The sequence below is a fragment of the Lactuca virosa genome, chromosome 3, assembly GCF_052849685.1.
Source record: "Lactuca virosa cultivar CGN04683 chromosome 3, Lactuca_virosa_CGN04683_v6, whole genome shotgun sequence".
NCBI classification, from domain to species: Eukaryota; Viridiplantae; Streptophyta; class Magnoliopsida; order Asterales; family Asteraceae; genus Lactuca; species Lactuca virosa.
The window spans coordinates 349384101-349456189 of NC_136428.1; the positions used below are offsets into that span (position 1 = coordinate 349384101).

Consider the following 72089-nt stretch of genomic DNA (forward strand, 5'->3'; position numbering starts at 1 on the left):
CCTGGAACTCCCTAGCAAGCTGCTGCACCTCAATAACAGGTGCGAACTCGGCCCTGAACCGGGCCACAAAATCCGTCCAGGTCATAGCATCAAGAGCTGCATCATCCATAATGACATGTCCGACCTCCTCCCACCAATCACGTGCCCTGCCCTTCAGAAGACAGGATGCAAGTCGGACCTTGTCCCCCCTCGGGACATTGGCTAGTGCGGAAAGGGTTGGCCACATCAGCCAACCATCTGGTACTCAGAATGGGGTCCCGTTCCCCATGGTAATGTGGAGCTCCACAGGACCGGAACTCCCTGAATGTCAAAGTGCGTGAGCCCATCATGGTCACCATCTCAGTGCGGAATGCACTCATCCTCTCATCCAAAAGCTCAAGAATACCCTCCTTAATCGATCCAAAGATCACAGGAGTCTGCTCAAGTATGCTACGTGTGACCTCTGAAGAGATGAACTCTCTGGTCTGCTCATCCAAATGCTCGGCTCCCGACCCTGAACCTGATCCCTCTTCGGCACCTGAACTGCCGACTGCTGGTGTAGGGCGTAAAACCACCATTCTGAAACACATAATGACAATCGTCAGAAACACTGATATAACTAGAAGGATCACATCTACCACAAGTTTCCTGGTCTTGTCTCAGCCTTCCTCGATTCATGTACGGATCCTCTACTTTCAGTAGTACGGGCCCATACTACCTTCCACATATATCCGTACTTTCCTCAAGAACTGCCTTGACTCCACCAAGTCCCTTCTACTGCTACTGATCTTTGCTACTCTCATCCTAGGATTGCCCTAGGATAATCACCAACCCACTCTCCGTCATCAGCTGCGTAAGAAGTCCCTGCTTTCTTCCCCTAACTAGCTCACAAATACTATTACATATCACTCAGACTAGATAATTCTTCGAATGAGAGATCCTACCCTACAACGGTTGGACTCCGACAAGAGCTGCGAAATAGAGTTAGACCTAACATTCTTAAATTATTTAGTCCTTGCAATATGTAACTTAACATATTTGTTTACTAGTTAGTGAAAGACAACTAGAACTCCTAAAACCACAAAGCAAGCAGCATTCGGACATCGAGTGCACATAATCAAGCATATACTACTCAGGCTATCCTCCTGACTAGTCTGTACTAGCATACCGTTCTCATAAAGCTGAAACACATATAGCAGGCACATAAGGCATCCTTCCTAGATCCTTAGTCCTAATCTAGCATGCTGTTCTACTAAACTGAAAATCATCACATAAACTTGTATGGGTAAATTGGGAGTACTTACTTGAGCTCGACTGATTGCAGGCACCACACCCTTTTCTCTTTTTCAAAACTCTTTTCTCTTTTTAAGTTTCTTTTTCAAAAATTCTCTTCGAAAATGATTTTCTTTTGAAAACCTTATACCATTTCCTTAGTTTGAGTCCAGACACACCCGGAAGTGTGTCGGAATCCCTCAAACCAAGGCTCTGATACCAACTTGAAACATCCTAAAAACACAGTCTAAAAATTTCATTTTTAATTCGTTGTGAAACCATAATATCCAATCTCATAATAAAAACCATAAGTAGTATGTCTCAAAATATCATAACAAATGTCACATATCAAATCTCGTGTCAAAATATCATATCCAATTATCAGAGTCTAATTTCCAGGCTGAAGACTGTGGTGTGTGCCATGCGATCATCCCGAGCCCTTCCCAGTGCTAGTGGAAGAACCTGAAACCAAAACTGAAAACTGTAAGCACGAAGCTTAGTGAGTCTCCCCAATCCACCACATACCAACTACACATAGCATGCAACTAGGAGATACGAGCCTCCCTCACACTCGTGGAGATACGAGCCTCGCCCACACTCCACTAACTGGGTGATACGGGCCCGCCCATACTTCGCTATCTAGGAGATACGGGCCCCGCCCACGCTCCACTGATTGGGAGATACGGGCCTCGCCCACACTCCACTATCTTTGAGGTACGGGCCTCACCCATGCTCAGCTACTTCGAGATACGGGCCTCGCCCACACTCCGCTATGATGAGATACGGGCCTCGCCCACACTCAACTACTAAACCCAACATAGAAGTATCACACAGACAACATGTAAAGATAATCCCTTGTTCATACATCATAATCAACTACTACTATGAGATACGGGCCTCGCCTACACTCTGCTAGGATAAGATACAGGCCCCGCCCACACTCAGCTACTATCATATCATACTATGGGATGGCCTTGGTGCAGTAGACCCGTTCCTACTAAAGGAGAACTCACCTCGTATAATTGGCTGCTGATATCCCGAGTGAGAAATCCCTATCTGGTGCTCCGGTGACTCCCCAGCTACAATCACATAACACTCTGAATCAACTGATGATTCCTCATGGAGTAAATGACCAATTTACCCCTGGTCAAAGTCAAAGTCCTGGTCAGAGTCAAACTTCCATGTTGACTCTACTCGCCGAGTCCTACTATGGACTCGTCGAGTTCCCTAACTCACAATTCTCTTACTCGCGACTCGACTCGCCGAGTCAGGGCATAGACTCGTCGAGTCCCTCCTCTTCCAGATCCTTGTCCTAACTCACCGAGTCCTCTTCCACTCGCTGATTCAACTCATAACTCTCAAGTCGGGGAAATCGGGGGTTTGTGGTCCGACTCGCGGAGTCCGATGAACGACTCGTCGAGTCCGATGAACGACTCGTCGATTCTGATGAACGACTCGTCGAGTGCATGTCTTCACTATACAGTTGATTCTAATCGATTCCAGTGCATCCAATTCATAGATCTGAGCTTCTAGGGCTAATATAACATGTAAAGTTGCCAACTTTACATGCATGCATAAAGATATGATGCTAAAACACCCAAAATAAGCTAGAAATGGGAACCTAGGGTTTGGAACAAGGCCTTGATTGCATAAAGGTAGCTACTTTGAGCTCCTGGAGCTCAATGATGTCCATATCTATAGTTCACTACCCTAAGGGAGCTCCAACCTCAGATTTGGACCTTGAAATGTCCCAAAAGTGGCAAAACAAGCATATATGAAGATCTACTAGGAAAATGAACAAGGTAGAGGCTTTATTACCAGATGAAGTAGTAAATGGAAGCTAGCTTCTGGATCTCCTTCTTCTCATTTGAACCTTCTCTCTTTCCTTCTCTTATACACTTCCAAGAATACACCAAATCACTCAAAATCAAGAAGGAATGATTCAAACTAACCAATGGAGGGCTAGGGTTTTGAGGGGGAACGTTCTAGAGGTGCTGGAGGTTGGGATGAGGCTATAATGACATTTAAATAGGGTCCAAACCCTAAGAATTAGGGTTTCATCCAGACTGGCAGACTCGCCGAGTCGGGAATATGGACTCTTCGAGTCGCCCCACTAAGTCCACGTGTAATCCCGCTTCTACTCGACGAGTCGGGGCTATTGAATCGTCGAGTAACCCTTAAGAGAAGGAAAATTCAATATTTAAATTACATACCAGGAACGGGGCGTTACAATTGCCCTTCATTATCAAACATTTGGCAAAGACTAGGGGTGTTAATGAAACTTATGAAGGAACCTATCTAGCTATGTGTGAGTTAACCTCATTTCTCTTCCATATTTAACACATGTCCTTTTTTTATAATTTGATTATTTAATTTACGTTTCAGGTATGTTTTGATGTGCGTTATGTCAAATAATGGTTGTTGGAGAGGAGAGCAACAATGAAGACTTCAAAAATTGTTTGGTCCGATATCAATGCATCAGAGGATACAACTTGATAAGGTTAGGGTTTATAATTTCTTTAAATTTGGTTTTATATTTTGAAGATTAATGAAATGTTTGAAATTTAAATTTTGAAATTGTTTGGAGGGAGTGATAACATATTATGAAAATATGACTTTTTTAAAGAAAAATTTCTGTTGCTAAAAATGGATCCGTTTGTTTTTTAAAATAGATAGTACGAACTATTATCTGAAATAGTTGATATGGGTTAATAAAAGAGTGCAATTTCATTTTTTTCTCATCTAATACAACTCAACAATTCCATAGCAGGTTCAAAAACATAGGAAAGAAGAACTGCTTTTATTTTTTAGCTACTTTTATGTGTGTATTGGACTATAGATGTTTGTGTGTGAATTGCTATTATTTTTATAAAGGAAAGTTGTGTTAATATGAATATATATTACAAATAATAACAATCTACTTTGTACATGTTTAAAAATTGCAATCTAACCCGCATTTACTGGTGTAATTTTCAATGAAACATCTATCTAAAAAAATTACTGATTTTAGTTAAATTACAATTTGTTTTCAAAAGTAACTACAAAAGATACATTTATTATAATCCTATCTATATGTTTTTATACTCAATTTTTCCTGCACATTCACATGCCAACCTGCACGTTCAACACTAAAGACATTACACCCTAATGAAATACAATGACCCACGCAGAGCATGGGTAACTATGCTAGTTTTTAATAGGGATAGGCTTTGTGAATCTCATCTTTTATTGGTTTTTTTCTATATATTCAACCGTTCATTTTTTTTACATGTGTAGGCACACTATGATGTATTCATGTTCGTGTCCATGTAGTCATGGCTTTTTGGAAGCTAGAACAATCTCTATAAAGCTTAACAGGTGATTACTGATTAGCACACAATCCCATCAGCTGATGGTAAAAATTAAAGAAAACAAAGCCAAACTATAATATTCAATTTTATTAATTTTTGTTATATTGGTTTCTTGGAATTAGGGAGCAATATCAATAATAAGATCATAAACAACTCCTGCCAAGCTGCCACTACCATTAAAAAATTTCAGTATGAAAATTCAGTTTTTATGCAATCCGCTGTGATTATATTGCAGATAGGAAAGCACATAAAAACTTAAACATCTAAATCTTTAACTACTAGATTACCTTTTATAATAGAATATCAAGTTTTGTTTTATAAAAACAAGTTAATATGTAGTCGTCTATGATTATTGTATTGTCATTTTGTTATAACTTTATTTCAAATCCTTTTGGCATCATGCTAACGTTGGATCTGATGGTGCTCAAAAGGTGATTCATTTTGTTTCTTGTGTATATGGTAATAGTGTATCAAATAGAAGAGTTAGATTGTTTTTCTCTATTTTTTGTTTATTTTCAGATTTTAAATCTCTAGTTGGTCAAAAACTAGAGATATACTGAGATTTCATACAAGAGATTTGAATGTTAATCATGTTGTTTATAAATTAGATTTTGTAGGTTGTGCCATTTTTGTTGAGCATCTATGGTTGTTTGTGTGTTTGTGGTGATCCAACATGAACTATGTGACAATATTTGTAATGAATGTTTAGTTTTGATGATTAGGAAACCATATAAAAGGATTTTCAATTATGTAATATATCTATAAAAATCTATGTAACTATTAAAATTAAATTTATTGCATTTTTATATATTTCAATGAATATTATAAATGGAAATTAAATTTATTGTAACACCTTTCATGATCGAATACATCTCTTAGACACCCAAATCACTGTGTTCTTTGTGTTCTTTAATTCCGCAATGCCAAATCAAATGCTCACAATTCACATCACTCCATCGCATGAGCCAAGGGGAAAACTCACACCTCCTCACTGAATACTTGCTTACTACAAATTAAAAATGATGGAAATGAACCTTTGAGTTCTCTAATCACAAAGTAGACATACTCTCGCATGAAAGGCAGAACGCACACCTGCTTTTAGTGTAGAGAATCTCAGTTTGACTGCCAGAAAACCAAAACATATCAATGACGACATCGCATGACTTGATCTCGATTGGAGTCCAATTTAAAGGGAAAAATTATGTTCAAACATCACATTAGAGCACTCATCATACATTTCCTCAAACATAACAACAAGATTCCCTACCGCTATCACAATGTCTAACACAAAAATTAAGAAAAACTCTAAATTAACATAAAACACACACATAAAGCAGCAAATACAAGTGATACACTACACCTAGCATCAAACACAATTACACATTACAAACAAAACACTTAGACGTAAAAGTTTAGAGAGTACCTCACCGTTGTGTCTGACCTCCTCGGTGGTCATCTGCAATACTCACGCTTGTACCTTTGGTGTATCAGTTTTCTTACCACCGGTATTTGTTTCAACCTTCACATTCGGGTACATGTAACTAATGTGGCCCATTTTCCTGCAATAATAACACACCAAATCAGGACTCTTACAATCCACCCTCCTTGTGTCCCTACTTTTAACTAATTTAATATTAATTCATCCTTTTTTTGGCTGTTAAAAAAAATATTAATTCATCCTTTAAGGAATTACACCATTGACCTCCCAAAGAAATCATGCATATTTATTAAAATCTTTTTCTAGCATATTACTTCTCATGTAAACATGCAAACAAGTAAATACAAGTTAAAACATTTTACATCACATACACGTTCATGCTCGTATCATCATTATGGCTCGACAACATCACTAGCATGTTTTTTCTTAATCATCATATACAAGGGTTTCCAAGAAAAACATGGCATGGATACATCACTTAAAATCAACACAAGACACTCTTTCTATCATGGTCCTAACACACCTCTCACATAAAAAGAATAAGAATCTAGCATATAGCATCCTAAATTCTCATACACGTAAGAGGCATAACAACTAATATCATGTCAGAGGCAATAGGGGCACATGCAACCTAAATATCCTATGTTCATAAGAATCCATCTAAGATATGGAATTTCCTAATAAAGTACTTTAAAAATCCACAAGATTAACTCACGTTTTCCAAAGATGTGTCGTCCTCACACTTCAAGTCTTTTAAGAGTTGAAGTATCACACTTCCCCTATTAAAATGCAAATTATAGGTTATTGGAGCTCTACAATGCCAAAGATGACAATTCCATAACCTAAACACATAAATTAAATACCAAACAAAATTCCCAAATTTGTACCTAAAACAGCCGCCTGCTTAGGGATGTTTTAGCACCCTTGAGACTTGTAAATTTTTTACTTTTATTTCATATTATAGTAGTTCAGAATTGTAGTTTTCCAAAAAGTGCTTTTAAAGGTCCAGATGATTTTTCTACAATAATCTATGATTTTTACAAAACTGCATATCAATGCAACTATATTTTGACCAGTTGGTGAAAAAGGCGATTTTGACATTAGTTAGAGGAAACAACAGGTCCTGGAAAAATTCAAGGACAAAGTAGAGTCAAAATCAAAACTTTGAGAATTTATGGATCACTAATCTGACTCCTAATGATTTTTCTATATTTTTTTCCAAACCTAAGGCTGATTTATCAATTTCTTGCAATTTCCAGCTTTGAGTTTTAAAGGCTTTTTGACCACTTAACACATTAAGTCATCACCCAAATCGACCAAATAGTTGAAAAAACAAGTTTAAAATAGTAGCAATATAACATGGAAGTAAAAAGATAGTTTCATCCTCACACCATGATCCAAAGTACATTGTCTTTGAAAGAAAGACATAATACATTATCATCATGATTGGTACCTTGATGATGGGTCCGTCATTGGAGATTCAGAGTATTTCAAAACATAACATTTCACCAAAAATACCACTTGAATATAATAGGAAATCAATATGAGCACTTGAATTCAACAAGGAAATTATGACATCAATCTTTAAGCACTTCCTATATATGATCAAGAACACTCTTGTGGGTGATTCCAATAAACTTTGACATCAATAATGCTCAAGAAATGCACAAGATGAATCGAACAAGAAATCAACAAAAAAAACTTACCCACAGAGACAATTGATCAATCCTTCTTCGTCAAGGTTACTTCCCACGAAATTAGTCCTCCATCCTTGATAACCCTTGCCTAAAATTGTCCCTTGCTCCAAGAATCGTCGTCCTCACTGCCTGTCCTTCTCACTTCATTCGTTTTATTTTTTGTTGTTGCTGATCACTTTGTTGGATTCGTTGTCCAAGCAATAACTATAATTAGTATAAACTTGAATTGATAGTAGCACATTCCTTTTGGGTTGCCCTCAACCTAACAATTGAAGATGATAGTTTTTTTGAGAGAGAAACTGATTTATTAATTTATTATATGGTTAATAAAATAATTAGAATCAAAATTAATGATTTGTTACTATATTATGCGAATAATATATTAATTGGAAATAGTATTATTTAATTAATCACTAATCAGAAATTAATTGGAATTAATTTTAGGATTTATTGGATTAATTAAAAGTGAAGTGTCTGTTTGGTTATTTATTGAAAGTTGAGGAAAGGAGCCCATGGACCTCATTAGATGAGGTGGACAAAAATCACTTGGGCAAGCCCAAGAAATTTCATCCAAGCCCCTTGAAAGAAGGGAATGGGTTGCTTGGTCGCCAAGCAAAGGGATTTAGGGTTTCCTCCTTAAACCTTAGCTTTGCACCAAGCTACCTCAGCTATATAAAGACCCTTAGGCTTAGAATGTCGGCCATGACATTCCTTTAGAGACTTAGGGCCGAAATTTCTACTCTCCCCTCTCTCTCTCTCTCTCTCTATTCAAGCTCCTTGGTTGCTAGGGTTTGGATGTGAACCATTAGAGGTACGACACTTGTGGTGCTTGATTCCAAGAGTTTTTCATGAAGGAATTCAAGATTGTTTGCTATGACAATATTCAAGGTATGTTTCTTGTTCTTATGAATTTGTTTTTCATAGGAAAGTTTTGTAGGATAACAATTCATAGTATGTCGTCTATATGTGAATGACATAGATCCTATTAGGTTGCATGTACCGTAATCATTTGAATTGTTTAAATGTTTTTACGCTTAGAAGATTGTAGTTGTAACCCAAATAACCCATCAGTGGTATTAAAGTCTAGGGCTTTCTTTCATGTATATGCACATTGGTGAATCAAAAGGAAACCTGGTTTTGGTTTAGTCGTATCTCACGACGTGAGCATATGAGGCTCATGTCACACCCCTGAACCGTCAAAAATAACGATGGAAACGTCCGAGGGCGGGTGACGTCATGCGTAGTATCACAACAATCGTATCATAGCAATCACACTAAACACAACCATTACATTACAATATAATTATTTACATCTTTTTGAAAACATAGTTTGTACATATCAGTATATAACAAGAGTAACATACGTGACTCCAAAATGCTCTGTCTTCTCCAAAATTCGGCAAGAGTACATGTCTATTGTTGCCCTCAGAATACAAGCGGTTTTGAAAACGTATGAACATAAAGCTGGTGAGTTCATAAGCATGTTTTTGTATTGAAAACTAGTCACTGAATTTGTACAAATGATTTCTCTTCATTATAAGTAAAATGTCGTTTGTAATAAAAACCTTTGTTATCAAGTTCTGAAATACGTATGCATGCTTTCCTAGAAAATCCAATATTTTCGAATATGTTTATTGATTACTGTATGCAAAGTATGTTCCGTTTGAAAACCCTGGCTACCACCAGTATGTAGTGTAAGTTCTGTTTGAAAACTCTGGCTACCACCAGTATGAATAGTAGTTTTATTACTCAAATAAGACCAAGAGTTGGATCCCTGGAATACCCTCCAGTAAGTAGATAGGTAGTTTTATTAATTAAATAAAACTATTGAAGAAAGAAATCCCGTAAACAAAGGTTAGTTTATACTATTGTGAGTTCGTATAACCATGCTAATATGGCCGATGAACCTCCTTGACGTTTCTTCAGGCGTCGTACGATTACAAAATTTCTCACCCCAGGCATGCCTGCCTAACTATAGCTAACAGTTCATATGTGGGATTGTTAGTCCCGAATAGATCTATTCACAAATTTCACGCTCTCCCTCCAGGAGACTTTGGTTATACTATAGGTGAGGATTTACTGGTACCCCGAAGGGCATGATGAAGAGAAGGTCTCACAATCTGGTATTAACTAGTTTACGTGTTGTCCTATTGTTTTCATGTTCGAAATCGTTGTATACGTTGTAGAGTATAAATAATTATACGCAAAATAATTATTTGATAAGATACTCTTGCTTTCTGTATGTAGTAATGGATAAACTAAACCTGTATTAGTTTATATGTTTGACTTTGTACGTAGTTTGAATCTGTAAAATCGGAATTGAATTTCCCAAACTATACCTATTATAGTTTGACTCGTAAGTTGTGTTCGTGTATGATTCCGAAAACTATGCAATCATGTTTAGAAAATGTCCCTTATGCTCCGCATATTACAAAAGGGATAAAGTATCTAAATGTTTACATGAAACTTATTGTAGTTGCATTTGTTTATGACTTGTGAAAACCTTTATGTCTGGCTTGTATTCCCCCTGAAAACGTTTTAAAAACTATGAAAGCGTAGGGATATGAACTCACTGTTTGACGTGGGATTCGAGTGTAAATCAATAGGAGTTGTTCGGTGTCAAACAATGCCTTGGACACAAACGGACCCTATTTAACATATAAAAACATATATATATATATATATATATATATATATATATATATATATATATATATATATATATATATATATATGTATTAGGTGAGGGCATAACAATATTTGTTACGGAAAGAACCACCTTAGGGACTAGGAAACACTTAAAACTAAGTGTTAGAATCACATGTGATTGAAGAGGGGAGTTTGCGGCCGAAATCAGGAGTGTACGGTCATGGGTTTACGGTCCATGGGTTTTCGGTCTTTGGGTTTACGACCCATGAGTTTATGGTCATTGAAGGGTGTACGGTCTAAGGAGATACACTAGACCGTAAACACCTTTTGTTCATGGAAAAGTGACGATTTCAAGGCAAAACTCAAGAGTCCTAACTAGATATAAGTATAAGAGGATGATAGTTACGATTTGAAGGCAAAGAAGGGTGTTTTCGGTCCAAAACACTAAGGTGTTTGATGACGTGCCTAGCCCGACACGGAAGAGTCGCACCTGCCCAAAATACTTGGCACCCCGGCCGAGCAAAAAGGAGCGGGCTCAGCGCCCGGCAACGCCCCTAAGAGCAGGGCGCCCCGGTAAAAGGCACGCGCCCACCAAAAACGCTCCCAGCATCAAGACAAAGGATACGGTCAAACGACAAGGCAGAGGATCATAGGATTACCACCGGAGCCAATGGCAGAACTCTGACATAAAGAGGCACACAACCCTCCAATCAGAGCCTCTGACCTTGTCCCCTAAAATCGATCTTGTCCCGTACGGACGAGCAGGGTTGCTAGGTATAAAAGGGTGCGCTTAGAAGCCCTAAAGGTAAGTCATCTTCTCTAAGCATAATAACCCAAAAAACACCGTATACCCTATATAACTTGACCGTCAGAGCGTTCTTCCGGGAGCCTCCTCTCGGAAAGCGGCTGACGCCTGTTCTCTCGTGTGGCCTTGCATATACATTCAGATATTCGAGCAAAGAGCAAGTCGAAGATTCAGAGCGAGGTCGAATCATTTGGTGCCATCCGTTTTGAGTGACGAAGAACAAAACAAAAACCACTGTTTTAACAGCATCAATGTCGTCTGATGGCGGTGATGGGATTGTGGGATCTTAGAGCAGCCCTATACGCCCTATGACACCGTTAGACGACACCTCGCCGCCCATAATGGCCACCAACAAAGCCACCGGCGAAGGGAGCTCTATGCTAACTGCAATATCTCCAGTAACCCAACAACTAGTTTCACTACCCCCTTCGCTGCCGACAACAAGCGCAAGAGCCATCATCCAGCCGCTATTCTGACAACCGGGGCCAATTATGGGAACGGTACCACTAGTCACACCTTTGCCAACACCGTTAGCATTCCAACCAATGGCGAAACAACTTTCGGTAAATCAAACGTCACATTTTGCTACCCCGATGGCACAACTCCAGCCCCCTTCTTTCCAACAGTGATGCCATCAAGCCAAGCACCACACACCCAACCGCCATTCTACGTGTCACTACAGACCAGGTACCGACGAGCATACCCCTGACGCTTCCGCCGCTCGCGCAAACAATGGTAGCGCCACCATTGTTCTCTCCTCTCTCGACAGGCACACGGGGAGAGCCTATAGTGAGCACTCACACAAGTCAACATCTGCTTGCACCAATGCAGCCTCTAGCTCAGGCTCAACTTCTACACCCGGGATACTCGCTACACCTGTCGTTCCAGTAGCAGACATTTTATGGTCCTAACCCAGGATACCAAGCGCTCTACGGTAACCCTGGAGCACAGCTGTGCAACGCATCCCATCCGTATAATTTTACAGGGCCCGTTAATCGTCCCCAATCAGGACTGCCTGTCACCGAGTGTCACATCTCCGTTTGCCAAGGAGCTGCTGGATTATGAAATCCCAAACACAGCGAAGCTCCCCAACTTGAAAACTTACAACGCTACCACCGATCCGGACAATCATATTTGTTGGATTAATGTCTAAGTCCATAACTATATTTGGTATGTACTTGACCCGACCCGACATGGTCCATTTGGGTTGCACTTCACCGGCACAATTTATATGGATAGTCTTTTGAGAATAGTATATTTATGATTTATATTAATATATTATAAGTTCTAATATATTAATATGAAATCATATTATTTAATTAGTATTGATCAAGAATTAATTTAGAATTAATTAAGTGATAAAAAAGAACTAATTAAATATGGACTCTTATATATATGGAATGGGCCAAGTTCGTTTAGGTTGGGCTAAGCTTTCATGGATGGTCCATGGAGCTTTTAACCCATGGATCCTATGTAAATGAAAGGTCACGGGTATTAGGGTTTACATGGATGTAACCCTAATCCTCCATAATATATTAAGGAGTCCTTGGCTCACAAAATTGGCACAAGTGTGTGAAAATAACAGTGGGCCGATTTTAGTGTGTATACATATTCTCTCAAGTTCTTCCAAGGTGTTTTGGTGATTTGTGATTCCATTTGAGGCTTCCACACTATTGAGGCTAAGCTCTTAAAGCTTGAAGACATCAAGCTACATCAAAAGGTATGCCATCTAACTAGAACTTTGTAGTATAGGTGCTTCATAATATGCTAGTTAGGGTGAAACCTTAGAATAGTTAATATTTGCATGTATAATAGAGAAAACATAGATCCAAGGTTTATAGGGTTGCATGTACACCATAGGAGTGTTAGAATGCTCAAAACCCAACAGTGGTATCAGAGCCAGGTTGTTTTCTGTTATATTGATGCAAATGTTTTATTTTCAAGTTGAAAAAAAAGGAAAAAAAACATGACGTTTGTCAAATTTTAAGATAATTACTTGTTTTTGTGAAAAACTAATTATTTGTAAAATTTGAATCATTTGCTATATAAGTTGAATTAGGTCAAATTTAGTAAAAGATAAAATGTTATGATTATTTTATTAGTTTTAAAAGTTTGATCTAAAGAGTTTTTTGAAACCTCCATAAGTTATGGATATGAAAAGGTTAAAAAAAAATTGATTCAAAATTTTTTATGGAGTTACAAAACTTGGTCTTAATGTTTTAAAGAATTCCATAACTTGTTCTTAAGTTATGGAACGTGAAAAGTTTCATCATAAAACAAAACATTAAACTCCATAAGTTATGGAATCCAAAAGTTATTTTTTTTGTGTTTCCTTGATTTTATGAGTTAGTTTAGATTAATGAAAAAAAATTGTGTTTTAGTTGTTTTCAATCCTAATTAATCTAGAGGTAGTTCATAAAATGTGTTTTTGTAACTTGTCCTCAAGTTACATAAAAGGTCACATTTATGAATCTTAAAACTCATAAAAGTGTCATAGGTTACATAAAAAAAATGAAGAGTCTTTTTCATTAAATAGTATTATGACTCCATAACTTGTCCTCAAGTTATGGATGTTTAAGAGTCACTTCTTTAAAAGTGTTATTAAAGAATAAGAGATTACATAAAAAATGAAGAGGCTTCATTTTAATGAACCATTAAACTCATAAGTTATGAAATGAAATTTTTTTAATTGTTTCAAAAACTTGCCCTCAAGTTTTGGAATTTGTAAAGTTTTCACTTATGAATCCTTTAATTCCAAGTTAAGCCCTTAGAATTTTAAAAGTTAAAATTCAACCCTTATACTTTATAATAGTATAAGTTAATAATATTTATATATATGTATAAGAGTAAAGTCGTCTTACCATTAGTAGGCCTCATTCACGAAGCCGGTCTATAAGGGGGGTATAAGGTTACTGCCTATAAAATGGCAGTTTAATGGGTGTCACTCTCACCCACCGCTTCCTTGACCGGTGGAGGGTCGTTAGCCGAACGGGTAGGACAAGGACTATAATTCTCCCTTCATTAAAAGTATTAATGATAAATACTAAGTAACTAAACTGTTATTAATACCCAATCTTAGTTACTTAGGAAAATGTGAATTTGGTGCTAACCCATGAAATTACACTTTGCACTTTGCTTAAGCTGTTAGTGGAGCGTGTGTGATTAACCGGCACACTAACCTGGACTTAACAAGGTAGGCAAAGGGTAACTTAATGTTTATCATAGTATCGTTGGAGCGTGTGTGGTTAACCGGCACATCGATTGAGGGGTAAATATTAAGGGTACCAAGTATATTTGCATGGTTACTTCACACCTTGTTTTGTGATCCTCGGCATCCCAGTCACAAAACCTGAAGCGCACACTCGAGATTGAAACATGTCATTGAAAAGTTCAATGAATCTCAAAAGAATCTAGGAGATTCAAAACCAATTAAAACCTAATAATACATTTCGTTTATCTTGGTGGAAATTGGTGAATCGTCATTCACCTACCTTCAAATATTTTATAGCTTGGATTACGACATCCCTTTTCCAAGTTATAAAAGAGTTTGCTGGGTCCTAGCCTTAATATTTCATATTGGGTGTTATATTAAGGACTTTAGATCAACTATCTTGAATATCTCCCAAAAAGATGTCTGGTTCAGACATCTATGATCCTCCCAAATCTCTTGGAACTTCACTTCCTCCACCCCCTCCAATTATTCTCCCTAACCCACAAGTTCAAGGTCACTCAAGCCCTAATGGCAAGCAAGGTCTATGTGTGATCACATCTTAGAGATGAAGTCACATATTGAAAAGCAGGGAGAGTTGGGTGTCAAAGTCTTGAGAAAGTTGGATGTTCAATCACTTTCTAAGTCACATAGTGAGTTCCTTTGGGACTACTATGAAACAGACTATGACATGAACCTTAATGATCATATCTATTTGCTTGGTGCTGCTGAATCAGCAATGATTTGGAACAATAGTAAAGCAAATTTGATTAGAAGATCAACTTCCCAAAAACTTTATGGACAGTGACAATGGTGACACTGGAAATCCAGAAAAAGCATTCTCTTCCCAATGGAAAGGGATTGGCTAAAGTCAACCCGGTTGACCAAATGGTAAACAGAAAGGCTAAGTCTGAGATAGTCCCATTACCAAAGGGTCCATATGTTTATTTTACCAAAGGAAGGGGCGTTGATTGCAAAGTTGCCAAATTTACCTAAGGATGTTAAAGTCAATAAGTTTGACTCTACATCAGGTAGAGCCCATTATCTAACTCTATTAAGTTGTATTATGTGATCCTCATTACATGATGTGACTGGGTCACGTGTTGATGTTTTAAGAATCAAAGAATAGAGAGAAATCTTAAAGGAAGTATATGCTGATTCTGATCGCGAAGGTGGATTTCGATCGCATCAGAATTTTGAGCAGTTGCTTAAGAAGTTATGATATATTGCTAAGGAATAGATAACAACAATTTTCCATGTGGATTGTAAGGATAAGTTTTTCCGCAAAGTTTTAAAATAAAAGAAAATTGTTTAATTTTATTTATTTGAAGTATCCTTACAATGGCATTTATGGAAAATTGTTGCTTATATGATTCCACTGACAGCAATATTGGAAAATGGATTTGATTCTTTCATTTGTGGTAGTGTCTAAATTTACCAAATCTGGAAAGTTCCTCATCACCCAAGTTTCAATTGGACCGAAACTTGGAATCATGCAAGTTGAATAGTATGATGAATGAGAACTTTTAAGCATTGGAAAATCAAGACTAATTACTTGTTCACATGGATGTGTGAGTCAAGTGAAGGACTAAAGGGACCGAGTACACATTCTTGTGCACTGGTCATGTCCACCACAAAGATCGTTAAGACTATTTGATTTACTAAAGTTTAGTAAATGTGGTTATACTTGCAAGTTTAAGTATAATTCTGAAACATTGGAAAAGTCTCCATGTATGACAGAATGAATGGGAAGAATCAAATTAGGCAGAAAGATAAAAGTTTCTCAAATCTGAAAAGATGGGAGAGTACTTTAGTATCATGTTTGTGATCATCTTAATGATTTAGAAATCATATCACAATTAGTCCTCTAAAGGTCATCTTAGTGCATTCTTATGACTAAGAAGAGGAGTCATGAATTGTTGAAATGGTTAGATCAGGAAGATGAGTCATACTTCGTTCCAAAACAATTCTTAGAGTCATACTCCAAGATTGTAACTTGAGTGACATATCTTAAAGAAAAGTTTAAAACACTTGTCAAATGTAAGAGTAAAAGTGTCCTACTCTTGTACATTTGAAATTGGTAAGTTGTGATGTTTTGGATAAAATAAAGACCAACTAAGGCCAATTGTGTGAAGTGTTTGTCTTGATAAAGAATCCGCACTATCGCTTGAATATTTGGCAAGATAGTCTTATATGTCAAGAGGATAGTGGGAGTCTTAAAGATCCTAAAAATAATTTCAAGAACTAATCAAGAATAAAACCTGAGGTTCTTCACTAGCATACGACTTGAGGTTTATAACCTATCGTGTTGACATATTCTGTGCCCATTCCAGTTAAAGTTGGCTTTGCATAGGAGTTCTGAAAGTTCTCAATTGGTTGAATAACAACTTGGAAGCAATGGAAGGCCCTGTACTACCAGGTGGCAAGAAGTTAAAATTGCATAAGTTCAGTCCATATGAGTTTGGATTTGTCATTATCCTTGTCTTGTGACTATGGTTTTGACGATTCACATGGATAAGAACACATACATCATAAAATAAAAGGGTCATAAGGTTTCTCTCCGATTCATGAAAATGATGGTGAGGAAACACTTCCACGAAGTACATTTGAAGCAGATGGCAAAAGGTCTAAACAGTTGAGACTATGATTACGGCATCCCTTTTCATAGTTCTGAAATTGTTTAGACACATGCATGCTATCTAAGCAAAGGTGTATGATTTTGATAAAGTTTTATCAAAGCATCTCGTATCAGAAATCTGAACTTTGGTAAGAAATTCAATAAAGTATTGATTTCTAGAAGTCCAGCTGATTTCTGAGTACATGTCAAAGCTAGTGGGAGCATAAGTGTTATGCTAATAATTATCATGTTAGTGGGAGCATGATAATTATTGTTAGTGTTGCAAGTTAGCAATGTTAATTATATAAAACAAAAGTTTCAATTCGTGAGGCTGCAGGGATTGAAAAAGTTGTTTTGCTATAATTAAGGGAGATGATATACTTCATTTCAGTTCTAAAGGCTTAGATTGAGACCTTAATCATCTTTAGTCAAGAATATATATATGAATTTCATGTTGGATTGGTTCAACTTAAGGAAATTCTATATATTGCGTTCTCAAAATTCGATTATGATTACGGCATCCCTCTTCATAGTCAAATTTTGAAAACATGGGAAATAAAAATATTGTAGCAAAAGACTGGTCTAGAATCATGTCTTTATGTGAGACATCATGAATCGTGTACCATTTGCTTTGGGTACAGGATCGATTGCATGTGCTATAATATTTGTCATTTCTAAATTTTTCCAAATGCCCAGAGGCATTAAGAAGGGAAATGGTCTAGAATTGGATATGACTAAAATGATTAAGCAATTGTCGAGGACAATTTGAGGTTTACCAAAGATTGGTTGCTCAGGGACAGTTGGAAGTATAGTGCTAATTTTGGAAGGACCATATTGACATATTCTAAAAAGAGGCATCTCTTATTCAGAAGTGATAGTCAAAATGAGAATATGGAGTTGTCTCCAAAGGTGGAAGTTATCTGTGTAAGATTAGAAAACGTAATGCAAGAAGCATGTCCAAAGCAATGTACTTTGAATATGAGACTTAGTTTCCATGGAGTTGATCTCCATTGGAATACCTTATAATGACTGTTGATAAGTCTTTGTGACTTTGTACATATTCATTACAGGAGGGTCAGTGCATATAAGTTTAAAATCTAAACAGATTTCTATAAATGATAGGAATTTGAAATTCTCACATTTTTCGATAAGGATTTGGGAGTGTGAAATTAGAATCATTGAAATTATGTTCAATTGGTTTATTTCACAAAGTAAGGATCATAGACAAACATAGAGTGCATACTTGGTGTATGGCTAAGCTATTGTTTAAGAAAAACATAGTGTACATGCTTGGAGCATGGGACAACTAGTGTTTTTAATTCAAGTATAAAGTTGATAAAACCGAAACAATGAATAATGAGTAATCAGTATGGTGATAAATAAAAGTGTTTATTTATATTCATAGGGTTTGATACCATATTTGATTCATTTATTCTTGTGTTTCACTTTGCAAGTTTTGACTTCTAGAATAACTAAGTCGCTCTTCCTGAATGATTAAGTTATTCAAACCATCCACACTCGGTCATATGTTGGAAGTAGATATGAATCAAGACTGTCATGGGTTGGTTTGTAGAGGTCCAAGTTGGTGGACAAAGTGGTGCTACAACACTCATGAGTGCTCATAAGTTCTGAGTATTGGATTCAACCCACGCTCATTTGAATCACTTCATGGATTTTATCACGAGTGATCATGAGACGATAATATCTTATATTCTTCAAACATAGAGATATGAGTTGTTACTATGAGTTGGTTATACATTGATTGCACGAAAACGCATTTGGTAACTCGATGTTATAAAACATGCCTTTGTGTATGATTCAACAAGTAGTAGAACAAGCCATATGAGTCGAAGTTTATCCATTCCTTGTACCTTCGGGATAAAAGCGATATCTGTGGGCCCCTCGATGATTTAGCGATGACACATGTGAGTGCTTGGCCAAGCCAGGACTGATTTGATTTGTTCAATCAGTCAGTCATCATAAATCGAAAATCGGGAAACAACAAATGGACAGAGAGAATGATTATAATCCATGTCTCAGTCCATATGATATCTAGAATGGAGGAATATATGATCCCTTATTTAATGGACAAGTCATTGACAAGGTCAGAGTTCGACAGCAGCTTTAAGAGCTACGATTGCCAGTTAGGTTTTGAAGTCATACTCAATAATAGTTTTAGACTTATCCAAGTGGGATACTGTTGGATTAATGTCTAAGTCCATAATTATATTTGGTATGTACTTGACCCGACCCAACATGGTGCATTTAGGTTGCACTTCACCGGCACAATTTATATGGATAGTCTTTTGAGAATAGTATATTTATTATTTATATTAATATATTATAAGTTCTAATATATTAATATGGAATCATATTATTTAATTAGTATTGATCAAGAATTAATTTAGAATTAATTAAGTGATCAAAAGGAACTAATTAAATATGGACTCTTATATATATGGAATGGGCCAAGTTCATTTAGGTTGGGTTAAGCTTTCATGGATGGTCCATGGAGCTTTTAACCCATGAATCCTATGTAAATGAAAGGTCATGGGTATTAGGGTTTACATGGATGTAACCCTAATCCTCCATAATATATTAAGGAGTCTTTGGCTCACAAAATTGGCACAAGTGTGTGAAAATAACAGTGGGCCGATTTTAGTGTGCATACATATTCTCTCAAGTTCTTCCAAGGTGTTTTGGTGATTTGTGATTCCATTTGAGGCTTCCACAGTATTGGGGCTAAGCTCTTAAAGCTTGAAGACATCAAGCTACATCAAAAGGTATGTCATCTAACTAGAACTTTGTAGTATAGGTGCTTCATAATATGCTAGTTAGGATGAAACCTTGGAATAGTTAATATTTGCATGTATAATAGAGAAAACATAGATCCAAGGTTTATAGGGTTGCATGTACACCATTGGAGTGTTAGAATGCTCAAAACCCAACAATATTGACACATACGAATGGACAATGACGTCGCTAAAGCTAGACGAACGCTTCTGGTGCACGTACTTCCTAGTGACGCTGGATGGAAATGCGGGCACGTGGTTTAAGACGCTACGCCCGAGTAGCATTTGCAACTTTGGTCAACTCAAATACCTTTTCCTCACCAAGTTCATGCAATTGCGAAAATACAAAGGTGACTCCCACTCCATCATCGGATGTAAGCAGAAGGAAGGGGAAAGCGTAAGAGAATACTTCACACGGTTTACAAACGCCACATTAGACGTGACAGGCCATGATGAGGGTCTTATAGCAGTAGCCTTCACATGGGGACTCCTTCCCGGCCCCCTGTCACAAAAACTCATGGGCAAAAAGCCACAAACAAGAGCTGAACTAAAGGAGAGGGTAGAAAGATATTTAAGACAAGAAGAAGGCGAAGCAACAAAACAAGCATACTTGAACGCCATGACAGTCAAGCGTCCCAACCCAACCTACACATAAACATCCGGGGGAAGCAGGCACTTTGGGCGAGGGAAGAGACCGCTGGGCCGCTTCAGGCCGTTCGTCAGGGATGACAGGTGGAGTCGTCGCCCAGACGTATATGTGGTCGCGGACAAGCAGCAAGATAGAGCACCAAAAGGACGATACTGCGAATACCACAAAAGTAAAACGCACGACACTACCAATTGCCCGGTTCTCAAAAAAGAAATGGAGGAGAAAAAGCTCAAGGGAGATCTTGTGAAAATAGCGCGCAACCTGCGCGCCAAATTCGACGCAGAAAATACCAAGGGAGCCCTGAAAGAAGGTGCACCGCCCAAAGAAATATTTATGATACGAACCAAAAGGAGCAGACATGAAGGAATTACACCCCAGGGGAACCCAATGCCCACGACACAAGAACTCACATTCTCAGCATAAGATCCTCGACCCGAGGGCTAGACAGGTGACAACCCCCTAATAGTACAGGCCTCTATTAAACATGTGGTTATACACAGAGTGTATATCGACACAGGTAGCTTCGCAGACATCATTTATGAGCACTGTTTCCACCTCCTCCCAGACAAATGGAAGGACGGCTTGAGACCTACAATGGGACGATTGGTTGGATTCACGGGGCATAACTTGTGGCCGCTAGGCGTGATCCACCTACCGCTTACACTGACTAGCCACGACAAGCGACGAAATAAGACCATCTTGATTGATTTCATTGTGATCCGACACCCAACAGAACATAACATCATTTTGGGAAGGCCTGCCTTGCTCAATCTAGGAGCGATAACGTCCACGATGCATGGGATAGTGAAGTTCAACACTAGCAAAGGCCCGACCACCATCTTGGCCACATAACCAAAACAACTGCAATGCTTTGCGATCATGCAACCAGCCGAGATAACAAGAGAAACCAAGAAGGCACGGGGCGAATCGACATACATGAAAGAGGTGGTCAACGAAGAGATCCAGCTTAGAAAGCGATCATGCAACCAACCGAGATAACAAGACAATCAACATCAGTCACAATTTGACAGGACACACCAAGCAAGAACTCGTCGACCTCCTCAGGCGATACAAACATGTATTTGCATGGACGCCCACAGACATGGTAGGTGTCGACCGGCAGATCATCGAACACAAACTCATGATCAAACCGGGTACAAAAGAATTTAAACAGAAAAAGAGGGTCCAAGGGGGCGATCGTAATAGGGCAATCAACATGGAGGTGGCTAAACTAACTAAGACAAGAATTCTGAGGGAAGCGGTTTTCCCAACTTGGATAGCTAACCCTATCATGGTGCGAAAGCATGACGGATCCTGCGTATGTGCATTGATTTCTTTGATCTTAACAAGGCATGCCCAAAAGATTGCTACCCTCTCCCGGAAATCGATGAGAAGGTAGAATCACTACAGGGCTTCAGGCTAAAATATTTTTTAGATGGATACAAAGGCTACCACCAGATCCAGATGAGCAAGGACGACGAGGAAAAAATAGCTTTCTACACCGTCCATGGCATGTTTTGCTACACCAAAATGCCTTTTGCTTTAAAAAACGCAGGGGCAACATACCAAAGCCTGGTCGAGTCCATATTCTCAAGCCAAATTGGGAGAAACATCGAAGTATACTTCGACGATATGGTCATTAAAAGCGAAAGTGAATCAAAGATATTACAGGATATCGAAGAGACCCTCCAAACACTGGAGAAAGCAAAGATGAAGCTGAATCCGGGGAAGTGCACATTCGGCGTAGAAGAAGGACAGTTCTTAGGATACTATGTCACCAGACAAGGCATACAAACCAACCCAGCAAAAGTGGATGAGTTCATGGAAACACCACCCCCGAGCACTCTAAGGGATGCGCAGGGCTTGAATGGGAAGATCACAATGCTCAGGAGGTTCATCTCAAAGTCAGCAGAGAAGGCGATGCCATTATTTAACACACTGAAAGGGTGCATCGAGAGAAGCAATTTCCAGTGGACGAAGGAGGCAGAGGTAGCACTCCAGGGGATTAAGGAAGCCCTACACAAACTACCAACATTGGCTAGCCCCATTCTGGGGGAAGTGCTGCAGGTATACCTCTCAGCCTCAGCCGAAGCCATATCCTCCGCGTTGGTCGTAGAAAGTGAAGGGGAGCAGAAGCCAGTGTACTTCGTGAGCAGAGCGCTACAAGGCCCTGAACTTAACTACCCCGCTCTAGAAAAACTGGTGCTAGCGTTAATCTATGCCGCAAAACGGTTAAGACGATACTTTCACGCCCACCAAATAGAAGTCCTAACAAATTGCCCAATCAAGCAAATCATGCTCAAGCCAGAAACCTCAGGAAGACTAGCAAAATGGGCAATTGAACTAGGCGAACATGATATCAGCTATACTTCGACGATATGGTCATTAAAAGCGAAAGTGAATCAAAGATATTACAGGATATCGAAGAGACCCTCCAAACACTGGAGAAAGCAAAGATGAAGCTGAATCCGGGGAAGTGCACATTCGGCATAGAAGAAGGACAGTTCTTAGGATACTATGTCACCAGACAAGGCATACAAACCAACCCAGCAAAAGTGGATGAGTTCATGGAAACACCACCCCCGAGCACTCTAAGGGATGCGCAGGGCTTGAATGGGAAGATCACAATGCTCAGGAGGTTCATCTCAAAGTCAGCAGAGAAGGCGATGCCATTATTTAACACACTGAAAGGGTGCATCGAGAGAAGCAATTTCCAGTGGACGAAGGAGGCAGAGGTAGCACTCCAGGGGATTAAGGAAGCCCTACACAAACTACCAACATTGGCTAGCCCCATTCTGGGGGAAGTGCTGCAGGTATACCTCTCAGCCTCAGCCGAAGCCATATCCTCCGCGTTGGTCGTAGAAAGTGAAGGGGATCAGAAGCCAGTGTACTTCGTGAGCAGAGCGCTACAAGGCCCTGAACTTAACTACCCCGCTCTAGAAAAACTGGTGCTAGCGTTAATCTATGCCGCAAAACGGTTAAGACGATACTTTCACGCCCACCAAATAGAAGTCCTAACAAATTGCCCAATCAAGCAAATCATGCTCAAGCCAGAAACCTCAGGAAGACTAGCAAAATGGGCAATTGAACTAGGCGAACATGATATCAGCTATCAGATAAGGGAGACCATCAAAGGACAGGCGCTGGCAGATTTTCTACTTGAAGTCCCGGGAGAAGGAGGTGCAACCAAGGAAGGAATCATGGCGGTAAAAGAAATTCCAGAAGGAAACATAAAATGGACGCTGTATACCGATGGGGCGTCCAGCAGGGAAGGCTCAGGGGCCAACTTAATTTTGACCAGCCCGAAAGGAGAAGACGTCACGTACGCCCTTCGTTTCGACTTCCACACCTCAAACAACGAGGTGGAGTATGAGGCGTTACTGGCTGGTCTGCGCCTAGCCAAACAAATGGGGGCAGAAGCCTTAGCCGCGCTGATAGATTCAAGGTTGGCTGCCAACCAGGTTAATGGAAGCTTCGAAACGAGAGATAAGAGAATGGAAAAATACGTTAAGATAGTGCGACAGCTCACCAAATCTTTTAAGGAGTTTACCATCAAGCAAATTCCAAGGGGTGAGAATAGGAGAGCAGACGCCCTAAGCAAATTAGCGTCGACGTGTTTTGATCATCTATCAAAGAAGGTCTTGGTTGAGATACTCAAGGAAAGGAGCATAGAGGAGCAGAAGGTAGGCGCACTCATGGCAGCAGGACCCACCTAGATGACACCACTAATAGACTACTTACAACAGGGCGTCCTACCTGATAGTCATGACAAAGCCAGAAGGATACGCATAAAGGCACAATCATACGCCATAATCGAGGGAGAACTGTACCGAAAAGGTTTCACCACACCATGGCTAAGATGTGTGGACAAGACCAAGGGAAAAGTGGCGTTGCGAGAAGCACATGCAGGACAGGAAGGCGCGCACGAGGGTGCACGAGCGCTAACAGGAAAGGTGCTCCGGATGGGGATTTACTGGCCCACCATACACCAAGACGCAGCAGAGCTGACAAGAGCATGCGGGGAATGCCAAGCGTTCTCCCCGGTCCAGGCGAATCCCCCGGTGCCCTTATCCAACATATCTAGCCCCTGGCAATTCTATCAGTGGGGAATAGATATTGTGGGACCGTTCCTAGAAGCGCCAGGAAGGCTAAAATATATGGTCGTGGCCGTGGATTACTTCACGAAATGGATCGAAGCAGAAACACTGGCATGCATAACGGGAAGGCACATGATCAAGTTTGTCTGGAAGAACATCATGACTAGGTTCGGTACACCTAAAACGTTAATAAGTGACAATGGGCTCCAGTTTGCTGAAAACCCGTTCAAGGAATGGTGCGCCAGCAAGGGGATAAACCAACGATTCACGTCGGTGGCACACCCACAAGCAAATGGGCAGACGGAAGTATCCAATAGAACCATTGTGAACGGGATTAAGAAGCGGCTAGGAAGAGCCAAAGGAAACTGGGCAGAAGAGATACCGACAGTGCTATGATCGTACAGGACCACCCCGCGAACAGGTACGCGGGAGACTCCATTCAGTTTGACGTATGGAGCGGAGGCAATGCTCCCAGCAGAGGTGATGATAGGCACGCTAAGGACAAGCCATACCGATGAAGAAGCCAATTCGCGAGACCTGAGGCTAAACCTAGATGTCCTCGAAGAAAAGCGGGAAAAAGCAAGCATACGCCAGGCGGCATACAAGCGAGCGACAGAAAGATACTACAACCAAAGAGTCAAGGAAAAATCATTTAAAGTAGGAGATTATGTATTAGGACCCGTATGGGAGGGTCCATACAAGGTTGTAGAAGCAAGCCAGAATGGCGCGTACACACTAGAAACAATGGAAGGAAGGCAGATCCCAAGAACGTGGAATGCGAGGAACTTTATGAAATTCTACTTCTAAAAGAAAGCCCCCACAAGGAAGCAATGGAGTTAGAGCAAGTATGGTCGAATAATTTAAGTGTCAAAACGTGAAAAGCTAAGGTCAAAACCCAAGAGGGCAAACACTAAAGAAGGTTCCGAGGCAATGTGTGAAACCTTGTACTTAGGGTACAAATCTAAACAGTCAAAATGATGAAACCTGTACTCAGTGTACTGAATTTTTAATGACTAACACGCGTAGTGCTTAGTGCATTTAAATCTTAAACTTTTAGCAATAAATCATAATGCTCAGTGCATTCAACAATAATACTTAGAGTATTAAATAAAGCACACTGAAACCCAATGCATCCAGCCTTAATACTTAGAGTATTAAGCTTTATGACCACCTAACACGCGGGCCCATGCGGACGCTTAGCGCGTCGAGTTAATTGAAGCATCATCAATACGCAATACAAGGCCAGTCGCTTAGTGCATGACTCTGAGCCATTAACAAATTAAATAACCAGCGACATATGGAGTAGTAAACACATAGCATCAAATGTCACAACAAAGATAATGTAACCAACATACAAAAGACAATGTCACCACATACGAGAGTCAAAAACGCAAAACAATAATTAAACAAGGATTTTTCACGCCCCATCGGGGTAGCACACGGAACTCACATCATACCATCATCATCATTCTCCTTCCCTCCAGCATCGACAACATCACCTCCACCCACAAGAACATCTTCCAAATCTCCAGCATTCTCAGTACTGTCATCAACACGATCCGACTCACGAACCACATCCTCCAAGCAAACGTTAGCATCCAAACCACCACCAGTATCATCTTCAACATCCATACCACCACTAACATTGTTTTTATCAACCCCATTGTCACCTTCCACCAGACCCTCAGGGGTACCGTCAGAACCAGAAAACGCACAAAGATCCCGAATTGCTTGCATATCCAGCTCGCCTAAGCCTAACAATAAGGCATGATCCATACTAGCAAATGCTAGGAGAGCCTCATTCATACTAGAGGCGGGACCGGAAACAGGGGTACCCACCAAGCGTGGCTGACCAGCAGAGGCCAGGGCAGCACTAACAGACTCTGCTCCAGCGACAAATGCAGCATGGCGAATCAAGCTCACCGCCCCCGTAAAGTCTGGATGCTCGATTAGCTTATCCATAACCCGCACAAGCCCCACTTGTAATAACCAGTTCAGGTCACGCTGAGTAGCACTAACAATCGACTGCAGGTCAAAAACTGCCTTATCGCGATCGACTGAGTCGCGTTCAAGGCTTTCAACCTGTATCATTAAGCCTTCGTTAACCTGAGAGAGAGAGAGTTAACTTTTGCCTCCAAACTAGCCCTGAGCTCCTCCATCGCGGTTTTTTCAGAAGCCAATATCTGATACTTCTGCTCAACACATTGCAGATCTCTGGTAAGTTCTGGAATGTGCTGCTCCAACTCAGCTACACAGGCCCCGCACCCGACATGCACAGTTTCCATTTCATTGAGCGACTCGATACGCCGGGCCCCCGCCACAAGGTAAAACATGGCTTGCACGGCGACACAAGACATGTTATGAGATAGGGTAGGGCTGCCCATAGCTTCCATATCTGTGGCAGTAGCAGGAGTAAAGGCATGCCAGGCAAACTCTAAAGCGTTAGAGCGGACAAAAAGACGAGATTCATTGTGTAGATTCCATGAGGGGACAAAGGGAGGAGGTCCTGAATAACCTTTGCCCATGTTCTTGACAGGGGAAACAGAGGTGGGATCTGGGCCACGGAGGTCGTGTGAAAGAGAAGAACTGGCAGTAACAGGAGGAACAACTGAAGCAGGATCCATGGGCTGTTTACGCGCCCCATCCATCCCTTCAGACTGTTGAACGTCATCATCAGGGATAACAACCACAGGTGCCGGTGACGAAGAGATCGAGCTTAGAAGGCGAGAAACGCTGCGCCTGGTCTGAACTCGCTTGGCAACGTTGAGCGCACCACTCACAGTCTCACCCATGGCCAGAACAACTTTCCGTTTGGCCTGCAGGCGCCGAGCATCAGCGATGACACCATCTTTGCTGTCCTCGTCACCCTCGGTGGGAGTAGCATGAACACCACCTAAGGGCGTAACGGAGGAGAGTGGGCGAACTGCAAGAGGATCCATCCCGACAGACGGCGGACCTTCACTTGTCGTTGGAGGAGTCGGCATAGCAGCAGTAAGAGCAAGCTGGTCCAAACGGCGAGAGGGAGGAAGTCGATCGATTAAATCTACTTCCCGATACTCCAGTTTGCCCCTGTAGCGTTTCCGGAGCATTTCATCCATAGACAAAGGGGACTCACTGCCTGGGAAATTCGAGTCACCAAAGAAAATCAAAAAGGGAAAATATTCAGATAATAAAACCCTAAGCAAACCAAATATGCAAACACTTACCATCCACGACAAGGATGAAAAACGCCATCTTACCGCGACGCCTCCAAGATGGACTCATTCCTACACCAGAGAGAAGGGCCTCAGAGTAATCCTCAGGGGACACTTGGATGCTCTTGAGGAAATCAGCCACGCTCTTGTTATGGGGAAAGAGTTTTGGGGTAACATCAGCAAAAGTGTTGGCGCGATAACGCCCGCTACCTACTAAACCCTGATTAACCCAAAGCCACCGATCCTGCCAATTTTTAGGGGTCCGATCATCGGGCACCAGGGTATGCCCTCCCCGGCGAACGAAAAACGTGTACTTATCGCCGGTGCAACAGAAGCAGAAGAAGTATTTAAACACAAAGTAATCAGGAAGATAACCATTAGCCCGACAGATCATCTCAAAAGCAACAACTTTGTTTAGAGCATTGGGAGTTAGCATCTGAATGCTGCAACCGTCTTTCTGGAGCACTTCCTCTTGGAAATCGGTCAAAAAGAGACGAACGCCAGCATCTAGGGTTTTTTGCTAGATGCCGACCTTTCCAGGAAGGGGGGAAAGGATGGAAGAACCCGGTGAAGGAAACTCCACACCGTCGAGAGAAGTGAGGCCATAAGTGGTTTCGAGAAACGAAAATACTCAGAAGCAGAAGTCACAATACCTGGAGGACTCGTCATGAAGAGAAGGGAGAAAAATAGAGTTGAGGAAGAGAATGGAAAGAAAGAGGAAACCTAGAAAAGAAGGCATGATAAGTGCCCCTATAAGAAAATGGAAAGGGCGGGATATTCAAAATGTCTGACACGCTGACGTAACCACTAGCCATCATGAACGGTCATGTCGCCATTAAAACCGAAACGGCGAACGAACAAGGAAGCAACACGTGTAAAATAATCAAGCCCAGAACGTCGTATCTAGCAATGCAACGCTACGTCTACTGGACTGGGGGACTTGATGACGTGCCTAGGCCGGCACGGAAGAGTCGCACCTACCTAAAATACCTGGCGCCCCGACCGACCCAAGAGGAGCGGGCTCAGCGCCCGCAAGCGCCCCTAAGAGTAGGGCGCCCCGGAAAAAGGCTCGCGCCCGCCAGAAACGCTCCCAACGTCAAGACAAAGGATACGGTCAAATGACAAGGCAGAGGATCAAAGCATTACCACCGGAGCCAATGGCAGAACTCTGACATAAAGAGACGCACAACCCTCCAATCATCGATTCTGACCTTGTCCCCTAAAAGCGATCCTGTCCCGTACAGACAAGTAGGGTCGCTAGGTATAAAAGGGCGCGCTTAGAAGCCCTAAAGGTAAGTCATCTTCTCTAAGCATAATAACCCAAAAAACACCGTATACCCTATCTAACCTGACCGTAGGAGCGTTCTTCCGGGAGCCTCCTCCCAGAAAGCGGCTGATGGCTGTTCTCTCGTGTGGCCTTGTAGATACATTCAGATATTCGAGCAAAGAGCAAGTCGAAGATTCAGAGCGATGTCGCATCTGTGTTCTTTAGGATTCTTGAAGATCTAGATAAAAAGTGAAATCCATGGATGAATCAAGAGTGAATCATGGGTATAGGAAGGATTAACACTCAAAGGAAGGAATCACTTACATTCTTGAGGATTTCTTGAGCAAAAATCGAAAATTGTAGAGAGAGAGTAGAGAGAGAAAGTCTTTGGAGTGTTTTTAAAGTGTGAAATGAAGGCCAAATACTCTATATATAGGGTAGAGTTCTCGGTCAAAGGGGGGTCCACCTGACCGTAAACGGGTTTATGGTTGTAAACTCGTCCTGACCGTGAACTCGGTGATTTTCGAGGAAGTTTCAAGTTTTTCGCGTGATTCCCGGTTTATTCCGAATCGTATAAAATACATATTATTTATTTAAAATTTAAGGTCCTTCCCAAACTAGAAATTTGACGGAATTTAATAAAAACCCAATTTTTTTTAACGGAAATTGGGTAAGTATAACGGGAAAAGTTTCGGGTTGTCACATTATCCCCCCGTTAGAGGGAATTTTGTCCCGAAATTCGAGCATAGAATACAAATCTTGAATTAGGAAAGAGATGCGGATACTTTTGTTTCATCTGATCTTCGCGCTCCCAAGTAAATTCAGGTCCTCGCTTGGCATTCCAGCGAACCTTCACTATCGGGATGCGACTTTGTTTGGTTCGTTTGATCTCTCTATCCATGATTTCAACCGGTTCTTCCACAAAGTTTAGGTTCTCGTTGATTTCAATCTCATCGAGAGGGACCACATGGGTTTCGTCGGATAAGTATTTCTTAAGATTCGAAACGTGGAAGACAGGATGAATGTTGTTAAGTTCTCGTGGTAGACGAAGTTTGAAGGCTACGGGACCGATCCTAGCGAGGATCTCGAAGGGTCCTATGTATCTTGGATTTAGCTTTCCACGCTTTCCAAAGCGTATTATGCCTTTTCAGGGTGAGACCTTTAGCAGGACACGATCTCCAACCTGGAACTCCAAGGGTTTTCGTCGTTTATTGGCGTAGTTATTTTGTCTATCTTGTGAGGCCTTCAGTCATTCTCGGATTTGTATGATCTTTTCTATGGTTTTGAGGATGATTTCTGGACCAGTGAGAGTGCTTTCAGGGACTTGCCCCTTGGCTAGCTGCGTGTCGCCCACCTCAGCCCAACACAGAGGGGATCTGCACTTGCGGCCATAGAGGGCTTCGAAAGGCGCAACCTTGATGCTGGTATGGTAATTGTTGTTGTAGGAAAACTTGACCAAGGGCAAATGGATGTCCCATGATTTACCAAAGTCAATGACACATGCTATCAACATGTCTTCCAAGGTCTGGACGGTTCTTTCACTCTGCCCATATGTTTGAGGATGGTAAGCTGTGCTCATATCCATCTTAGTTTGAAGAGCTTTCTGCAGGGACTGCCAAAATCTCGAGGTGAACCTGCTATCTCGATCGAAGATAATGGACACATGCACACCGTGCAGTCGGACTATCTCTTAGATGTAGATTTGTGTGAGTCTCTCTATTTTGAAGTTTTCCTTGATCAACAGGAAGGGGCGGATTTAGTCAGTCGGTCGACTATTACCCAGATGGCGTCGTACCCATTCGGAGATTTGGGTAATTTGGTGATAAAATCCATAGTAATCCTCTACCACTTCCACTCAGGTATATCCGACTGGTGGAGTAGACCTGAGGGCTTCTGATATTCGACCTTCACCTTGGCGCAAGTCAGGCACTTGCCCACGAAGGTAGCGATCTCTGCTTTCATGTTTGGCCACCAATACAACTTCTTGAGATCGAGGTACATCTTATCCGAACCTGGATGAATGGAGTATCTGGTCTTGTGAGCTTCGTTCATGACAACCTCTCTGTAACCACCGAAATTTGGAGTTCAGATCCGGTCCATGAAATAATAGACTCCGTCTCCCTTGATCTCTAGGTTCTTTTCCATTCCTATCAAGGCTTCACCCGACATGTTCTCTGGTTTTAAGGCTTCCAGCTGAGCCTCCTTGATTTGCGCGGATAAATGGGAATGGATAGTCATGGCCAGTTCCTTCACTCTACGACCTGAGCACTCCTTCCAGCTGAGGGCATCTGCCACCATATTGGCCTTGCCGGGATGGTAGCGTATTTGGCACTCGTAATCGTTGAGTAGCTCAACCCATCTCTGTTGTCTCATGTTCAATTCCATTTGGTCGAAAATATGCTGCATGATTTTATGGTCAGTGAAGATAGTGCACTTGGTTCCGTAGAGAAAATGTCTCCATATCTTCAATACGAAGACCACTGCTCCCAATTTCAGGTCGTGCGTTGTGTAGTTGGCTTCGTGTGCTTTCAGCTGTCTTGAGGCAAAAGCAATGACTTTTCCCCGATGCATGAGCACACAACCTAGGCCCTGATTGGATGCATCACAATAGACAACGAAGTCCTCCGTCCCTTCGGGCAGAGACAAGATAGGTGCGCTGCATAGGGCCTGATTCAACGTTTGGAACGCAGTGTCTTGCCTTTCACTCCAAAAGAATGGTACGCCTTTCTGAGTAAGAGTGGTTAAGGGTTTGGCAATTCTGGAGAAATTTTGGATAAACCTGCGATAATAGCCAGCTAAGCCCAAGAATTGATGGATTTCTGTGGGCGTCTTCGGTGCTTACCAGTTCTCTATCGCCTTGATTTTGGAAGGGTCCACGTGTATGCCTTCCTCGCTTACCACGTGACCTAGGAAGGTTACTTTTCTAATCCAAAATTCGCACTTGGAGAATTTCGTGTACAACTTCTCTGCCCTTAGAGTTTCCAGCACCAATCTCAAGTGCTGTCGGTGTTCTTCCTCACTTCTAGAATAGACAAGTATATCGTCGATGAACACGATTACGAACTTGTCCAAGAAAGAATAGCACACCCGATTCATCAGGTCAATGAATACCGCCGGTGCATTGGTTAGACCGAAGGGCATTACTACAAATTCGTAGTGACCATACCGAGTCCGAAATGCTGTCTTAGGAACGTCACTCTCATGGACTCACAATTGATGGTACCCTGATCTTAGGTCTATTTTGGAGAAGTAGCTGGCTCCTTGAAGTTGATCGAAGAGGTCGTCGATTCGGGGAAGAGGATAACGATTTTTGAGAGTGATCTTGTTCAGTTCGCGATAGTCAATACACATCCAGAAGGATCCATCCTTCTTTTTCACGAACAAGATCGGGGCTCCCCAGGGTGAGGAACTCGGTCTTATGAATCCTTTGCTGAGCAGCTCACTGAGCTGACTGGATAACTCCTGCATTTCTGCTGGTGCTAAGCGGTATGGGGATTTAGCTACGGGGGTAGCTCCGGGGATTAGGTCGATGCGAAACTCGACTTGGCGTTCTGGAGGACTTCCCGGAAGCTCTTCGGGAAAAACATCAGGAAAGTTGCAGACTTCGGGGATGCTCTCGAGATCTTTAACTTCCTGCTGCTCATTTATGACATGGGCTAGGAATGCATGGCACTCCTTTCGTAGCAGGACACGGTCTCCAACCTAGAACTCCAAGGGTTTTCGTCGTTTATCGGCGTAGCTCTTTTGTCTATCTTGTGAGGCCTTCAGTCGTTCTCGGATTTGTATGATCTTTTCTGTGGTTTTGAGGATGATTTCTGGACCAGTGAGAGTGCTGTCAGGGAGTTCCCCCTTGGCTAGCTGCGTGTCGCCCACCTCAGCCCAACACATACGGGATCTGCACTTGCGGCCATAGAGGGCTTCGAAAGGCGCAACCTTGATGCTGGTATGGTAATTGTTGTTGTAGGAAAACTTGACCAATGGAAAATGGATGTCCCATGATTTACCGAAGTCAATGACACATGCTATCAACATGTCTTCCAAGGCCTAGATGGTTCTCTCACTCTGCCCATCTGTCTGAGGATGGTAAGCTGTGCTCATATCCATCTTAGTTCGAAGAGCTTTCTGCAGGGACTGCCAAAATCTCGAGGTGAACCTGCTATCTTGATCGGAGATAATGGACACAGGCACACCGTGCAGTCGGACTATCTCTTGGATGTAGATTCGTGTGAGTGTCTCTATTTTGAAGTTTTCCTTGATCGACAGGAAGGGGCGGATTTAGTCAGTCGGTCGACTATTACCCAGATGGCGTCGTACCCATTCGGAGATTTGGGTAATTTGGTGATAAAATCCATAGTAATCCTCTCGCACTTCCACTCAGGTATATCCGGCTGGTGGAGTAGACCTGAGGACTTCTGATATTCGACCTTCACCTTGGCGCAAGTCAGGCACTTGCCCACGAAGGTAGCGATCTCTGCTTTCATGTTTGGCCACCAATACAACTTCTTGAGATCGAGGTACATCTTATCCGAACCTGGATGAATGGAGTATCTGGTCTTGTGAGATTCGTTCATGACAACCTCTTTGTAACCACCGAAATTTGGAGTCTAGATCCGGTCCGTGAAATAATAGACTCCGTCTCCCTTGATCTCTAGGTTCTTTTCCATTCCTATCAAGGCTTCACCCGACATCTTCTCTGGTTTTAAGGCTTCCAGCTGAGCCTCCTTGATTTGCGCGGATAAATGGGAATGGATAGTCATGGCCAGTGCCTTCATTCTACGACCTGAGGAGTCCTTTCGGCTGAGGGCATCTGCCACCACATTGGCCTTGCCGGGATGGTAGCGTATTTTGCACTCGTAATCGCTGAGTAGCTCAACCCATCTCCGTTGTCTCATGTTCAATTCCTTTTGGTCGAAAATATGCTGCATGATTTTATGGTCAGTGAAGATAGTGCACTTGGTTCCGTAGAGAAAAGGTCTCCATATCTTCAATGCGAAGACCACTGCTCCCAATTCCAGGTCGTGCATTGTGTAGTTGGCTTCGTGTGCTTTCAGCTGTCTTGAGGCAAAAGCAATGACTTTTCCCCGCTGCATGAGCACACAACCTAGGCCCTGACTGGATGCATCACAATAGACAACGAAGTCCTCCGTCCCTTCGGGCAGAGACAAGATAGGTGCGCTGCATAGGACCTGATTCAACGTTTGGAACACAGTGTCTTGCCTTTCACTCCAACAGAATGGTATACATTTCTGAGTCAGAGTGGTTAAGGGTTTGGCAATTCTAGAGAAATTTTGGATAAAGCTGCGATAATAGCCAGCTAGGCCCAAGAATTGACGGATTACTGTGGGCGTCTTCGGTGCTAACCAGTTCTCTATCCCCTTGATTTTGGAAGGGTCCACGTGTATGCCTTCCTCGCTTACCACGTGACCTAGGAAGGTTACTTTTCTAATCCAAAATTCGCACTTGGAGAATTTCGCGTACAACTTCTCTGCCCTTAGAGTTCCCAGAACTTCCGGTTGTTGTAAGCGGCTTTAGAGGGTTCTGAGATGGCTAGGGTCGTTGTTGCTGACGGGGTATGGACCCTATGGTCAATGAGCCGTTGTGCCAATCGCTTGGCACTATCGAAGGTAGTGGGGTTTGAAGCTAGGACATTCCCCTGAAATGGAGGCATCAGCCCCCAGATGTACCTTTCCACCTTCTTCGCTTCAGAAGGGACCATTCCTGGACATAGTGCTACCAGATCGCTGAATCTGGCAGTATAAGAGAGTATGTCGGAGCCCTTCATGGTTAGGCTCCAGAGATCCTGTTCAAGTTTCTGAACTTCGCCCCTCGGGCAGTATTCTTTGATCATGAGCTCCTTCAGAGCTTCCCAGCCTATAGCATATTCCACTATAAGAGATAATGACTTGATATGGCTATTCCACCATGTCAGTGCTCAGTCCGTGAAGGTGCAGGCGGCAAATTTTACTTTGCTCCCTTCCGGACAAGAGTAGATCTCAAAGATCGACTCCGTTTTCTTGAACCATTACGAGAGGGCAATGATTCCGCCAGTTCCATTGAAGGCGCTGGGTTTGCAGCTGGTGAAGTCCTTGTACGAGCACTCCCTAGAGCGCACTGGAACTTCAACTGTAGGTGGAGTTTGATTCTAAGTTATTGGAGTAGCGCACCTGTTTGATCTACGTGGAGGCATCTTGAAGCTATAAAATCACAAAGATGAAGATATTGGTAAGAATTTAATAGAAAGAATGATGAGTGACTCATGGACTAACACCCCATAGCCCAACAACACATATGAAAGTATGATTGAATAGAGATCTACTACTAGAAATATGAAAGCCTTTGGATAATAATTCCCATGAGATTAGATATCTGTCAATAATACTGGTATTACAGATGTAACTAGTTTGGGAAAAATGACCTAGAAGTAGGTCTTACATCAAACCAGGATAGGTAAATTTTGACAACATAAAGACCTAATAGACTTAAAGTTCAAGGTCTTAAGATAAACAAGAAATTACAGGGAAAAGTGCTACTCATAGCATAGATAGGAAGGCTATTCCCTTAACTAAAAGAAAGGATGAGCAGAGTATTTCCTACTGGCGACGGGCACCCCTTGGGCGAACCCTTAAGTCAGCCAGCTGGCGCTCCATGTCAAGAAGGCGTAGCTCGTACACTCGCTGGCGCATGCGATGTTCTATGACTTCGGCTCGAGTCACAACTAGTTCTTGCAGTAGAGACTTATGGTCTGTCGCAGCTCTCACAAGAGCATGTTCTAGATGACGAATGCAGATAGTATTGACTCACACATTTGCAATAACCAGCATGACTCGGTTGATGGTTGTCCTACCTTGCTCTTCATTACGAGCAACCCTTCGGACCAGAATAGGCAGGATTCTGTCCTCTGAGCCTCCCTCGCTCAGGTTGTAGAAGCTTCGGTCTCCGTTGTATGGCATGAGTTAACCCTGTTCTTGTAACGCCCGGGTTTCGGGGCCAAGCATTTTTAGACGATGTAATAGTCTAGGTCAACTATTGTAACACTTTTTGAGGTAATAAAGATGAAATATTTGAGTATTATGTGAATTATGTGAATTTATATGCTTATTACTAAATGTGTAATAAATAAAGAATAAAAATAAGCGTCAAAATTAAAGTGTGAGATAAGCCCGACGTCTTTACATAAAGTCGTAGTGGTCAAAACAAGGATTTCGGGGATATAAAGAACGCCGAAATCCGATTTATAACGAAGAAGTTATGACCCGTCGAAGTTTCGAGACGGAACCGGCACGGCACCGGGAAGCGTAAAAAGTGAATTTACGATAGAAGACTTTTTAGCCTTAGTAATCTAAACCAAAGTTGTAGAGTATGTTAAATCAAGAAAATCCATAAAAAGAACGCCCAAATCTGACTTCGTATGAAGAAGTTATGATTTTTCAAAGTTTCGGCTTAGCAGTGTACAGCCCGAAACTCGAATTTTAGTTCGAGCGGTTTTTGGCTTACGCGACCTAAATGAGACTTGAAGATCTCATTAATAGGAACTCAACGGTAAAAAGACAGACGAAAACGGAGTCCGTATGAAGGAGTTACGAATTCTTAGCAGTCATTTAGCAGTCTAATCTCCTCCTACTGTTAAATTTAAGATCGGCCGAGAATTAGCCGATAGAGTCTAAATGAAAGTAGTGGAGCAGGTAGTGGAGCACTAAGCAAGTAGTGGAGCAGGTAGTGGAGCACTAAGCAATTAGTGGAGCAGATAGTGGAGCACTAAGCAGGTAGTGGAGCACTAGTGGAGCACCCAGAGCACTATAAATTGAGGCTCGGGGCTGCCTCATTCTTCACACCTTCAACCCATACTTTCACTCTCTATACTCTCTCTATCCATTCAAGCTGAAGCTCTGCCCGCAAGAAGCCCGGTTTTAAGAAAAACTCGCTGTTTTATCAAGGGATAATTGTTTTTGAGAAAAACCCGCTGTAAGTAAGGTACGCCTACAAAATTTTTAATATAACTTTTAAATAATTATAGTAATGTTATTAGGTCCTTAAAATAATTATTTGGGCTATTATTATTTATATATTGAGTGTTATTTAACGCTTATATAATAATAATAATAGCTAGACTATTAATTAGTCACGGTTAACGTTAAAACTAAACTCTAGTGGTATTAATACTAGGTTTTGGTCAAGGAAAAATTGTTTTGAGATAACGAAGTGCTGTTCAAATACCGAGTCACCACCTAATCAGGTGAGTGCATAGTTACTTTCATCTTACACATAGATATGAAGTATTTTATATTAATTACGTGCTATGTGTGCATATTATCTGAATACTTGCTGCCTATGCTGATGAAAGATTTTTATACATGTTTTAAATAATTTAAACTGTATATGTATTTTATATCTACAAAAATGTTGGGGTAAAACATGGGTAGATGTAATAAGACAATGCGTGATAAAATGATGAGAGGCCTCGATGTTGTTGTTATTGATTCTGTCATCTAGCGGAGTATGGATGACGACCACAGACTCTTCTAGACAGTCCAGTGGAACGCTAGTAGGCTCGCAACCTGTAGGTGTTTGTGAACGATGTGTTCACCGGTGTACTCCATCCTCCTCATGGTTGCCTTTAGGACATTTATTGCTGAGGAGACCCCTTGGCAGTAGTGTCCATCCCGATATTGATCCTTAGTCTAGGTCCCTTATGATAGGTGTTTTAGGGACGTAATGTGAGGATAACGGGAACGGGTAATTGGGTTATTATTGATTGATGAAATTAATAAACTTATTTATTGTGGGTTGAAAACCCTATGTGCTCACCAGGTTCCCAAGCCTGACCCACTCAGTTTCTTGTATTACAGGTAGTGGCGCACGAGCATAGATATGATGTTTGGGATGAGAGATTACGGATATAGGCCTGTAGATATGAATAAATGTAGTAAGGCTTTTATTGTACTGTTTATGCTTTTGATCTGTATTGAACATGACATCCCGATGTTTTTAATGAAATACATTTCTACGGAAATGCTTTGATAAATCTTTATCATATTTTATTTTGGGAACAAATTCCGCAACACTTTTATTTAAAATGTTACTCTGATTTTTAAACAAAGCATAAACAAAATCGGTCTTTTCTGGCCGTGAAAATGGGGATGTCACAGTTGGTATCAGAGCATTAGTTTAAGCGAACTAGGAATTTGTAGGATTTCTAGACTTAAACTTAGAATGCTAAGCAATGATTGTGAGGTGTGAGCACTAGCTTATTTTAGGAATTGTGCCTAAAATGCTTTTATGTGCTAAATGATTTATGCCTTATATGCTGTTATTTGTTCGGATCTATGGTCTGTTGCCGACCGGATCTGGAAACCTTATGTGTTTAGGATTCTAAACGTACGACTACGATATTAGAACTAACATGTAAACGTTTCGGAGAGATAAGGATGATTTAAACGTCTATCCTGAATAAAGATCTAAATTCACCATATTCGGTGTATAGATCAAAATGGCAAGAACCCGCAGTGGAGCTGGAAACGCAAACGAAAACAGGAATCGACCACCTGTAATTGAGCAAATACCTGTTGTAGCTGCAACACCTGAGCCAGTAACGATGGCTGGTGTACAATTGATGATTCAGGCGATGTTGGATAATCATATGGAAGAAACTAGACGTCTGCTTCGACAAAATCGTGAAGAACTTTCAATCCAAATTGAAGAGCCCGAAGTGAATGGAGGGCCATCGGAAGGTGGAAACTTCAGTGGTACCGTTGGTCAAGACAACCCACAAATTGTTAGACAAGGCAATCGTAATGGAGGAAATGATGGAAGAGGATGTAAATACAAGGATTTTATGGCGTCTAAGCCACCGTGTCTATCCGGAAGCCCGACGCCGGTGCAAATTATGGATTGGATTTCCGAAATGGAGACAATGTTTGAAAGTTGCGAATGCAGCAACAGGCAGAAGACCGCTCTTGCGATCCCGTTGTTGAAATCTGGCGTGTTGAGTTGGTGGAAGCTGTTAGCTGATTCTATGCCCAATGGAGAAGCGAGTAAAATGTCTTGGGAAGATTTTGTGGAACAACTGAAACTGCAATACTGCTCAGAGCAGGACCTATTAGAAATAAATAATGAGTTTCAGAATTTGAAGAAGAGAAAGATGAGCGTTGCTGAATACGCTGCAAGTTTCACGGAGAAAATGAAGCTTATCCCATACCTAGTTCCAACAGAACTCTCAAAGGTCAATAAGTTTGCCCTTGGACTACCAGCGGACTATGGTCCAATGGTTAAGCAAGCAACCACGTTGAAAGCCGCCATCTGGGCTGCCAGAAATGTTGAGACCCAGATCAGGGAGAAAGGTCTGGAAAGGTCAGAGGTTGGTGAGAAGAGGAAGTTTGACGGACCCTCGGGGTCCAGCAAAAAGGGTAAATTCTCAAAGTCTAGTTCGAAAGGAGGTGGAGGAGGCGAAGTGAAGTGGTGTGACAAGTGCAAGAAGAAGCACTCTGGGAAGTGTGACGGAGGGATCACTTGTTTCAAATGTGGGAAGCCTAGGCACTATGCCAATGAATGCACATTCACTAAGAAGGTCTGTTATGAGTGCAACGAGGAGGGGCGCATTTCGAGGGACTGCCCGAAGAAGAAGGAAGCAGGAAGACCCAACATTCCACCAAAGCCGAAGGCTAGAGCCTTCCAGATGACACTGGAAGCTGCTAAGGAAGAAGCTGATGTCGCTTCAGGTACCTTTCTCGTAAACAAATTGCCTGCCCAAATTTTATTTGATTCTGGAGCCAACTACTCCTTTATTTCGCATGAATTTGGTAGAAAGCTAGCTTTGCCTGTCGATAGACTAGATAATGCCTTATTAGTCGAAGTTGCTAGTGGCAAGTTTGTACCTGTTAGCCATCGTATGAAAAACATCTTAATTGATTTGAACGGGAATAAGTTTCACGAGGAATTATTGCCTATCGAACTTAACGGTTTCGACATCGTGTTGGGAATGGATTGGCTTAGCACCAATGATGCGGAAATACTGTGCAAAAAGAAGATCGTAAAAGTAAACCCGCCTGGGAAAGAGTCGTTTATGGTGTATGGGGACAAACGCAGGGTAAATTCTGGAATCATTTCTCTAATGAAAGCCAGAAAATGTTTGACCAAGGGATGTACATCATATTTAGCATTCGTGATCGATGCTAAGAAGGAAAAGAAGGTGATACAGAGCATTCCTATCGTGTGTGATTATCCGGAAGTATTTCCCGAAGATCTTCCCGGATTACCGCCTGATCGACAAGTAGAATTCCGTATTGACTTGTTACCAGGAACGACACCAATAGCAAAAGCACCTTACCGATTAGCACCGACGGAGATGAAGGAGCTGATGATGCAACTTCAGGAGTTATTGGACAAAGGTTTCATTAGACCTAGTTCATCACCCTGGGGAGCTCCGGTGTTATTCGTGAAAAAGAAAGATGGAAGTATGAGAATGTGTATTGATTACAGAGAGCTGAACAAGACAACAATAAAGAATAGATATCCGTTGCCAAGGATTGATGACCTGTTCGATCAACTGCAAGGTTCAAGTTATTTCTCAAAGATCGATCTTAGGTCAGGATATCATCAACTGAAGGTGAAAGATCAGGATATTGAGAAGACTGCGTTCAGAACGAGATATGGACACTACGAGTTCTTGGTTATGTCGTTTGGACTAACTAATGCTCCAGCAGCATTCATGGATCTGATGAACAGGGTTTGTAAACCATTCCTCGATAAATCCGTGATAGTGTTCATAGATGACATTCTCATCTACTCGAAAAGCCAAGAAGAGCATGGTAGACACTTGCGGGAAGTGTTAGAAGTCTTGAAGAAGGAGAAGCTGTATGCTAAATTCTCCAAATGTGATTTTTGGATTCGAGAAGTCCAATTCTTGGGTCACGTGGTCAACCAAGAAGGGATAATGGTCGATCCAGCAAAGATTGAAGCGGTAATGAAGTGGGAACAACCAAAAAGTCCCACGGAGATCCGAAGCTTTTTGGGATTAGCCGGATATTACCGAAGGTTTATCCAAGGATTTTCTTCAATCGCTAGTCCATTAACATCGTTAACCCACAAAGGAGCTACCTATGGTTGGAGTGATAAGCATAAAGAAGCATTCGAGAAGCTAAAGAAGAAACTATGCGAGGCACCGATACTTTCTCTACCCAATGGAGTTGAAGACTTCGCCGTTTATAGCGATGCGTCTGGTGTTGGGTTGGGTTGTGTTTTGACCCAAAGAGAAAAGGTGATCGCATATGCGTCTCGACAGTTGAAGGAACATGAAAAGAACTACCCGACTCATGACTTGGAGTTGGCGGCGGTAGTTTTCGCTCTAAAAATATGGAGGCATTACCTCTATGGCACGAAGTGCAAACTTTTCACCGATCATAAGAGTCTCCAATATCTCTTTAATCAGAAAGAATTGAACATGAGGCAACGACGCTGGCTAGAATTACTCAAGGACTATGACTGTGAGATACTTTACCACCTCGGTAAAGCAAACGTTGTCGCTGATGCTCTCAGTCGAAAAGTCAACCTTAAAAGAAAAAGGCCAAGAGCGTTGAGAATAGAAATTGTCTCGACCATTGTGGAAAGTATCAGGGAAGCTCAAGAAGAAGCTTCAGAGAAGAGTGACCGAAAAGAAGAACGTTTGGGAAAAACATTAGTGTTTGGTACAAACAGTCAAGGACTAAAGGTATTCCAAGATCGGATTTGGGTACCTAAGACTGGAGGAATAAGAGATCTTCTAATGGAAGAAGCTCACAAGACCATGTACTCGATTCATCCCGGTAGCACTAAAATGTATAGGGACCTAAAACCCTACTACTGGTGGCCGACGATGAAGCTCGACGTTGCGAAATATGTGGCCGAGTGTGTAACTTGTGCAAGAGTTAAGGCACAACATCAGAAACCATATGGGAGTTTAGAACCCTTACCTGTACCCATGGGTAAATGGGAAGACATCACCATGGATTTTGTGACTAAACTACCCAGGACGAAGAACGGTCACGACATGATTTGGGTGGTCGTGGATCGTTTCACAAAGAGTGCACACTTCATAGCTGCCAATGAAAGGTGGTCTATGGATAAGCTTGCAAATGCTTACGTGAAGGAAATTGTGAGACTTCACGGTGTTCCTCTAACAATTGTATCGGATCGTGATAGTCGTTTCACGTCAAGGTTTTGGAGAAGTCTACAAGAGGAATTGGGTACGAAGTTATGTCTGAGTACAGCTTACCATCCGCAGACTGATGGTCAGAGTGAAAGAACGATTCAAACGCTTGAGGATATGTTGAGAGCATGTACCCTCGAATTCCAAGGTAACTGGGATGAACACTTACCTTTGGTAGAATTTTCCTACAACAACAGTTTCCACTCGAGCATCAAGATGGCACCCTATCAAGCTTTGTATGGACAAAAGTGTCGTACGCCTTCTTGTTGGCTTGAGGCTGGAGAAAAGCATTTTATGGGCCCCGAGATAGTCCATGAGACTGCTGAGAAGCTGAAGGTGATCAGGGAAAGGATGTTAGCAGCTCAGGATCGTCAGAAGAGCTATGCTGACAAGAAAAGACGACCGATGACCTTCGAAGTTGGGGATTCCATTTTGCTTAAAGTCTCACCGTGGAAAGGACTTATAAGATTCGGGAAACGAGGAAAGCTGAGTCCAAGGTTTATTGGACCGTTCAAAGTTCTTCAGAAGATTGGGAACCAAGCTTACAAGCTGGAATTTCCCGAAGAACTCGATGGTATTCATAACACCTTCCATGTATGTTATCTGAGGAAATTCACGGGAGAAGTTCCCGACATAATTCCAATCTCAGAGTTAAGGATGGATGAGAATAAGAGGCTAATCGAAGAGCCCGATACAATTGTTGACCGTAAGACTAAGAAGTTACGACGCAAGATGGTCGACTTAGTGCTAGTCCGATGGAAACACTCGAATGGGCCGAATCTCACTTGGGAAACAGAGAGTGACATGATGAGTCGCTACCCGCATCTGTTTGCTGATGCATGATTCCGGGACGGAATCATCCTAAGGGGGAGAGAATTGTAACGCCCGGGTTTCGGGGCCAAGCATTTTTAGACGATGTAATAGTCTAGGTCAACTATTGTAACACTTTTTGAGGTAATAAAGATGAAATATTTGAGTATTATGTGAATTATGTGAATTTATATGCTTATTACTAAATGTGTAATAAATAAAGAATAAAAATAAGCGTCAAAATTAAAGTGTGAGATAAGCCCAACGTCTTTACATAAAGTCGTAGTGGTCGAAACAAGGATTTCGGGGATATAAAGAACGCCGAAATCCGATTTATAACGAAGAAGTTATGACCCGTCGAAGTTTCGAGACGGAACCGGCACGGCACCGGGAAGCGTAAAAAGTGAATTTACGATAGAAGACTTTTTAGCCTTAGTAATCTAAACCAAAGTTGTAGAGTATGTTAAATCAAGAAAATCCATAAAAAGAACGCCCAAATCTGACTTCGTATGAAGAAGTTATGATTTTTCAAAGTTTCGGCTTAGCAGTGTACAGCCCAAAACTCGAATTTTAGTTCGAGCGGTTTTTGGCTTACGCGACCTAAATGAGACTTGAAGATCTCATTAATAGGAACTCAACGGTAAAAAGACAGACGAAAACAGAGTCCGTATGAAGGAGTTACGAATTCTTAGCAGTCATTTAGCAGTCTAATCTCCTCCTACTGTTAAATTTAAGATCGGCCGAGAATTAGCCGATAGAGTCTAAATGAAAGTAGTGGAGCAGGTAGTGGAGCACTAAGCAAGTAGTGGAGCAGGTAGTGGAGCACTAAGCAATTAGTGGAGCAGATAGTGGAGCACTAAGCAGGTAGTGGAGCACTAGTGGAGCACCCAGAGCACTATAAATTGAGGCTCGGGGCTGCCTCATTCTTCACACCTTCAACCCATACTTTCACTCTCTATACTCTCTCTATCCATTCAAGCTGAAGCTCTGCCCGCAAGAAGCCCGGTTTTAAGAAAAACTCGCTGTTTTATCAAAGGATAATATTTTTTGAGAAAAACCCGCTGTAAGTAAGGTACGCCTACAAAATTTTTAATATAACTTTTAAATAATTATAGTAATGTTATTAGGTCCTTAAAATAATTATTTGGGCTATTATTATTTATATATTGAGTGTTATTTAACGCTTATATAATAATAATAATAGCTAGACTATTAATTAGTCACGGTTAACGTTAAAACTAAACTCTAGTGGTATTAATACTAGGTTTTGGTCAAGGAAAAATTGTTTTGAGATAACGAAGTGCTGTTCAAATACCGAGTCACCACCTAATCAGGTGAGTGCATAGTTACTTTCATCTTACACATAGATATGAAGTATTTTATATTAATTACGTGCTATGTGTGCATATTATCTGAATACTTGCTGCCTATGCTGATGAAAGATTTTTATACATGTTTTAAATAATTTAAACTGTATATGTATTTTATATCTACAAAAATGTTGGGGTAAAACATGGGTAGATGTAATAAGACAATGCGTGATAAAATGATGAGAGGCCTCGATGTTGTTGTTATTGATTCTGTCATCTAGCGGAGTATGGATGACGACCACGGACTCTTCTAGACAGTCCAGTGGAACGCTAGCAGGCTCGCAACTTGTAGGTGTTTGTGAACGATGTGTTCACCGGTGTACTCCATCCCCCTCATGGTTGCCTTTAGGACATTTATTGCTGAGGAGACCCCTTGGCAGTAGTGTCCATCCCGATATTGATCCTTAGTCTAGGTCCCTTATGATAGGTGTTTTAGGGACTTAATGTGAGGATAACGGGAACGGGTAATCAGGTTATTATTGATTGATGAAATTAATAAACTTATTTATTGTGGGTTGAAAACCCTATGTGCTCACCAGGCTCCCAAGCCTGACCCACTCAGTTTCTTGTATTACAGGTAGTGGCGCACGAGCATAGATATGATGTTTGGGATGAGAGATTACGGATATAGGCCTGTAGATATGAATAAATGTAGTAAGGCTTTTATTGTACTGTTTATGCTTTTGATCTGTATTGAACATGACATCCCGATGTTTTTAATGAAATACATTTCTACGGAAATGCTTTGATAAATCTTTATCATATTTTATTTTGGGAACAAATTCCGCAACACTTTTATTTAAAATGTTACTCTGATTTTTAAACAAAGCATAAACAAAATCGGTCTTTTCTGGCCGTGAAAATGGGGATGTCACAGTTCTTGACTCCAAGTTCCCAAGTTTTCCCCCTACAGAGGCGTCGAGCCTTGAAAATCCGGATGAGGGTTAGGATTTGGGATTGGAGCTACCAGGGGTAGATCATTGACTTCTGGCTCGAAGTCAGAATCCTCCAGTAAGTTCTCTGCGAAGTCATCATCCAATGGAATTTCGGGTTCCTCTTCTGGCTCATCATCGAGCCATCCTCCGTTACCTTGGTTGGGGAAGTACGGATCTCCGGGGATATGGAGTCCAACTATGTTATCTACGCGAGAATAAGGGTAAAAGAAATAAGTAATAGACGTATTAATTAAGATAATTATAAGATGATCCTTACCAGTTACTCCAACATTTACGTAGTGCATACCAATTATATGTAACCAAAACAGGTTAGACCTTCGAATAAGTGATTCTAACTCTAAGTCCACAACCAAACAAGGAACATGAAGTAAAGAAAAGATCACAAATTCTAAGCCTATGACACCTTAGTGACATATAACCTTAGCGTATCCAATCAGCAACTATTGACATACCAATAAAGATCTTTTTAGTTTGCACATAAGTAATTATAGTAACACAAAATACTCCTATATTATTTTAAGTTTATGTTCTGTTCTAATGTTTTCATTGAAGTAGTGTTGGTAAGTTTTTAGACATACTGCAACACCACAAATATTCCTAGGCACATGCTAATCACTTCTCGGAAAGATATAGTTGATCAGGATATATTACTCCCAGATCTGATTATATGTCCCCAAGCCTACTTGTGCTGTCCAACAATCGTAATACTTTTGTTCTGTCCTAGTGACACTGATTTTAGTATGAATGTAGGTATGTATACTTTGGTTAAATATTTCATTATTTAAAAGTATAAACTCTTGGTCAGAGTATTTTAATCCCATTGTGTTTATAGTTGTATATCTTTTATGGGTTGATATACTCAGTTAACTATAAACAATGCTCTGATACCAATCTGTCATACCCCTAAAACCGGAACGGAGGAAACGTTCAGGGACAGAGGACGTCATGTACAGTATCAGAATAATGCATAATAGTAAAACAAGCAACAACATCATCCATTCCATTAATAGTATAATTTAATACAAGTGTGTTCTTTTATAGTTTATAAGACACCAAAACTATGAATCAAATAAGAGATGAGTCTTGAATGTGCTCCATCTTCTCAAAACCTGGTCATCGGTATCTGTCTACTGGCGACCTGAGAATACAAGTTATTTTGATAGCGTAGATAAGCATTAAAGTTGGTGAGTTCATAAGTATTTTAGTGTCATTGCTTGAATAAGTTTGAAGAAAGTGTTTGCAAATGTTTGATGCAAATGTTTGTAAGTGTTTGATGTAAATGTTTGTAAACTTCCTAGAAAATACTATATTTTCTACTAAAGTAGTCTTCTACCAAGACTCATTTGTTCTTTATGTTTGTTCTTTTGTAAAAGTGTGTGTTTTCCCAAAGTATGACTATCATTATCAAAATATAGTTTTTCATTACCGTTTATTTGAGAAGATCACAATGTGAATGAAAAGGGAAAATAAAGATGTACTGTAGTTTTATCTAGGTAACTACCAATGTACTAACTACCTTAAACTTGTTTGTTTAATTAAGGCAAAATGTGATATGATTGTAACGATACTTGATCGACTAGTATAACACGACATTCGAGACGTCGAAATGATATGACTATCGTCACCCGTAGACCTGCAGGCCCCACTGTAGCTAGCAGCAAGGTGTAGGAGGGTCAGTCCAGTATAGATCTATAAAAAAATTCAGGCTCTCCCTCAAGGAGACTCTGGGTACAAAACATGACACATCAGTATATTGTCGAGCCATGAAGTAGTATCTCACATTAATGCTATAGAATTCTTGTATTTGTATAGTATGTTCTCTCTGTCTAGTGTATACTATGTTGTCTAGTGTATAAAGTATGTATTTTTTCTCGTTACAGTATGCTCTATCTGTTTCTCTTTATAGTGAGTATTGTCTCTCTTTATAGTATGTTTGTACTGACTCATGTGTGAACTGACTCTTTGTATGTTTCATTGATCTAGTAATAGTATTAGTGACTTCCTAAAATATACCTATTATAGTTTACTAGTAATGTTGTTTGTATGAATGAACATGTTTGTACACCTTTGCTACCCAAAGGTATTGGACTGCATGAAGAACCTTTATATCTATATGCATACACATAATATATAACTAAGATTTAAATGACCTTTGGACAAACAATCGATACCCTAAGTCCACAACCAAACAAGGAACAAGAAATAAGGCGAGTTATCAGTCCTAAGTCCTTTCAATCCTACTTATATAACTATATCTATATAGACATGTTTTGACAAAAATATAAGTTTAAAAGAGTTTGATAAAGAGTTTTTGCATCTAAAAGAATTTGTAAAATGATTTGAAGCAATTTGTTTGAAAACACAATTTGAAGTATTAGAAATCCATTTGTTTGATAGTTATTAATCACATGTGATTGATATAATAACTATAATGTTTCTACTTGCATTCTCCCCTATTAAAAGCATTTAAAATCATTTAAAAATAAGTTAACGGGTATGAACTCACCTGCAGTGAGTTATACGAATGTAAGATCGGTTGTAGGATGCTAAGTGTCAAGTGAAGACTTGAGCACAACGGATCCTAATAATCATATAATGACACACACACATATGTATATAATTAGTTTTTAAACAACTAATCATGTAAGGAAAACACCTTAGGAGTTAGGAAACACTTAGATTGAAATGTTACAAGTACAAAGGGTTGCATAAAATGGGTTTATGGCCACACAATGGGGTTTACGGACATTGTGTTTACGGCCTAAGGGAGTATACGACCCTAGAATATACGGTCAAGTGGGTATACGACCAGGTGTGTACAGCCATGGAGTTTACGGCCGTACACTCCTTGAAGAAGTTGTTAAAAAGTGTAGTCCAAGGCTCTATCTTACATCCTCTAAGTGTTCTTGATTTTATGAAGGAGTATAACATGCATTCCAGACCATATATTTAGGGTTATACAATGCCGTAAAGTGGGTGTTTCAATCGTGAGATAGATAACTCCTTGGAACCACCGAATCTTACACTAGGATTACACCACAAATCCGATTTCCGACAAATGCATGGAGTGAATAAGCATCAATATGTACTAGAAACAGTTTAAATGGTTTTTGTTATGTAAGAACACAAAAGAAATGAAGAAGAAGATGTAAAACTCGATTTTAGAAATCAGATGAACACATATGCTTCTTTCACTCTTAACATCGGTTTTATCTCAGATTTTCATGATATCAAACACATAGAATGCGTTATGCTGAGAATCTACAAACATCATGAGGGAAAAACAAGGATTTCTAGCCAGAGAAGGGATAGAATCCAAAAAATAAAGAACTATGAAGAAGAGGAAGTAAAGTTGTAAAACTATAACAAAGGGTTGTATTGTTTACCTTGATTTCGTCCTTGAGTGAAGCAAGAACACTTTAAGACATTCAAGAATCTGAAATTAGGGCAGAGGATGGAGGATTTTTGGATGTGTTTGAGGGGTTTTTGGAGTGGGAGAGTTTTCTTGCAGAAGGAGAGTGAGATGGATTGTGTAGATGGTTCAAATCAGGTGAAATGATGAGTTTTAAGGCGTGTGGGAGAGGGAAAGGCCTAACGGCAAAATTTTAAGTGAAGGAGGAGATTTTTCTTGATATTTGATAAAACAATAAAAGCCTCCCTTGAATTTTTATACATCTAGGCTTTAAATTATCATAAAAACTCATATATTATCATAATTTACGAGGGTTTGATTTATTGGGTTTTTATTGAAATATTTGTGTTTTGGAAATAAGTTGTAAAATTATATTTTCTTGAATCTATTTAGAAAAATGATAACCTATGATTTAATTTTTTTTTATAAATATCAAATTTTCACAACTCAAACAATTGCAACAAAGGTTCATAATATATGATTGTAGGATTTTGAAATCCTTGGATTTTACTTTTGATTCATATTTCGAATTATGAATTATGTGAATTCTTCATCAACTTTGTATTTGGTTCATATTATGACTTAATTTTGTTCATATTAGCTTAGAATACTTAACCTTGTAAAGCATTAGACTGTTCTAATAAAATTTTTAGGGTTGATAACTTACCCTTGAGTTGTGGTCTACCGAACATAGTTTTGTGTTTAGACTTAAAGTTCAACTTTTTCACTTTACCACTCAGTTGGTTCATTCACATATGAATGTGATCGTTCAATACAAGCTAAGGTACACTAATTGTTCCGAGGGATCTATTATGTCGTGAACCTAGTTCAACATGTAACTCTAGAGCCAAGTTAAGTGCAGATAAGGAAAGGACGAGGTTCTAGATGTGTACTGACCTGCGTTTTGGTGGATGTCACATTCTCCCCTAGTTGTGGGAATTTCTCCCCAAAATTCAATTGGCGGTAACACTGTTTCAGACATAGCGAATAGTTGAAGATATTTGTTCTTCATGAAATCCTCCCGTTCCCACATAAACTCGGGCCCATGCTTAGAATTCCAACGAACTTTCACAATCGGGATTTTACTTCGTTTTAGTTGCTTAACCTCTCGATCGACGATCTCTATGGTTTCCTCCGTGAAGTTTAGTCAATCGTTAATTTGGAAGTCCTCGAGAGGTACGTGTAGGGATGCCTCCACCAAGAAATTTTTGAGGTTCAACACATGGAATGTGTCATGTATCGCACTCAGTTCATCTGGTAGCTTTAGCTAATATGCCACTGGACCGACCCTTTCGATAATCTCGAAGAGTCCTATATAACAGGGACTGTAACACCAGCCAAATTTAGGTCAAAAATAAATTGATCAATAATCGTAATTGGGATGAACAAAGTGGTAGATATTGTAACAAGGTTTCCAAAAATATAAAGAACACTGAAATCCGAGTTATAACGAAGAAGTTATGACCAATCGAAGATCCGCGACAAAACTGGCAAAACACTATTCAGTGTAAAAGGCTTTTTAGCCTTAACAATCTAAATGAAAGTTGTAGAATATGTTAAACCGGGAACTTTCATAAAAAGAACGTAAAAATCTGACTTCGTATGAGGAAGTTATGATTTTTCTATGTTTCGGTTTAGCAGTAGATAGCTAAAAATTCGAAATAAAAATTGGTCGATAGTTAGCCGACACAACTTAAACGAGAATCGAAGGTCTCGTCAAAAGTAATACAACGGTAAAAAGACAGTCGAATGAAGAAGTTATGAATTTTTAACGGATTTTCCTGTCTCGGTCTGTTTAAAAAAAATAATATTAAAAATAAGTTCAAAATTAGCCGACAAAGTCTAAACGAAAGTCGTAGAGTATAACTTCACCTACGCGTGCATATAAAGAACGTCGAAAACGGAGCTCGTATGCGGAAGTTATGAGTTTCACAAGTTTCGGGCACAAAAATCGAAAAATCTTGAAAACCGGGTAATTTCGCATGGTCACCATTCGGCCACGTCACCTCGCATGCGAGGCTTCCTCATGTCCGCCCCGTGTCGCCTTATTATTGGACCGAATCTGCGGTCCAGTAGCCACCCGACGCACCTCGCCTACGTGTCTCGCTTTCGAGCCTCACACAACCGCCTACGACTTCGGCCTCATGGCTCCTTGCGAACCGAACACGTGGCTTCCTTCCCTCGCTGCCACCTCGCTGATGGCTCCTCCTCCCCCTCGCCACCTGTCCGAGACTTCAGAGTATAAATAGGAGATGCGAACCCTCACGGTTCCTTCACCATTTTTACACCAAATTTCACCCTTTTTCACATTTTTCACTCCTTTAAACTTTCTTACAACCCCCCAAAGCCCCGATATCATATCTAAAACCCGAAGCAAGCCCCGAAGCCCCGAAATTCTCGAAAAGCTAATCTCTTTCCAGTCGAAGTGCTTCCCGCGTAAAGCCCGGTTTTTAATCAAAAACTCGCGGTTTCTTCGAGAAATATTATTTATAGAAACGAAACGCTGCCCTAATCACCACTTATCAAGTGAGTTCATACCCCTATAATATACTTTTTTTAATGGTTTTAAATGCTTTTTAGGGGGGGGGGGATACAAGTTGAACACAATCTAAATTATGTTAATAATTGTATGTGATAATAATCACACAAAGGGTTTCCTAATGCTTTAAAGGATTACCAAATACTTCCAAAATGATTTAAAGCCATGTTAAATCTTCAAAGTCATGTAAACTCTTTTAATACTGTTAAATTCTTTGAAAAAGGTTTTATAAACTATTTCAAATTATAATTATCAATATCATATTCATATATGTATAAGTATATAAATAAAACTTAAAGGGCTTAGGATTAAAGAGTTACCTTATCTCCTTTTCCTTATTTAGATGTGGATTTGAAGTGAGGTTAATTGTCCGAAGGTCGTTTCCTTCGTAATTATATACATTATACATATGGGAATATAAAAGGTTACTTCAGTCGGTATTATTACCTTTGTATCATGTTGAGCAAAAGGGTATGTTCATGTGAGATCATGCTAATCACATAGAACGTATAAATTATGATAGGTGTAATTTATGATTCAAAACTAAATATATTACAGAAGTACTAATACATCATATCGGGTTTGCATTAGCAGGGGTACAAATACAATGTACCAGGGTTAGCAATGACGGGGTAATAATACATCATATCGGGTTTGCATTAACAGGGGTACAAATACAACGTACCAGGGTTAGCAATCACGGGGTAATAATACATCATACTGGGTTTGCATTAACAAGGGTACAAATACAACGTACCTGGGTTAGCAATCACGGGGTAATAATACATCGTAATCTCGTTGAAACAATAAATTTGTGAGACACTTCATGGTGTACTTATCTAAATATGACCTTAAGTCCTGACTTATTAACCAGAATCTCCTGGAGGGAGAGCGTGAATTTGTGTAAAGATCTATACGGGACTTAACAATCCCACACCTTCACTGTTCGCTACAGTGTGGCCGGTAGGCCTAGGGTGACAAATGTCATATCGTTCCGACGCCTGAAGAACGTCGCATCAGGCATATCAGTCATATTAGTATGGTTAATAGAACTCACATGTATAAAACAACGAGTAAATTACTTAGTAATATATTTCTCTTAAAATAGTAAGAAAAGATAATTACATCCTATCTATTTTACTGACCAAATATACATTCTGTTAGTTTTTACTTATAGTAAAAACTACGTATCATGAAATCAAGTATGGCAAATATACTTGTACTTTTGGTTTTGGAACGTTTAAAACCACAAATCAGTATTATGGATAATATAATATTTTCCAGGATTAATACCAATGTTTTACTGTAGGACGGATATAACTAAGAATACTTTTACAAATGGAACGGTTTAATGGGGATTTAAAACTATTATTCAGAAACGGTTTTATGGGGATTTAAAACTACTTATCAGATGGAACTTAGTCATTCACTCTCTTTAAACTAGTATAACATAAAGGGTCTTTAGTGGCTAATTCTATAATTCCTTAGTTTATACATCAGAGTTATATATAACTAATATCCGATTGACAGTGAAATGTGTGACTTCCGCCTAACTTCGTATTCCTTGTTTGGTTGTGGGCTTAGGGCAGATTCACCCATTTAACTGTCCATTCGATATTAGGTTTTATATAACTAGTATCAACTAAGTAATTACAGAGGGAACTATTGAGGTTATCATTTTATCACATCAGGAAATATAGCATTTTCTGGAGGAACCAACGAACTTTTCCAAAGAACTTAGAGTATACTTTATAGATGTAAAATACTTATGAACTCACCAACTTAAATGCTGATCTACTCTTTCAAAATAACTTGTATTCTCAGGAATCCAGTAGACAGGTACACTCCCGAAGGTTTTGAGAAGACTACCTAGTAGCGTACTGCAACTCTTGTCTTCTACTGTATCTACTTTGGTGTTTGAATATGTAATCTTTAAACACTTATGTAAAACTTATACTTATTAATGCAATGTTTGTTTGTACTTTGATTACTATATTGCATGTGTTGTGATACTTACATGAAGTCCTCCACCCCCGAACGTTTCCGCCGTTCTGGTTTGGGGGTGTGACAGATTGGTATCAAAGCATCGTTTATAGTGAACTCAGTATATCAGTCATAAAATATATACAACTATAAACCCATTGGGATAAAAACACTCTGACCAAGAGTTATACTTTAAAAATATAACAATATTTTATAAAAGTATAAGTACATGCAGAATATATATACTAGAATGAGTATCACAAAAGAACAAGACAAAAGTATTTAGATATTGGACATTACAGTTAAACCTGGACAGTTATGTAATCATATATGGGATCAATATAGCCTGATCAACTATATTCATTTGAGATATGACCAACATGTGTTTGGGAGTGATTGTAGTGTTACAACAAGTCTAAAACTTACCTAGGTACCAGAAGAATTCTAGAGCCAAACATAAAGGTTAAAATACTATAGGAGTATTTTAGGATGCTATAACAAGAAAACTGAAAACTTATCGACTTCTTATATCTTGAAGTCCAAGAATCAAACTTATAATTAAAATACCATGGAAGTATTTTAGATACCATAAATAACTTTGCGGAAATGTTAAAAATATCTTTTCTGGTAAGTCTATAATTACTAAGTGGATACGGTAAGGTTATATATAGTTGAGATTTTATAGACTTAGAATATGTGATTTTCACTCTACTTCCTTTTCCTTGTTTGGATGTGGTTTTCGAATAGGATTACATATTTGAAGGTCTATTTGATCTGGATTATATATAATCGGTACACACTATGTGATTATAGAAGGACCAGAAAGGATCACCTTCGTAAGAATTTAAATTTTCTCATAGATTCTTTAGACATTCCCATTCTCATATAAACCCCTTAGATAGATGTAGTCACTCCAGCAATCAATAGAAGAGTCAAGGAGGATCCAACATAATTTCATTAGGAGAATTCTGAGAAAAAAACAGATAAGAAATAAAGAAACTGTAAAAATCATTTAGTGTCCTTACCCTAATTAGGACACCAATGGGAGATTCGCATGAACTTCTGAGATTCAAAATATTCATTACGAAGTAATGTGGATCAGTGTAAGAATCGGAAGTAAGACAACCCAGGAATTCAATATACCTACGGAGGAGAAGAACCCTATAGATACCAGGAGAGAACAAATCATTACTGCCCAGAATAGAACAGAGAACAGAGGAAAACCACGTGTGATTCATGTGAAGTGTTTGAGCGCCTTTTCATCTAAGTAATAACTAGTAAATCGATTCAACCTAGTGAGTTATTAGTTGCATTATTCACATTAGGTTTTGAGCTTATCGTCTTTCCCCGACACGGCTAATAACAATAAATCGGATAATGAAATCTCAATTGATAGTGATTACTTCGCAAATTTGTAAGTCTATTTTATGTAGACTTTATTATGAATTGTTTTCAAATCATTTCGAAAGTTGGAAAACGATATCCACCAATCGAAGGTAACTTACTTCGGATGACACTCGGTTCATAACCATTCTAGAAACTTATTTCTGCTCCTTACCAGGACTGCATCATAGGGATGCAGGTCGAATAATTGAGAACAATATAACAAAACGAAAGATTTATATGTAGATACAAATGATTATAATACATCTAGAGCCAACGATAGTCGCTCACGAGCTTATTTTCTTATCATGAAACAAAATCATGTCTCCGAAGAAACGTAACCAACCCACCAGCAAAACACCAATCCTTCAAATAGATGCGACTACGTTTCAAGTTGCAGTCACAGCAGCTGTAGCAGCTGTCATGGCACACCTTAATCCTAACAACACAAATGTTAGTGGTAATGCTATCGGCAACCCCGATCGTGGTGATGACTAAGTACAGCAACGAGTACCTATTTGTAAGGTCACTTCGAACCTTAAGCCTAATATCCTGAAACGAAAGTTCGAGAACAAGAAATGGAGTTGTTCAACTCAAGAACCTAACATAGGGCAATGAACTGGGGCAGTCAATACCCCCATCAACCCTGTTATTCCAGCACTGACGACGCCGTACATAGGAAACCACCCACACTGCAGCAAGTGCAACTACCATCATCATGGAGGTTGCCGAGAGCTGCATTTCAATAGATACAACATGAAGGGGCACACTGCCCACATCTGTAGAACCCCGGTTGAGTTCATCACTTCAACTACCAATGTTGGAACCATTCCAATATGTCACCTTTGTGGTGAAATAGGACATTACACGAGGGAATGGCCAACAGAGAAGAACGACGGGGGAGCAGGATGAGTTTGACCCTAATGCATGGGAAGGCATTAAAGATCCCTGCTATATTTTGGTACGCTTCTAAACCCCGATAATTATCTATAATTATGATTACTCTCCCGTTCAAATTAAATCAAAACATTCATATAAAATTTGAAACCCTAACAGGTAAGCTATGATGACTTAGTGTATACATAAGGGTCATTTATAGTTAAGATTTGTAGATTTAGAGTGAGCAATACCGCCTCATTTCATGTTCCTTGTTTGGTTGTGGATTTAAGGCATGGTTGCTCAGTCAAAGGACTTACCAATCTTAATTATACATGACTTGTATACACCGAGCGATTATAGAGAGACCTAGTAAGGATCATTTCATGGAAGTTCGTAATTTCAAATTATCAGAACACTCGTATTGGTAGTACTCGCTAATTTCGAATAAAAAAGGGGATACATAACAGTAATAACAAAATAAAACCGGAAGCGCTGAAAACTTAGGTACATAGGATAGTTCATCATCCTAGTAATCATTCCTCCCAAAACGACTTAATATCTATTTCGTCGAGAAAATTCCGACATCCTCATTCGACATGGTTTGGCCTGGTCCTTACCATGTCTTACCATGTAAAAATTCTTATGTTGTGTAAAAAAAAACTTTTTGCTTAAATCAGCCGTCAGACGAAATTCTTCTCCATAACGAAAACCCTTATATCACCTTTCGCTTCAAAACTTCAGAAGTACCCATGCGAAGGTACCACGCCCTTCTCGCCTACTCAGTAGACAGGAAATTTGAAACGAAAAGCACCGAAGTAGTCTTAGAAGTCAGTAACCACCGAAGTACCCCAATAGATCTCATAGGAAAATAATTGTACCGCAGGTCAAGTTCAAGAATAGAGACTAAGAACTCATTAGGTTAATCTATCGCTGCTAAGTGTATACACGAGAGTGGTATATAATATAGACTTAACAAGATTTAGGATGTGTAATTCCGCCCTATCTCCTATTCCTTGTTTGGTTGTGGACCTGGGGCAGAGTCACCCATCCGGACGTTTTGTGAAATCTAAATTACATAAGACTTGTATACACGAGGTGATGGTGGATGAGCCAAGTATGAGTCTTATCATGAAATTCGGAGCAAAATCCTTCATTATATATTCTACCAGGAGGAATTCAACATGAGACCACGACAGTGGGTCGAACTACTAAATGAATACGAATTAGAAATTCGTTATCATCCCGACAAAGCCAATATAGTAGCTGACACCCTAAGTCGGAAAGAGTACTCAGGTCGTAGAGCCAATCACTGACTATGATATGCCATTCAAATTTGTGCACACAAAGTAAGGAGGTTGAACAGGATGCCTTGAAACCTGAAAATGTGGCAGGTGAAACCTTGGGAAGAATGGATAAGAACTTGGACAAATAAGTCAAAACCGTATGCTTCATGCCACTAAAAGAAACACGGAAGATAAAGAAACTAACTATGAAGTGTGTCCGAGAGATTAGCTAGACACCACGGTGTTCCAAAATCTGTTATCTTTGTTCGAGATAGTAGAATCATCTCCCAGTTCAGGCAGTCACTTCAGAAATCTATGAGAACTAGGCTAAACATAAGAATAGCCTACTAATCCACAAACCGGCAGAAAGAATGTGAAAAAGATTCAACCATTAGAAGTCATGCTAAGAACGTATGTGATCGACCTTGGTAAAGCATGGGATACCCATTTATCAATTAGTCAAGTCCTTTATCATGCTAGCATTTAAGTTGCTCCATTCGAAACCTTCTGTGGTCGCAAGTGCAGATCCTATCTGTACTGGACTAAATTAGGTGACACGCAACTAGCTAGAGGTCCAATTTCCACACAACACCTTTGCTGGTCTGGAATTTATCCGAGAAACTACCGAAAAGAAAATATGAATCAGGAAGCGACATAAAGCTTCCAGAGTTAATCAGAGAAGCTACGTCTTCAATAAAAGAAAACCCTTGGAATTCCAGGTTGATGACCTTGTCATATGAAAGTCTCACCCTGGAAGGGCAAGATACGCTTGAGAAAGCGTGGAATACTAAATCCATGGTACATAGGACCATTCAATATTCTTACCAGAATCGGTCTTGTAGCTTATAAACTTAAACTACAACAAAAACTTAATAACATTCATCCCACCTTTCACATATCGAATCTAAAGAGGTGTCCATCTGATGAAACACTTGTTATTTCACTCGATGAGATCAAGTTAAATAAAAGTCTACACTTTGTAGAAGAACCAATGGAAATCATGGATAGGGAAATCAAAAGAACCAAACAAAGTCTTATCCCGATAGTGAAGGTTCGTTGGATTGCAAATCGGGGACCTAAATTCACTTGGTAAAGGGAAGATTAGATGAAAAAAAATATCCTCATCTTTCCCTACTCCATGAGTATCACATTAGACTTAATTTTCGGGACGAAATTCCCTCTAACGGGGGGATAATGTAACACCAGTCAAATCTAGGTCAAAAATAAATTGATCAATAATCGTAATTGGGATGAACAAAGTGGTAGATATTGTAACAAGGTTTCCAAAAATATAAAGAACACTGAAATCCGAGTTATAACGAAGAAGTTATGACCAATCGAAGATCCGCGACAAAACCGACAAAACACTATTCGGTGTAAAATGTGAATTTTCGATAAAAGGCTTTTTAGCCTTAACGATCAAAATGAAAGTTGTAGAATATATTAAACCGAGAAGTTTCATAAAAAGAACGTAAAAATCCGACTTCGTATGAGGAAGTTATGATTTTTCAAAGTTTCGGTTTAGCAGTAGACAACTAAAAATTCGAAATAAAAATCGATCGATATTTAGCCGACACAACTTAAACGAGAATCAAAGCTTTCGTCAAAATCAGTACAACGGTAAAAAGACAGACGAAAACGGACGTCGAATGAAGAAGTTATGAATTTTTAACGGAATTTCCTGTCCCGGTCTGTTAAAAATAACAATATTAAAAACAAAATCAAAATTAGCCGACGAAGTCTAAATGAAAGTCGTAGAGTATAATTTTACCTACGCGTGCATATAAAGAACGTCGAAAATGGAGCTCGTATGCGAAAGTTATGAATTTCGCAAGTTTCAGGCACAAAAATCGAAAAATCTTAAAAACCGGGAAATTTCGTATGGTCACCATTCGGCCACGTCCCCTCGCATGCAAGGCATCCTCGTGTCTGCCCCGTGTTACCTTCTGATTGGACCGAAGCTGCGTTCCAGTAGCTATCTGACGCGCCTCGCCTATGTGTCTCGCTTCCGACCCTCGCACAACCGCCTCCGACTTCGGCCTCGTGGCTCTTTGCGAACCGAACACGTGGCTTCCTTCCCTCACTGATGACTCCTCCTCCCCCTCGCCACCTGTCCGAGACTTCAGACTATAAGTAGGAGGTGCGAACCCTCCCGGTTCCTTCACCATTTTTACACCAAATTTCACCCTTTTTTCACATTTTTCACTCCTTTAAACTTTCTTACAACCCCCCAAATCCCAGGTATCATATCTAAAACCCGAAGGAAGCCCCGAAGCCCGAAAATTCTCGAGAAGCTAACCTCTTTCCAGTCGAAGTGCTGCCCGCGTAAAGCCCAATTTTTAATCAAAAACTCGTGGTTTCTTCGAGAAATATTATTTATAGAAACGAAACGCTGCCCAAATCACCACTTATCAAGTGAGTTCATACCCCTATAATATACTTTTTTTTAATGGTTTTAAATGCTTTTTGGGGGGGGGGGGGAATTCAAGTTGAACACAATCTAAATTGTGTTAATAATTGTATGTGATAATAATCACACAAAGGGTTGCCTTATGCTTTTAAGGATTACCAAATACTTCCAAAATGACTTAAAGCCATGTTAAATCTTTAAAGTCATGTAAACTCTTTTAATACTCTTAAATTCTTTGAAAAAGGTTTTATAAACTATTTCAAATTATAATTATCAATATCATATTCATATATGTATAAGTATATAAATAAAACTTAACGGGCTCAGGACTAAAGAGTTACCTTATCTCATTTTCCTTATTTAGATGTGGATTTGAGGTGAGGTTAATTGTCTGAAGGTCGTTTCCTTCTTAATTATATACATTATACATATGGGAATATAAAAGGTTACTTCAGTCGGTATTATTACCTTTGTATCATGCTGAGCAAAAGGGTACGTTCAGGAGAGATCATACTAATCACATAGAACGTATAAATTATGATAGGTATAATTTATGATTCAAAACTAAATATATTAAAGAAGTAGTAATACATCATACCGGGTTTGCAATAACAGCGGTACAAATACAACGTACCAGGGTTAGCAATCACGGGGTAATAATACATTATACCGGGTTTGCATTAACAGGGGTACAAATACAATGTACCAGGGTTAGCAATCACGGGGTAATAATACATCATACCGGGTTTGCATTAACAAGGGTACAAATACAACGTACCAAGGTTAGCAATCACGGTGTAATAAAACATCGTAATCTCGTTGAAGCAATAAATTTGTGAGACACTTCATGGTGTACTTATCTAAGTATGACCTTAAGTCCTGACTTATTAACCAGAATCCCCTAGATGGAGAGCGTGCATTTGTGTATAGATATATACGGGATTGACAATCCCGCACCTTCACTGTTCGCTACAGTTTGGCCGGCAGGCCTAGGGTGACAAATGTCATATCGTTCCGACGCCAGAAGAACGTCACATCAGGCATATATAGTCATATTAGTATGGTTAATAGAACTCACATGGATAAAACAACGAGTAAATTATTTAGTAATATACTTCTCTTAAAACAGTAAGAAAAGATAATTACATCCTATCTATTTTACTGACCAAATATACCTTCTGTTTGTTTTTACTTATAGTAAAAACTACATATCATGAAATCAACTATGGAAAATATACTTCTACTTTTGGTTTTGGAACGTTTTAAACCACAAATCAGTATTATGGATAATATAATATTTTCCAGGATTAATACCAATGTTTTACTGTAGGACGGATATAACTAAGAATACTTTTACAAATAGAACGGTTTTATGGGGATTCAAAACTATTATTCATAAACGGTTTTATGGGGATTTAAAACTACTTATCACATGGAACTTAGTCATTCACTCTCTTTAAACTAGTATAACATAAAGGACATTTAGTGGCAAATTCTATAATTCCTTAGTTCATACATCAGAGTTATATATAAGTAATATCCGATTGACAGTGAAATATGTGACTTCCGCCTTACTTCCTGTTCCTTGTTTGGTTGTGGGCTTAGGGCAGATTCACCCATTTAAATGTCCATTTGATATTAGGTTATATATAACTAGTATCAACTAAGTAATTACAGAGGGAACTATTGAGGTTATCATTTTATCACATCAGAAAATATAGGATTTTCTGGAGGAACCAGGGAACTTTTCCAAAGAACTTAGAGTATACTTTATAGAACTAAAATACTTATGAACTCATCAGCTTAAATATTGATCTACTCTTTCAAACTAACTTGTATTCTCAGGAATCCAGTAGACAGGTACACTCCTGAAGCTTTTGAGAAGACTACCTAGTACCGTACTGCGACTCTTGTCTTCTACTGTATCTACTTTGGTGTTTGAATATGTAATGTTTAAACACTTATGTAAAACTTATACTTTTTAATGCAATGGTTGTTTGTACTTTGATTACTATATTGCATGTATTGTGATACTTACATGAAGTCCTCCACCCCCGAACGTTTCCGCAGTTCTGGTTTGGGGGTGTGACAGGGACTCAGTTTTCCTCGTTTACCAAAGCGCACGGCTCCCTTCGATGGGGATATATTTAAGAGTACTATGTCTCCCTTTTGAAATTCTAAGGGTTTCTTACGCCCTTGGAATTTAAAAAGTCCTCCGCCCCGAACGTTTTTGTAGTTCTGGTTTGGGGGTGTGACAGGGACTCAGTCTTCCTCGTTTACCAAGGCGCACGACTCCCTTCGATGGGGCTATATTTAAGAGTACTATGTCTCCCTTTTGAAATTCCAAGGGTTTCCTACGCTTGTCAGCATAACTCTTCGAACAATCGCGAGCAACTTTTAGTTTATAGCGTGTTATCAAGATCTTTTCTGTGGTCTTTTGAATTAGATCCAGTCTCGTTAACTGCCTGTAACATCCCCTTATTTTCTGTTTGTAAAGTCAACTTTAGTCAACCAAAATCAATCAAAGGTCAACTAAAGTCCTTTTTATTGTTTGGGTTTATTTGGGTTATAATAATAACCTTTATTTGTTAAAATGCTTAAAATATCTACAATTGAATTTGGAAGGAAAAGGATTGAAAACCGAGAAACTTCGCATCTTATTCCTTTGCTTCAGACCGCAAACACTTCGGAGCACAAAGAGTTTACGGCCGTACACTCCTCGGACCGTACACTCCTTGCAGCCGTACACTCCTCGGACCGTATACTCCTCGCAGCCGTAAACTACTTCGGCCATAGACTCTAACCGACTTTGGACCATAACGAGGTTCACGGCCATAAACCCTCAGACCGTGAACCCTCGCACATATATATAAGATTTCCTTCATTATTCACCATTTGTGACACTTTCACCTCAAGAAATCCAATTCTCTTTCAACTATCATCAAGATTTACAGCTTGATCTTCAAATAAGTAAGTGTTTCTTCCATTTATTAGTTCATACCTTGCTTAATCTAGTGAAACCCTATGATTTCATCCATGAAATCATCTCTTTTGGTTAGATCTTCAAGAACACCAAGAACACCAGAAATACACACTAGTTCTCTAGACCATGAATACCCAATTCCAAACGTAAGTATTCTTCCATATGCAAGTTATCCTATAGAAGCTCTTAACTTACACCCTTGAAAACAACCATTTCCAAGAACAATAAGAGTTTACGTCCATGAGTATCTCCCTTGGCCGTAAAGTCCTATGAAGAACACCATTGGCCGTAAACTCCATGACCGTATACTACATGGGCCGTACACACATTGGTCGTACACACCTTTGTGTGGCCGTTAACCCCTTTAGAGCAATCACATGTGATTGTAACACTTAAATTGAAGTGTTTCCTAGTCCCTAAAGTGGTTTCCTATCATAATTAGTTGTTATATACACTAATTATATCCATATATGTATCATTATATGCTTAATAAGATCCGTTGTGTTCAAGACTTCACTTGACACTTAGCATCCTACACCGATCTTAAGTTTGAATAACTTACAAAGGTGAGTTCATACCCCCATATTTTCATAATTTTTACTGTTTTAAGAGGGGGGGGGGGGGGAATACAATTCTAACACAAAGATTTTGTGTTATAAACAAATGGTTTCAAATATCTTATCAAAATGAATTTAAGTTATCATTAAATAAAATGGTTTTCAATGATTGTATCAAAATGACATCAAGTCATCAAAATGAATTTCAAAATATCAAACTTCTTTTAAATGTTTTTATAAACTTATATTTCTCCTAGAAATCATACTTATATATATATATATATATATATATATATATATATATATATATATATATATATATATATATATATATATAAATAAGATTTAAAAGGCTTAGGACTGATAACCCACTTTGGTTCTTTTTCCTTGTTTGGATTATAAGCATCAATTATTTGTCCGAGTGTCATTTCAATTTTACTTATATATATTTATATATGTATACTAGTATAAAAGATAGTTCATTAAGTTCAATTACCCTTTGTAACATTTTGAGCAAGGGGTTGCATTCATGAATACTCAGTATCAATACAGAAAGTACATATAAATTATAATAGGTATAATTTATGATTCACAGAACATTAATTCATGATTCAAGTATACTAGAGTACGTTGTTTTACAAGAACAAAGGTTTGATTCAAAACTATTCAAGGGTATACATTATTTCAAATACATGTTAAGAATACTAATTCAAGAACATACTATCACTCATTTATTTCAGAATGATTGGGTTTTCATAACTATTATACATGTAACGTTTATATGCTTTTTATGAGTCAATTGATACAGGCTGTTTAATTCATTTAAACAATATAGTAAAGTCTTGACATTATAACCAGAATCTCCAGCCTGGGATCGAAACAATGTGTGTTTAGATCTATATTGGGATTGACAACATCGCACTCGGACTGCTTGCTACAGTCAGGCATTCACGCATGTGAGTGACAAATTTTTATCAACAGTTTTCAGCGCATTCATAGCGTTGGGTCAGACCATCTAGTCAGTATGGTTATAATAACTCATTAAAGATATTAACAATACGTTAGTGTATAATTAACTAAACTTAAGTACATTTTCAAAGTACTAGTTTACAAGATACAGTTTACAGTATTACATTACATTTTATAATAACATTTGATGAAAGCAGACATACTCTCAGATACAAGTTTACAAAAGGATTACAAATACAGAACATTGGTTTACAAATAGAACAGTTTTATGAAAATAAAACTACTATTCATATACAACAGAAAATATAAGATTTTCTGGAACAGTTTACATATTCAAGAAACAGAAAACATTCTTTCAAAACATAAATACTTATGCACTCACTCAACTTTATGTTGATACTCTCTTTTCAAATTTTTTGTATTCTCAGGGAACCAGTAGACAGGTACTCCCTGAGCTTTTGAGAAGATGGAGCTATGTGTTTCTTGTCTTCTTCTTTTTTACAACTTTTTGATATTTCAGTATACAATGATGAGACACATGTAAATACTTATACTTTTTAAATATAGTGGTTGTTTGTACTCTGATTACTATAATGCATGTTTTGTGATACTACAAATGAAGTCCTCCACCCCCGGACATTTCCGCCGTCTGGTTTGGGGGTGTGACAGATTGATATCAGAGCATTGTTTATAGTGAACTCAGTATATCAATACATAAGAATATACAAACTATAAATACATTTGGGGCTAAGTGCTCTGACTACAAGTATACTTTTAAATTTTTTTATAAGAAGTATACTAACACTCATACCTACAAGTACAATATCTCAATTATAAGAACTTAAAACTATTTGGATGTTGAACATTACAGTCAAACCTGAGCAGTTATGTAATCATATTTGGAATTAATATAGCCTGATCAACTATATTGATTTGAGATATGACCAACATGTGTTTGGGTATGATAGTGGTGTTGTGGCATGTCTAAAACTTGCCATACATATTCAGAAGAATTCTAGAACAGAACATGAACGATTAAGATACTATAAGGGTATTTTAGGCACTACATACTAAAAACAAACATGTGAAAACAATAGAACAATTAAGGGTAGAACTATAAATATTAAGGATATATTACATTTATATATAACTAAAGTTATATAGACTTTGAATAAGTGATCTAGCTTCATTTCCTGTTCCTTGTTTGGTTGTGGATTTAGAGCCGGGTCATTTAATCGAAGGTCGGTTATACTTAAGTTATATATAATTAGTATACACTTTATAGTTATAGTAATACCCAGAACAAATCATAAATAATACATTATTTGATAATTATAGGTCTTTCGTGTAGAAACTTGTGCCCTTAATCTATCGTTACTAACTATATTCTATATCTCTTATCCCTATTATCGTTTAGATAAAAATGGCTGGATTTCACATACCCGGAGACCCGTACTTCCCTGGTCAAGAACAAGATGCAGAACTAGAAGAAAATCACGAAATTCCCTTAGATGATGATTTTGCAGAAAAGTTTCCTGAAGACAATGATTCCAAATCAGAAGCCTATCATCCACCACCAGTAGCGCAAAATCCTAACCCTCATCCGGCTTTCCAAGGCCCAACACCTCTGTGGGTGGAAAGTTTGAAAAAATGGAGTCAAGATCAGGGTTAACCCATGACATACAACGGAGACAAAAGCTTCTACAAGTTGAGCGAAGGAGGCTCAGCAGACCGAGTTTTGCCAATTCTAGTCCGCAGGATTGCTTGAAATGAAATAAAGGGTAGGACAGACATCAACAGAATCATGGAAGTTGATGCCAATGTGGGAATTAATACAGTCCGCATTCGTCGTCTTGAAGATGCTCGCGAGAGAGCTATGAGAGACAATGAGTCTCTGCAGCAAGAGTTAGATGTAACTCGAGCTGAAGTCATAGAACTCTGAGCACGCCTGACACTATATGAAAGGCATTTGCTTGTTGTGGAGCGTCAACTGACTGAGTTGAGGTTTCGTCCAAGTGATAACCATCGCCAATAGGAGTTGCTATACTCGTTTCCTATTCACTCGTTTGGTTATAGTCTAAGTCAACGGATAGATTCTAGCGTTATTTTTCAGTAAGATCACGTAAATTTTATTTTCGGTAGGTCTGCATGATGTCGATGTTTTTCCCAGAATTTGGTATATGGTAGACCTGTTTAGGGTCAAATTTTCCAGAATTTATGTAATGAATATTCCAATTCAATAGACATGCATTTTCATAGTCTTTGAAACATAACCATTCAATTTCATATCATTCTGTTACAAGTTGTACTTGTCGTAGCCTTCTATTTCCAATTCATTACAAGATTCATGTTGAACTATATGTTTTAGTTCAGAGATATCCAAATTCATATTCACTCTTGATATCTTACCATATTTTTATCTTTGAACTTTTATAGAAAAATATGCCTCCTCGTAGAAATCCAAGACATAACAATGTTAATGAAGCAACGGCGCCACCTCCGCCACCACCTCCTCAGTTCGATGATGCTACATTCCAAGCAGCGTTCACGGCGGCTGTAGTGGCTGCCATGTCTCATATGAATACTCTAGGTGCTAGTGGGTCGGGAACTGGTGCACATCCTCCTAACATTGGCGAGAGTCATGGGCACTCGCGAGAGTGCACTTATAAAGATTTTACGAATGCCAAACCCAGGACCTTTAATGGAACTAATGGAGTTATAGCATTAAGGGAGTGGATAGAAAAGACAAAAGCAATTTTTGAAATCTGCTCCTATCTTGAGAGCAGCAAAGTCAAATTCGCTGCTTGTACCTTTTCGGATAGAGCATTAACGTGGTGGAATGGCCATGTTAAGTCAAGTACTCTAGTAGTGGCTAACTCGATAAGCTGGAAGAACTTCAAAACCACGCTTATGCGAGAATACTGTCCGCGAGGGGAAGTTCAGAAACTCGAGCATGAACTCTGGGGTCTTACAATGGTTGGTTCTGACATATCAACCTACACCAGTAGATTCTGTGATCTAGAAATTCTTTGTCCTGATATGGTTGCTTTGGAGAGAAAAAATATTGAGAGATATATTTGGGGTCTGTCGCCCCAAATTTTGGTCAAGTGTCTTAGCTTCGAGCCCTGTTACTTTTGACAGTGCCAAAGAACTGGCACAATCTCTTATCGACCATAGAGCCCGTCAAAACTCAGTGGTTGCTGTACCAGAACAACCGAAGGGAAACAACAACAACAACAATGACAACAACAACAAAAAGAAGAAGGGTAGGAACAAGAGGAATGGCAAGTTTTCACAAGATTCCTCAAAGAAGCAACAGCTAGTTACAGTCAATGCTGCTACTGTACCTACTGATGTTCCTGTTAACTCTACACCATCCAAGCCTTATACTGGTAACCTCCCCAAGTGCAACACGTTCAATTATCACCATAATGGTAATTGCCGGGAAATGCAGTGTCGTAACTGCAACAGAAAAGGGCACACTGTCCGATTCTGTAGAACACCACCTCAACCACTTAACCAAGTACCAGCTTCTGGAGTAGGTCAAGCATGGTACCAATGTGGTGAAGTGGGGCATTTCAAGAAAGATTGTCCTAAAGCTGGAAATGCCGGTGCAGTTGGGAGAGTTTTAACTATGGGTCAAGAAGAAGCGGTGGCAAATCCCGCAGTAGTCACGGGTACGTTCCTTCTCAACAACACTTATGCATGCATTCTATTTGATTGTGGTGTTGAGAAGAGCTTTGTGAGCCATAACTTCAAACACTTTCTAAATCAAAACTCCCAACAATTAAAAGAAACATTCACAGTCGAAATGGCTAACGGGAAATCCGAATCCACCAACGATATATACATAGGATGTACTCTTACCTTGAATAACTTTTTGTTCCCAATAGACCTTATGCCGGTCTCTATCAAAATTTTTGACATCATAATAGGTATGGATTGGTTGTGTCCTAACCATGCTGACATCCTATGCTATGAAAGAGCCATTCGTCTGAGCTTGCCAACTAACGAAACTCTTGTTATTTTTGCTGCGACAAACCCGAAACAAACCTCCAGATGATTTCCTGCATCAAGGAACAGAAGTACCTTCGCAAAGAGTACTATGCTTTCTTAGCTCATGTGGTAGACAAGAAGCAAGAAGTCAAAGATATCATGAAAATTCCTGAAGTATGCAACTTTCCCGACGTTTTTCCCGATGATCTTCCAGGAGTGCCTCCTGAACGACAAGTCGAATTTCGAATCGACTTAGTTCCAGGGGCTAACCCTTTAGCCAAATCTCCTTATAGTCTTGCACCTTCTGAAATGCAGGAATTATCTAGCCAACTTAACGAACTCTTTAGCAAAGGTTTCATAAGACCAAGCTTCTCACCCTGGGGAGCACCAGTTTTGTTAGTGAAGAAGAAGGATGGATCATTCCGTATGTGCATAGACTACCGCAAACTAAATAAACTTACCATTAAGAATCGATACCCTCTGCCTAGCATTGATGATCTGTTCGATCAACTTCAAGGTGGAGCTAATTCTTAAAAGTAGACTTAAGATCCGGGTTTCACCAGTTACGGATTTTGGAGAATGACATTCACAAAACTGCGTTCAGAACTCGTTATGGTCATTATGAATTCGTAGTGATGCCATTCAGATTGACAAATGCACCTGCTGTGTTCATGGATCTAATGAACATAGTGTGTCGTCCATTCTTGGACAAATTCGTCATAGTCTTCATTGACGACATCCTTATCTATTCAAGAAGTGAAGAGGAACATGGCCAACATCTTCGTCAAGTACTGCAAACTCTTAAATCAGAGAAACTCTATGTGAAGTTTTCAAAGTGTGAATTTGGGACCAGGAAGGTTGAATTCCTAGGTCACGTGGTCAGTTCTGAAGGAATACACGTCGACCCTTCCAAAATAAAGGCAATTGAAAACTGGTCAGCACCCAAAACACCTACAGAAATCTGTCAATTCTTAGATCTTGTTGGCTATTATCGCAGATTCATCCAAAATTTCTCTCGAATAGCTAAACCTCTTACCACCCTGATGCAAAAGGGTGTAACTTTTAGCTGGGGAGAAAAACAAGAAACAACGTTCCAAACACCGAAGCGAGCTTTGTGTAGTACACCGATCCTGTCACTTTCTGAAGGGACAGAGGATTTCGTATTGTACTGTGATGCTTATAATCAAGGGCTTGGATGTGTTTTTATGAAGAGAGGAAAGGTTATATCCTATGCCTCAAGACAGCTAAAGACACATGAAGTCAACTATACAACACATGACCTTGAACTAGGAGCAGTAGTATTTTCTCTGAAGATCTGGAGACATTACATATATGGCACGAAATGCACAGTATTCACGGACCATTCATCCAGGTTATGAATGAAGCACATAAAACTCGATACTCCATTCATCCAGGTTCAGAAAAGATGTACCTAGACCTCAAGAAACTATGCTACTGGCCAAACATTAAGCCCGAAATTGCTACCTTTGTGGGAAAGTGTGTTACTTGTGCCAAAGTTAAGGTAGAATACCAGAAACCTTCAGGTTTATTGCAACAACCTGAAATACCTGAATGGAAGTGGGAGCGGGTTACAATGGATTTCATAACCAAGTTACCCAAGACATCGGGTAGTTATGATACTATTTGGGTAATCATCGATAGATTAACCAAATCCGCACACTTCTTACCAATCAAAGAGATAGACAAGATGGAGAAGCTAACAAGAACTTACCTCAAAGAAATCGTTAGACTGCATGGTGTGCCAATATCTATTATTTCTGACTGAGATAGTAGATTGACTTCTCATTTCTGGCAGTCTTTATAAAAATCTTTGGGAACTAGGCTGGACATGAGTACAACCTACCATCCAAAAACTGATGGACAAAGTGAGAGGACGATTCAAACTTTAAAAGATATGTTGCGAGCTTACGTGTTAGACTTTAGAAAGGCATGGGATACTCATTTACCCCTTGTCGAATTCTCTTACAACAATAGTTATCACACTAGTATAAAGTTTGCTCCTTTCGAAGCTCTTTATGGCCGCAAGTGCAGATCACCTCTGTGCTGGGCTGTAGTGGGTGACACATAGCTGGATAGAAGTCAAGATCCTGACGGTACTCTCACTGGTCCGGGAATCATTCGTGAAACTACGGAGAAAATTATACAAATCCGGGAACGACTTAAAGCTTCCACAGATAGACAGAAAAGCTACGCTGACAAAAGAAGAAAACCTTTGGAATTCCAGATCGGTGACCGTGTCATGCTAAAGGTCTCACCCTGGAAGGGCATGATACACTTTGGAAAGCGTGAAAAGCTGAATCCAAGGTACATAGGACCATTCGAGATTGTTGCTAGAATCGGTCCAGTAGCTTACAAACTCCGACTACCTCAAGAACTAAGTAACATACATCCTGTTTTCCACGTCTCGAACTTGAAAAAGTGTCTGTCCCACGAGACTCTTGTTATCCCCCTTGACGAAATCGAGATCAACGAGAGCCTCAATTTTTTGGAAGAACCAGTAGAGATCATGGACCGAGAGGTCAACCAAACAAAGCAAATCCATATTCCTATAGTGAAGGTTCGCTGGAATGCCAAGCGGGGACCTAGATTCACTTGGGAGCGTGAGGATCAAATGAAACTGAAATATCCTCATCTTTTCGCTTAGTTATTTGTAATTGCTTAATTGCTTAAAACTTTAATTTCGGGACGAAATTCCCTCTAACGGGGGGATAATGTAGCATCCCATTATTTTCTGTTTGGAAAGTCAACTATAGTCAACCAAAATCAAACAAAGGTCAACTAAAGTCCTTTTTATTGTTTGGGTTTATTTGGGTTATAATAATAACATTTATTTGTTAAAATCCTTAAAATATCTACAATTGAATTTAGAAGGAAAAGGCTTGAAAACCGAGAAACTTCGCATCTTATTCCTTTGCTTCGGACCGCAAACGCTTCGGACCACAAAGGGTTTAGGGCCGTACACTCCTCGGACCGTACACTCTTTGCAGTCATACACTCCTCAGACCGTATACTCCTCGCAGCCGTAAACTACTTCGGCCGTAGACTCTAACCGACTTCAGACCGTAAACGAGGTTCACGGTCGTAAACCCTCGGACCGTGAACCCTCGCACATATATATAAGATTTCCTTCATTATTCACCATTTCTCACACTTTAACCTCAGGAAATCCAATTCTTTTTCAACTACCATCAAGATTAACAACTTGATCTTCAAATAAGTAAGTGTTTCTTCCATTTATTACTTGATACCTTGCTTAATCTAGTGAAACCCTATGATTTCATCCATGAAATCATCTCTTTTGGTTAGATCTTCAAGAGCACCAAGAACACCAAGAACTCACACTAGTTCTTTAGACCGTGAATACCCAATTCAATCTCCAAAACATAAGTATTCTTCCGTATGTTAGTTATCCTATAGAAGCTCTTAACTTACACCCTTGAAACAACCATTTCCAAGAACAATGAGAGTTTACGGCCATGAGCCTCTCCCTTGGCCGTAAACTCCTATGAAGAACATCATTAGCCGTAAACTCCACGATCGTATACTACATGGGCCGTACATACATTGGCCGTACACACCTTTGTGTGGCCATAAACCCCTTTAGAGCAATAACATGTGATTGTAACACTTAAATTCAAGTGTTTCCTAGTCCTTAAAGTGGTTTCCTATCATAATTAGTTTTTATATACACTAATTATATCCATATATGTATCATTATATGCTTAATAGGATCCGTTGTGTTCAAGACTTCACTTGACACTTAGCATCCTACACCGATCTTACATTTGAATAACTTACAACAGGTGAGTTCATACCCCCATATTTTCAGAATTTTTACTGTTTTAAGGGGGGGGGGGGAATGCAAGTCTAACACAAAGATTTTGTGTTATAAACAAATGGTTTCAAATATCTTATCATAATGAATTTCAGTTATCATTAAATCAAATGGTTTTCAATGATTGTTACAAAATGACATCAAGTCATCAAAATGAATTTCAAAATATCAAACTTCTTTTAAATGTTTTTATAAACTTATATATATATATATATATATATATATATATATATATATATATATATATATTCATATAAATAAGATTTAAAAGGCTTAGGACTGATAACCCACTTTGGTTCCTTATCCTTGTTTGGATGTGGGATTATAAGCATCCGTTATTTGTCCGAGTGTCATTTAAATTTTAATTATATATATTTATATATGTATACTAGTATAAAAGTTAGTTCATTAAGTTCAATTACCCTTTGTAACATGTTGAGCAAGGGGTTGCATTCATGAATACTCAGTATCAATTCAGAAAGTACATATAAATTATAATAGGTATAATA

General features: G+C 39.6%; 1 protein-coding gene across 1 annotated transcript; it reads left to right on the forward strand.

Annotated features, from left to right (window-relative positions):
• The first annotated feature begins 19988 nt into the window (after positions 1 to 19988).
• LOC145164861 (uncharacterized) lies at positions 19989 to 20462 on the forward strand. Its single transcript, XM_079083525.1, has one exon. The coding sequence runs from the start codon at positions 19989 to 19991 to the stop codon at positions 20460 to 20462; it is 474 nt and encodes a 157-aa protein (XP_078939651.1).
• The last annotated feature ends 51627 nt before the right edge of the window (positions 20463 to 72089 follow it).

Bases quoted from the DNA above. Each gene is read 5' to 3' on its own strand.
- LOC145164861 (XM_079083525.1), top strand. From the start codon at position 19,989: ATGACGTCGCTAAAGCTAGACGAACGCTTCTGGTGCACGTACTTCCTA.